This window comes from Syngnathoides biaculeatus, chromosome 13 (genome assembly GCF_019802595.1).
Source record: "Syngnathoides biaculeatus isolate LvHL_M chromosome 13, ASM1980259v1, whole genome shotgun sequence".
Lineage (NCBI taxonomy): Eukaryota > Metazoa > Chordata > Actinopteri > Syngnathiformes > Syngnathidae > Syngnathoides > Syngnathoides biaculeatus.
The window spans coordinates 1,243,755-1,314,440 of record NC_084652.1 but is presented as its reverse complement, the minus strand read 5'-3'; the positions used below and the strand labels follow the sequence as shown (position 1 = coordinate 1,314,440).

The window sequence follows — 70,686 nt, the reverse complement described above, 5'->3', positions numbered from 1 at the left end:
TCAATTAAAACCACCTGGGCCAACTCACGAGGTGGAAACACGTCGCTGGCCTGTCACGAGACGGAAGAGCGGCCGGTCCAGGCGAGGCGCGGACAGATAGAGACGGAGACAAGGGCAGGGTGCAAGACCTTGACAATGAAAGTTTCTTTTTTTTTTTTTTTAATGCAAATCCACTCTGGAGAGAAACGGCCACGAGACAGCAGGGAATTTTTAAAAAAAAAAAAAGCGTTATTGAATATTCACGGAAGTTGTGCCAAGCTGCATGTGTCACAAATTTAACTCGATGGATTAAAATGAAGTAATAAGTAACGTGACACCTTAATGCAACATTGCCAAATGAATTTATTATTGAATCGAGGCGCGAACAAAAATAGAATACTGAAATATTGATGATATTGTCACAATTTTCACTCAACGTGGAATCTTAACTTGTTTATTTGAGCAAAAAGTTATCTTGTCGTATGAATGCCAACGGGGGGGTGACACGTAGATTGATGAATGTGAGTTTAACTATGATTGAAATTTGTTTTGAAAGGCTGACAGGTAACAAAAATGATCAATTTTCATTATTGTTAATACTAACACCCAAAAAAAAGTCTTCTGAAATGTGGCGTGAGAGTGGGTTGGCCTATCAGAACATGTGACCTCGCTCTGCTTTCCTTACGAGTGATCCCAACACCCAAAATCTTTCACGCCATTCTTAGATTGTCTCACTTTCAGCTGCACACAAATATTCCCAAATGCGACCCCTGCGGTGGGGTCACAATTTGTGATATCGGGCGCAGCCCTCAGAATATGTAACGTCACGATATTTTCCTAATACTCAAATCGTACACCCCCAAAAATGGATCCGGCCCGTCTCACATGTCTTCACTTTCATCTGGGCACAAATATTCTTGAATGACACATGAGGGGGGTCAAACTCGTTTTCCCTCAGAAGGCCATTGTGACTGTGACGACATCTAAATGTATGATGGCCTCATATTATTATATGCACAACCCCAAAATCGATGTTTAATTAGTATTGAAATTAGAAGCCTGGTTGAATGTATCGGAACTATTACGGCAGTTCCATCCTCAGCAACCTTCTACCAATATGAGTATACTCTCTCGCCTCTGGACATGTCCAAACCATCGAAGTCTGCTCTTCGAAGTCTTTAAAAGTGAAGGCAATTTGCAATTTTTGTATTTTAGCAAGAAACACATGATTTGCTTTTGCTTTCAATTAAAATGATGTGGCGGGACAGAACTGGCCTTCAGTTTGACCCCAGTGCTGTAACCCTTGCATATTAGCGTTTCTGTGTTAATAAAATCACCACCGCTTGTCCCCAAAACCACCCATGGAACCTTGCAGAAACTCACCTATTTGTCGTTTTGTGGTATTTCTAAAACACCCAAAAATGCTACAGTACTTGATGCTGCCAAAGCCCTGTATAAAGAGAAAAGTATAGTGAGAGAGTTTCTTTCGGCTTGTCCCTTTCGGGGTCGCAACGGCGTGTCATCTCAGATGAACGCACATCCGGATGCCCTTCCTGACGCAACCCTTCTCAGGGAGTGGAGGCCCCAGTTGGATACGAACCCACAACCCCCGGATTTACCAAACCAGTGCTCTAACCACTGAGCTACAGGGCCTCAATAAAGAGAAAAAAAAAGAACAGTACTTTAGTAATAAAAGAAGTATGTAAAAGTCACCTTGAATGACAAACCAGATTTGTATGATGAGGAGGGGTTAAGTTTAGTCTGGGTTGTGACAAGTTAGAGTCTTCAGCATACAGTGTGTCTGCATGTATCAAATCATCAAAACTTTCTTTTCAAGTATAGCGGTATGAATTTGATACTTCATTTTCTCATATTACGTCTTGTCAAATCATTTTAAAGTAGGGATGGCGCCAAAACAGAATTGCCCATTGAGACGAGGCAGTTGCGGTCCGCTCCGAAAGCCGGAGCGGCACATCTGAGCGAAGCCGTGCAGGCCGTCCTCGTCGCTGTGTTTGTGTGCGTGCGCACGTGTGTGGCAGAGAGAGGTGACCCCGGTCAAGTCACTTGACTTCTCGGCACCTCGGCCCGGCCCAGCTGTATCAACACCGGGCGGCTCTCTGCACGGCCGGCGCTGTGTCAGGAGTCTGGCTTCAGCCCATCGCGCAGACACTGACTGGCTGTTTGTGTGAGTTGCGAGGGTGGCGATGGCGATGGCGATGGCGGGTTGGCGAGCGGCGGGGGGGGGGTCCTCTCCAACCGGCGCCCCCACCACAAATCTACTGGATGGAATTCAAATTATTCCTCACCGCCCCCATGTGTGGCCCCCCGTTGGCAACCATGCCCTGAGTAAATAAGCAGCTGAGGTCGGGGCCAAAGCAATCAGCACCACCGGGTCGCTCTTAATGGATTTGTGTGTTTGCTGACAGGTGGCGCGCTGGTGCCTCGGAATCAATAGTCCAAGTAGCTTCTTGAACTGCAACATGCCCTTAACGGTTTTTACTGCTTGAGCATTAAGAAGAAAATCTAGATTTGTTGACATAATGGCATCTCCTTGCTGGGATTCAACCACTTTGTAATGTGCATTGTCGCCACCTACAGGGCTGGAGTAGGATGCAGCTATCCACAAATTACACATTTTCAAAATTCCCACAAGGCGTGAGAGTGTGAATGTGGAAGCGGTTCACTCAGGAACGAGGGTGTTTGTGTCGAGATCGATCACTCGCTGGGTAAAAACACGCAATCATCAAATCATCTGAAATAATACAGGGGCTGAATCAGTTAAAAATATATGCAGTATATTATTATGATATACTTATATAATACCTAATAATATACTTAGTTTACCCATGAGGAGGAATGACAGAGAAAGAGAGAGACACTTTTTTTATAAGGGGAATTTTGACTATTAAAATCTGGTATTTATTCTTTTATTGTTAAAATAAATCCTTGGAAAAGGAACTATAATAATTTTATTTCTCGTAATAGTCTGACTTGTTTCCTGTAAAGATGCATTTTTTTCTTCATTTTTTTTAATACTCCTTTGTTTTAGAAGGTTAACACAATCAATTAACATAAAAGCTTAAATTATTTTTTTCAGGTGTTTTGATGATAGTTACGTCACGATTTACATTTAATTTTTCCGACTAGGTTTATCAATATTATTTGTTTTAATGAACTTCTTGATAAGCGGCTCAGAAAATGGATGGCTGGATTAACTTCATATAATAAAGTACTATGAAAATTGCCGATACCGCAAAGTCTCTCAAATGTATTTTTCAGACGATTTTCGCATAATCACCGTATGATGATATTATGGTTGGCAAGTAATGGCGATAATATTGTATCGCGAGTTACTCTGGGATTCCCAACACTATCAGATGTGACGTTTTTGTAATAAATCACGCGGACCCTTGATGAAATTGTTGCCGGATGTTATTTTTGAAGTTTTCCTTGAAGCAGTCGGCCACAGCGGTCTAATTTTTCATACTCAAAGCACCACAGATCTACACGGCCCTTATTCAAATATATCCAATGTTATTCGATGCCCCCAGCAGTGACATTAAAAGAGCGAAGGGAAGAAAACGCTAAACCGCTAATGTCATGACTCAGAGAATATCATCTCAGCGGAGGAGGACTAAATAGGAGGACTGTTTTATTATTGTTTCTGGCGCGCACACGCGTCTGCTGAGCTGCCCGGATGGCGATGCTGCGGCGAAGTGCGCTATTGTACTCCAGGCACATCTTTCAGGCTTCGCTCTCTTTCTCCCTCTCCGTGCAAAAGCGGGACGACCGCCAGATCACCGCCTGGCCTCCCGCCGCCGAACCTGCGCGAGCGTCCGCCCGTTGCCTCCCGTTTGTAAAAAGCTAACTGAACACATTAGTTTTGGTTTTTGTAGCAGAAAATAATCACACCATAATTACCTCTTCTGAAGAATCCATCTTTTCGCCCCGCCAAATGTCCTTCAGAACGTTGTCGAACCAAATGGATGGGGAGGGAGAGCCAGCGTCGTATCATCGCTCGGTTGCTGTAAATGCGGAACTGCGGCCTAGGGTGCGACTGAAGCTACGCTCTGCACTTCTTCTTTTCCTTTCGGCTTGCCCCGTTACGGTTCGCCACAGCATGTCATCTTTTTCCATCTAAACCTATCTCGTGCATCTTCCTCTAAAACACCGACTGTCCTCATGTCCTCCCTCAGAGCATCCATCAACCTTTTCTTTGGTCTTCCTCTCGCTCGCTCTTTTGCCTGGCAGCTCAATCCTGAGCACCCTTCTATCGATATACTCACTCTCTCGCCTCTGGACATGTCCAAACCATCGAAGTCTGCTCTGTCTAACCTTGTCTCCAAAACGTCCAACTTGAGCTGTCACTCTAATGACCTCATTTCTAATCCTATCCAACCTGTTTACTCTGAGCGAGAACCTCAATTTCTTCATTTCTGCTTCGTGTTGTCTCTAATCCGTACATCATGGCCAGCCTCATCACTGTTTTATAAACTTTGCCCTTCATCCTAGCAGAGATTCTTCCGCCTTCCGCCAACTGTTCCACCCCGCTTGGACCCGTTTTTTCACTTCCTTACCACACTCACCATTGCTCTGTATTGTTGACCCCAAGTATTTGAAGTCGTCCACCCTCGCTATCTCTTCTCCCTGGAGCTTGCCTCTTCCTCCTCCGGCCCTCTCATTCACGCACATATACTCTGTTTTACTTAGTTTTACTACGCGCTACACCAGGGGTCACCAACGCGGTGCCTGCGGGCGAATGGTAGCCCACGAGGATCATACAAGGCACCCGCGAGCTACGTTCTAAAAATACAATAGGCCACAAATTCTTACTATTATTTGTGCTTTAAATTCTGAATCTGACTTACGTGAATTCAAATTTCAAAATACCTGTAATGTCATTTTCTACAATACATAAAAAAAATATTTTATGTACATGTAATGAACTGAATCTGAAATGTGTTGCAAACAGGTCACGTAGCCCTTCATACGATTGGTGCTTACGAAGTAGCCCTCAGCCTCGAAAAGGTTGCTGAGACCTTCTCTACACCTTGAATTAAAAAAAAATTAATAATTTTTGAAAAATAGTGCAGATGCTAAAAATCACTACATGTGACTGTGTATCCCTGAGTAAACGTTCTTTTTTTCCCTTGCTCCATTTCCAAATCCATAAATGAACCGAGATGAATACGAGTTTTGGATTGAGCTATGCAGCCATTCGCTTAGTCATCCAAATCCGACAAAAATCAACTAGCACATTTTTACTTTGACAGATGTCTGGTTTGGGTGCCGAAATTTTCTTGTCTTTTTTTTTTCTTTTTTTCCAAATCAAGACCAGATCTCACATCACTCGTGACGTGGCAAAATATTTCTTAACGGACATATTTTGCGCTCGAGCATTTGACTGGATTACTGGTTATTAGTAAGGTTAGTATAAAACAGGGGTGTCAAACTCATTTTTCTCGCGGGCCACATTGTTGGTCCGGTTTCCCTCAGAGGGCCGTTATGACTGTGGAACAAAAATATTTAATCATCTCCTCATATTTACATCATCAATTTATGAAGTAGTTTTGGAATAAGAAATCAAGGGCAATGTCTTTTTTTTAACTATTCACGTTTGGTAACACAAAAATATTTGTAATATCTCAATTTTGTCATTCGTGATATATGACAATTTGAAAATGTGGTACAGATTTTTACAAGAATCGTGGAAATTGACACTCTGGATTTGGCTTCGCGGGCCACATAAAATCCTTTGGCGGGCCGGATCTGGCCCCCCGGGGCTTCAGTTTGACACCTGTGGTCTAAAAGAACAAATATCCTATTTCTGTAGGTGTTTGTAGTAAAAATCTACTAGTTTTAGGACTTTGTTTTTATGCTAGGAAAATAAAAGGTCAGTGTTTACTTGTTTTAAGAACTATAGGAAAGCCAAATTCTCCTGTTCTCTTGGCAAACGCTTTTGCTAAATATATTCCTCATTCTGTTATTACTATTTATTTTTTTGTCAGCAGTTTAGTTATATGTGCGGTCATTCGAAGTACACGACATATTATAAGAGCAGGGCACACTTTTCCTTCATATATGAGGTCTGTCACATTTATATATATATGTATATATTAAAAAAAAAAGGGGTGGGTGGGAATCTGATTTTAAAAATGGTTGTGTTGTCCCGCTTCAGCGAAAGGTCAATTGCTTATCAAATACTTCATGCTTGCCATAGTGTGATGAATGACTGTTTGCAGTCTAAAGGTGTGAGTGAGTGAGGCCTTGAATTCTGTAGTCTGGATTCTGACAGCTGGCAGAGGAAAAAATTAGCCTGGCTGAAAAGTTAAAAAAAAAAAAAAAAAAAAAAAAAAAAGGCAGTCAATAACAGGAACTCAATCAAACTAGGCCGGTTTCCGGTAAGCTGCGCACTCGGAGCCCGCCTGGCCTGACAGAGGCTGGCTCGCTGAAAGACTGCTTGGCTCCGGGTCAGCCTTCGCACTTGGCTCGCTCAGACCGTCGCGCTCATTTGTACCTCGTCTGGATGAGGTTTCACTTTATATTCGGCCGGGCAAAAGAAATGTGCCCGACGCCCTGCTGCCGTGTGCCAAAGAAAGTATAAGCCTCCAGTCAGGTTAACACCACACAAAGCTTGCTTTTTTATCCAGCGATTAAAAATAGATTGGGTTGAAGTGAATGAAAACCTCAAGCGTTGGTGAAGTTAAACACAGCGTAGTGAAACTGCTTAATTATTGGGATTAACGCGGAGGCCAATGTCAACATGTTTTAGAGGACATCCAAACAAACAAATGAACATGTAAAACCGCTTTTGCTCCACTGTCAGTTGACACAGGACGACCAAACTAGCTAGGAAAAATACGAGCGTTAGCAATAACATGAATTATGGTTCCATTTGGTTTTGCTTTCACAGAGGAAAGGAAACAAGCGACTTAAGACTGTTGTGAAATTTGCTGTCCAAATGTTTTGCCGTTATTGTAAAAGGGGCTCCTCGGTTGATGACGATCCCGCCGTGTGAGGTTTTGAGGTTCTGAACCAATTTGCGCGACTGCGGGCACGCCCCTGCAGTCAGCGGCATACTTTCTACTTTTTCATTTCATAGTTTTACATTTATGGTTTGGAAGTGTATGACTACAACTGCATTAGTGTAAATTCATAATATACTAAGGCTCATTCGGAACATGTGAAGAATGGACCACCATTGTGAACAGTTTATTTTACTTAATTTTTGTATTGTTTTTAGCTATCAGTCTTGGGAATGCTACGCATGTCAAACTTCATACCTGTATTAGACTAATGAAAATAAACCTTTGTCAAATGAATATTTAAAATTAAAGCCTTCTTCTCTATACTTGGTATGTTTGTGATTGAACTCTAGTAATGACACACAATTATACAGATTAATCACAAATTAGATTAATAATGAATTAATTAACTCAACGTGAAAGTCAAATATATAGTCATGACAAACAGTGAAATATTTAAGATTTTATTATAATTTTGACTGTTATAGCATGCACCAATCAAAAACCAACAATTTATCATCTGGAGGAAAAAAATTGTAAAATCCATAAAATAAAAGATTGCTTTCAAACGAAGGTAGGAATTGCCCTTTTTTGTGTAATGATTTAATTGATATGAGTATCATTATTTGAGTGCCGAGAGCACGCTTGGAGTGAACTTCCAAACGTCCCCATTGCATCATTGTTGTAAACCCATGCTAGCTTGTTAGCTTTGTATTGCTAACTTGGCTCGATTCTATCATGTCATTATATCCACGATAACTTTTGGTTTGTCAGTTATTGTTGACAAACACTGAAAAGCAATAATTTCTGACGATATTACAAATAAGATCAAAAATATAATCAACAAGGGGAAAACATGCTAATTTAGCTCCCCATCCACAACTTGTAGGCAGGATAAAAAAAAAGCAGATGTTTCCATACTCACCTTATTTGAAAGCCTTCAATGGCCAAATATAAAGCAAAAGTACCATCGCCAATTCACGAGACTCCACAAAATTGGACGCGTAGGCCGTCCGCAGGCTCTGATTCCACATCCGCTGTCACCACCGCCATCTTGTTTAGTCTGCGTGTCAGCGGCTATCAGCTCACCGCCGCGCGGGGGACGCATTAGTGCCGCAAAACCAAACCAGAAGCGGGAAATGTGAGACCTCCGTGGCCACGTTTCACCTGTTAGTCAAACAAATAAACAGCTAAGTACACATTTCCTGCCCAGAAATGCTTTAAATGTCATCTTTTCAGAGGTGGCCCTTCAACGTTATGACTTTTTTTTTTTTTTTGGTATGGTCATACATTTTTACTATGTTTAATAGAGTAGATTTGTTCCAGTCATAACAGTATTATGAAATACGTGAAGTAAGTCCATTTTATTTATACATCACTTTTCACGGAGAGTATTCACAATGCATTGAATGGAATATGAGCATATTATTCAATGGCAAAATAAAATTTAAAAAAAGTAAATACTGTGGCTATTTCTTTGGTTCTCGCTGAAACGTGTTCTTCTACTTTTGCGATTACACTGCTCCAGTTAGTATGGTGGCTTTTAGCATTGTGCCAGCTAGCATGAGGAGTTCTGTGTGGTCTTTATGCGGACTCAAATTTGACGGGCATAAAAGTTTTGCATTGTGTGAAAACAACATTTTGATTGACAGATTGCTTTGCAGAAATACGTGAAGAAATTTCCCCATGGAACGAGAAAGTTCCTCTTTTTACTCCCTTGTGTTTCAGTAAAATGAAGAATGGTCATCTGAGCAAGCTGACCGCTTAGCAATCAAGTCTAAAATTCGCCAGAGGGATAAAACACGATATCAAATCCACAGGTAAAGCAGAACTGCACTGACTTTGGTTGGATGCTTTAGCTAACAACATTTGCTTCTCATAAGCGGGACCGACTTGATTGCTCAGTGATGTTGCCGATGCAATGTTTGTAAGGGGAAGTTTGTATTTTCATTAAATGTCCACTGCATGCACCAAATCAACGGGTCCTTTTCCTAATTAACATGTACCGCAATTCCCGGCCTCCAGAGCGCACCTGGTCATAAGCCTCGGTACACAGAAAGAGTTTTAGCGCGATGCTAGCATTAGCGCGGGGATAGCATTACACTCTTTCTCTGTATGAGGCATATAACCAGGGGCGCTAACGCTAGCGCCACACTAACACTGGCGCTGCATCACAGGGTTGAAAGTGTGTAGGCCGGAAATTATGGTAATTTAGCGCTGTAAGGAAGTGCTGCGTCCACGAGTGAAAATCGAATCCAGCGCCTGTCGCAGTTGGATGTCGCTGATTTAGATTCCGGGATTCCTTGTTGTCACGGAAACAAAATCTGTACTCGCCTCTGGCCCAGCGATATGTTGGCAGACGAGGGCTGGCTCACTTGCGTCACAAAGCGTACAACAATTCTCGATCCTTGGGGTATTTGAACAAAAACATGTCACAGTCTTATTAAAATTTCCTGGGAAATGTTTCAGATTCTTCATAAGCAATAATACGTCTGCTTTGAAGGTTTTTCCCCTCTCAGGCAATCTCTACATTGATTTGAAATGCAATATCATCTCTGTTTGGATGTACTGTACATTCATATTGGATATTTAACTGTGTGTAAACGTTTAAGACGGGCGCTTCAGGTAACTGACCGAAATGACCCGCAACCGCTTTTGTTCCTGGAAAAAGCCCCCAAAGGGATTTTCATCCTGGGCTGTCACGTTGGCGCCACCCACAGGCCAAACAGTATATGTGCGCTTACACGCCCAAAAAGTCCAACGAGCTCAGAGCTGCTCAAGTGGTCGAAATGTGTCAAAACTGAGCAATATTCGCTTTGTAAAAGCAGATTTTACAGTTGCTTAACTTATTCCTCTTCATGCGAGGGAGCAAATATTAAAAACGGCCTTATGATAATGATGTACTATTGTCACCCTTGCCATCATTACTATTTAGGCGGTGACGTCACACAAAAAGATTGAAGATTGAGGCATATTCCTCTTGAAAACTTTCCTTGAAGTCCTGATCTGATTTTATTTGATTTTATTGCGTCTATTCATCGCGTTCGGTTGTGCGCGTTCACTTCTTGAAGTGCCCCGGCGGGCCCTGCGTTTACCCCCGTCGCTTTCTCACACTCTTCGCTCGTTAAGGAGCAACGACTTCAAGCTAATGAAATAAGCGCCGACCCTGCGGACGGCCTCTCCGAGGGATTTGGATACGATCTGCAGAGAACGCTCCTCTGAGGGCAAACAAAGCCAATTTAAAGCCATTTCATGCTCTGCGCTTCAGCACACACACAAAGATGGAGGCCACACACACGCACAAACACACACAGATGCATATAAACGTAGCGGAGAATTCGATCTTAAACACATTTTCAAATTACCTTCTTCAGAGCTGGAGGGGCGGGGAGGGGGGGGGGCACTGAATTATCGTTTTATGAGTTTAAAAACCCAAAGTTCCAAACCGAAAACATTTCAGCTTCACATGCAAGCTCACACAAGATTCCCTTTGGGGGGTGGGGGGGGGGGATAAAAAAAGGAAATAATTGCCATCATAATACTTTTATTTGCCGTACAGGCCATGTTTTGAGTAATATTAAGACATTCACTTTGACGATGAAACGTAGTCGGCACAAGTAGAATTTGCAAGTCTCGCTTTTTAACATTTTTGTGACAATTTCTAAACAACGCGATCACGTAAAAGAAAACTAAAGTCAAACTATTCGCCTTGAAAAGACAGCTGACAGCCAAATGAAGAGCTCTGAGGTACGGAAGCGTATTGCTGCTACACCAAAAAAAACAAAAAAAAAAGGCCACTACCACATTATAACGTGATATATTTGACATTAGAATGTGGTTAATTACATGTTATAATATAAATCATGTCACAATACAATGTGAATTGTTTCAAATTATGATAATCATTTCACAAAATAATGTGAATCGTTTCACATCATAAACTTCCAGTTCGGGTGGGTGGAGAACATTTAGAGTTATATCAAATGTATACAGTCCAGTACATAAACCCAGGTCTTCTATAACCCTCCTTCTTCAATACTAAAAAAATGATTTAATATTGAAAAAGAAGACGCATGTTCATCGGGCTTTGCCAAACCGGAAGTTATTGCTTCGAAACAGTGTTTCTGTAGGATGGATAATAATATAATAATAATTCTGTACTAACCAGTTTTGTTTTTTAATATTCTTAACTGCACGAAAACAATTCCCTTATGTATACAAATACGATATCAAATTAAAATACTCAACCTATGAGTCTTTCTGGGATGTGTAGATTTCGCACAGCTTACTTTGAACATCTGAACTCAAGTACAAAAAAATGTCATCAGTGTTTGATGCTTTGTGATTTATGTCACGCAAATGTGAGGGAAAAGTCATCCAAAATATAATAAAAGTATTTTAAAACTTAACCATACTCTGGAATGGTGGATCAGCTGGAAAGCGTCGGCCTCACAGTTCTGAGCTCCCGGGTTCAATCCCCAACCCGCCTGTGTGGAGTCTGCATGTTCTCCCCCGTGCCTGCGTGGGTTTCCTCCGGGCACTCCGGTTTCCTCCCACATCCCAAAAACACGCAACATTAATTCGACACTCTAAATTGCCCCAAGGTGTGATTGTGTCACGAACGGGGCACGAGGGCGGACCCAAATGCACGACTCCAGAGACACGCAGACGGTCCTTAATTCAGTCCAAGGTCAGTGTTCAGGTAAGCAGTCCAAACCAGGCAGAAGTTATAGTACGGCAGGCTTACGAGGGCGGTCGGTGGACAGACGTGGGTCGGTGCACGGAGAACAGAAGTCAGCCAAGCAGGAGTGCGGGAACGAGGCATCAAGGACGGCGATCTAGCGGAGGACAAGTCGTCCCCCACGTCCTATATATACTGGGCGTCATCAACTCTGACTAATTGGCTGGCCAAGCCCAGCCTGGGCAGGAAGCCAGGAGCATGACAAATTGTGAGTGCGAGTCTTGTCTGTCTCCATGTGCCCTGCGATTGGCTGGCGACTAGTCGAGGGTGTACTCCGCCTCCTGCCCAATGGCAGCTGGGATAGGCTCCAGCACTCCCCGTGACCCTTGTGAGGATAAGCGGCAAAGTAAATGGATGGATGGATCAACATACTCTTTTGATGCCATGACAGACGCTGCTGTTGATAGAAAATCGACTTTAAAGATTTTGTATTTTGGCATTCTCGGGGGTCTATTTTTGCAAACTGGCATAGGGAAAGCGAGCAAACCTTGAATTTTGTTCAGGCGGCAGGCTCGCTTTATGAATTTGCCACTTTTGCCGAGCGGTCAACAGCAAGATGACCGTCCTCTGACATGTGCCCAACGGAGCGACAATTTGGTCAATCTAAACTTACGTCTAAATCTTTCTGCAGCTGATCTTACATGATTTTGGTGAATGCGATCAGGGCACAACGCCTTTGAATCATCATGGAAATCAATTCATATTATGCATTATTTTCATCGTCATTCCACATGATACATGAGGTCCTGCTCATTTTAGTTATTTGTTAAATTAGCCCCACTTTGAGGCGGTGGTGTAGAACAGCTCACTTTAGGAAACATTCGTGAAAGTGAGCAGAGAACAAAAGCTTTTAACCGGTTTTTGACTCGAGTCACACTTGATGGGTGGTCATGGACTGTAGAGGCCCAAGTCGTTTGTATACAAACATCAAAAAGTTAATTTTCCAAACGATGTCCGCTTTAGCCATCGCTATAATCTCATCGTGCAAACAAGTCGTTTATACAGTCAATAAGTTGCCTTTTTCCTTTGCTACAAATGTCCAGTAGGAGCGTTCACACGACTTTAACGTGGCTGGAGATGCTTGAGGTTAAGGGAAAAAAAAAGTTTGTGTGCGCGCGTGGTGTGTTTTATTACATGCCTCAGTGATCCAGGAAAGGGAAAGCATATGTCTCGCTGAAATACGATCTAATTCGAATTATCTGCCGACGCTGTGGCCTGTTTTAACCTCTCGCATAAAATGAATCACGCAAATGTCCGTCCTAATTCCACGTGTGTGATTTGTCATAAAAACGTCTTCTTCTTCTTCTTCTTCTTGTGCGAGCTGCATCAACTCTTTTCGGCGCCTGCCTTTCGGTGAAGCCATGAGTTGACCGCACGGGTGCGTCACTCGGCGAGGCGATGCAGGACGATAATGACATCCTTCTCCGTCTCTGAAAAATACTCAAGTACACTACTTAGAATGTGAATTTTTGAAAAAAAAATGTGTAAATGTAATTGTATAATGAGAAGACTTTTCTGTCCGGCAGCACTATGAGCAAGTAATTCGGGTTCTGAGTTCAACTCTTGGCTCTGGCCTCCCTGCGTGGAGTTCCGTGTTCTGCTTTGTGTTAATCCCGCATACTGAGATTAAATTCCTCATAGTACAGGACATGTATGAGGGCAGCAGAACAGCGGTGAGATGTGCCATAGGTGTGTCAGAACAATTTAAGGTGGAAGTGGGACTGCATCAGGGATCCGCGCTCAGCCCCTTCCTGTTTACGGTCGTAATGGATAGGCATGACTGTGTGTGTAAACGATCGTTCGCGTCGAGGGGCCCTGGAATTGACCAGCTAGGCGCTAAAGTCTGCTCCACCTCACCCGTGACCCTAGTGAGGACGTTCACTCTCGAAAATGGATGGATGTACTATCTGCGATATAATACCTCCGCACTACATCTCGACTAACTTTTGTCTTTTTCCACAAATGAACTAAATCACCCCCCCCCCCTTCCCCGCCCCCTGGTGCAAATCTCACCTCATCCGTTTCACGCCAGCGGAGTCGGCGGCCATCTATGGTAGTTAGCGGCGGCTACCTCAAGTAGCAACAAAGACGTGTAATAAAAAGGGCGAGGAGGTAAATCACTTCTCCGCCTGTCATCGCCCGCCGCCACTGCCGGGATATTATTGGAAACAGGCGGCGTGCACAACATGTGGATGGATACCGGTGCACCAACCCACCCCCCCACATTAGATTAGAGTTTTGTTTAATATGAATTGCGGACAAATTTCAAATGTAAGTAACAGTGCTTCTCAACATAGGCCACTTAGTGTATTCAGTATCATTATGACATTTTTCTCCCAATAGTCTCATTCACCTGAATTTTTTTTTTTTTTTAATGATAGATGTTCAGCGGGTACTTTGTGGCCAAAGTGTTTTGTTTTTTTGTTCCCCACTCCCCCCAGCATGTTTCAGAATTTTCTGTCCTGCAGTTGGAGATTTTTCAAGGGCTCTGTATAAAATAAAAATAATAATAATAAAAAAAAAAGAAAGTTTAGGACTTGATGAGGTGATTACTTGGTTGAAGTTTGAAGTCCTGTCAAAAGCGCATGGAAATTTTTAGATTGGTTAAATGTGGGATATGGTTTGTTTGTGTCATAAATGTGGAATATGGTTTGTTCAATTTTACATTGGGGTTGCAGGGATATCCTGAAAAATGATTCAGAGATGCAAGGGTTATCTACGATGAGAGCGCCAATTGTTTATAAACATAAAATCTAAGCAGCTATTCAGACAGGTGGTCATTTATGAATTATAGTTACTATTAAGTGAACATCGCATCGCTTGCTGTTGTTGGGTTGTTCATAGTTGCACAGGATATAGTCATTGGTTTAATTTTGTACGCTGGATCATGCAAGATGGTTTGCTCTGATAAAATAACCATGCTTGATTAATTAAGCAGCTCGTGGTGGGGAAGAAGAAGTATGGAAAATGAATCCAGGACATCTTTGACTTCAACCCCCATCTGCTGGCCAGAAAGCTCAGGTGCGGGGGCTTGCACCGCACCGCTTGAGCTTTCGTGGCTTTCCTCTTCCCAGGGCGGCCCGCCGAGGCTGCTGACTCGGCGTTTTCATCCCTCGAGCCTTCCGCCGTCCCTCTATCCCCCCGGTGTCCTGTTTACACGCTGCGGCTCTGCCACCTCGGAGGCATTCCAGACCACCGAGGTCCCGCGGGCCCGGACGGCCGACGACGCCTCTCGCCATGGGAACAGATGGGAGTGGGCGTGGCCTAATGTGAGCGGCATGACCGTGAAAAGGGAGTGGTGTGCAGCGTTTGCGGCGATCGGAGGCAAACAGCCCCACGCAAGTGTGCTGCTCTTTACGGAATGTATTTCATATTTGATACAGAGCACTGATTCAGTTCCAGAATCGATGCGTATGGTTCGGCACGAATAAGCAGCGTACAATGGGACCTGAGAAGTTGAACATAAAGTTGTTTTCATTTGAAAACCCAAATAGTTCATGAATAGTGAATTAATACACTGACATATAACCTTCATTATTGACGTTCACATTCATATATTTAAAAATATCCAAAGTCTTTCCTTATATGGTTGCCCATTATCCTGTCTAACAATTTGTTTCCCCCCTGACAATTGCACAATGTTTTTATGGTTCTATGCAATGTAGTACAGTGCAGTGTATTCTATGTGGAGCCTCAAAACCATCATGTGACTGGAAAATTCGTTTTGATGAATGATTTTGAAAATTGCATGCAGGCGGCGTGCCGATGTGCGGCACTGTACCACTCGGACTGCCGTAATATTATTGGCTCTTGATTAAGCCCCTCCGTGATGTCGCTTCCCAACACGGAAAATTTCAGCAACCAAGAATATCTTTTTATTAATGAAAATGACAATACCAACCCAGAGCAGCTTATTCCTCAAAAATAATTCAAACAAAATCAAACCTCACCTACCACAAAAAAAAAAAAAACATCATTCAGGATAAACTTTAGGAAATATCCGATAACTGGGCGTATGATAGGGAGAGAAGAAAATTCTTGAATTTGGCCCAATTATTAGAATGCTCGTCTTTCTGGGATTCGAACTTTTCGGTGAGCGTGGCTTGCGTGTGATCGTGCTGTCAGAAATTGATTTACATCACCACTAGAGGTTATGTGATGAAGATGAAGAATGTGTAGTTGTTGTTTTTTGTTTTTGTTTTTTAAAGCCACATATTCCCCTCCATTAGGCATCACAATTTTTTTCTTCTTGCAAATTCTATAGACTGATGGACTTTCTATAAGTTCTGCTTGACGGGAGGTTTTCTTACCATCCTTCTTGGGTTTCCTCTCTACAGTCATGAAAGTCAGGAGATATGTTGTTTTTAACAGAAAGCTGGCAGGGGGCACCTTTCGCTCCGACAAAATTTCTTTCCCAGAGTTTCAAGCGCCCTCTGTTGCAATAACGACCCCCCCCCCACCACCACCACCACCACCACCCCCACCACCGTCCAATGATGACATCTATTTTTGCCCCGGGTGGTCCTTGCGTCGAACTCTGTGACAGCGAGCCGTCGTAAATGTAAGAAAATAGCGACGGCCCCAATTTGAGGGCGGTTAAAAGACGTTCCGCTTGGTGTCCGTCTGTCAGCGAGCCGTCGAAAAGCAAAGCAGCGCACCCGCCTATTGAAGGCCTCTCTCGAAACAGCTCGCTGCCAGGACATTGTATTCCCTGCGAGAGGCCCGCCACTGTGGAATGATGTAATGAGTAGTGTAGCCGGTGGAGAGTAAAATAGGGCGTTGTATAAGAGGTGCTCTGTGGCTACTTTTGCCGGAGTCGACGGCCATGTGGGGTTAAAGAGAGACTGCTGGAGGAAGTCGAGGGCGCTGAGAAGGCGGGGGAGGGCCTGGGGAGAAGCAGGGGGGGGGGGGGTTGCAGGTGTGTGTGAGTGTGTGCACGCTCGTTTTCTGCTGACTTTTAGGAAAGCGGTTTCCTGCTTCGGGGCAATCAGAAGCCTTTCGTTGCGGGTCTGCCGCATGGTTCTGATGGGTTCTGCTTGTCAGACTTGAGGTTTGCTGAAAGGAAGCCAGTTGGACCGTGTGAGGGTGAAGTCGGTGGAGGTTTTTCTATCACCAATACCCTTTTTTTATGCTAAAATGTACCCCGTGGGCATCAGCGTCAGTAAAACACGGCTTCTCGGATTTTTGGGGGTCCTGGGCAGAATTTTTTCCATTGACCCACTGATAATCCTAATGCCACTTTGGAACTTTGTATTTTCATGATATGCTTAATAGAAACTTAACAAAATTCCTGTGAACTCCTTTTAGTTATTGTCCATCGTTACGAGGTGATGTGCATTGCTTCCACCAAGAACAGGGCTGCACAATCACGTTTAATCACTATTGCCGAAATCGGCCATCAGGATTTCAGACCTATTGTGGGTGATTTTCTAGATTGGGGCTAACATATTTTGTCCAGAACGACAAAACATGAATAATCCGTGACGAAGAATTTGACTCTACGAAAGCGCAACGAAAACAAAATGATAAACTAACATGTTTTATTTCTTTTTGGGGGGCGTTGGGTGGGGAGATATCGGTGTAGCGTGACATATGATTTCATACATATTTTTTCCTAAACTTCAGAGCGTGAATCAAGAGAATAACCGGCATGTTTACCTACAAACGTTAGTTCTAGCACTAGCTTGCTTCACAATGTTATGTTGCCTGCTTGCTGTTGATTAAAAGCTTTTAATTGGCCCAAAGGTGAGATAACGTGAAGTTGGCACGGGTCTAAAATTGTAGGCATACGCTCGTTTGTTTTTGTTATTCTTTCAAGATTTTAACATAATACAGTATTTCATTGACCTCTTGAGAACCACTGCACTAGAGTGTATAGCAATAGTGGGAAGCGTATTCCTACCAGGGAGCTATTTCGGATTTAATAAAGGCTTCAGAGAGCAAAATGGGAATTTGTGGTGATGGTAATTTTATAACAGTTCTACCTATCCATACATCCATTCCAAAAAAAAAAAAAAAACCACGCAAGCATGCGGAAAAGATGCAAACTCCAACAGGATCGCTGAACTGTGAAGCAGACGTGCTAACCACTCCGTCCCCACTGTGCTGCCCGCATACAGTGCTTTGAGGTTTTTATTTGTTTGAATTGTATAGCGTGATCGGATCAAATGTTCTTGCGTCCACGTTTAACCCACAGAGCAGTAAATTCCACACCCCTCTATAGAATGACCCAAGAGGTCTTGCTTTAGAGTGTAAAAAGACCTCCACCGATGCTATGGGGGGGGGGGGAATTCAGTTTCACAGCTTTGAAAAACAACAAAAGTGAGCCCAAAAAGTGAGACAAAAGCTGGAACAAGGACTCCAAATGTTTGTCTTGAGTCTTTTGGGGTTTGACAGCCACCGGATGCCAGCGGGCCATTGTTAGTCACTCTGAATGGCACCTGACTGCTACAACTTCCTCCTCTCCCACCAGATTCAATGCACACACACAAACAAACAATGATCAATTGTGTCACATTCCCTACTTGTGCTCAGGAAACAATGCAGAGAAATTTCGATTGAGACGTTTTTGACAATTTATGATGATTCTATGAAGATGGAAATCTCTCAGTGAGACAGCAGAGCAGTCACATATTACGGAGTGGGAAGTGGACCCAACCTGCAGACGAGTGAACCACTACACCAGAAGCGAAAGCAAATGAATCACCAGATGAATTGCATTTTCCGTCCGTCCGTGCTGGAGCCCCTCCCCCGCTGCTGACTTCGGATGAAAGGCCGACCAAGCTTTATTTTAGAAGGATGTCTCCATCCATTCATTTTTTTCACCTGGATATGATCCACCGGTCTTTGGCGTACATCCCACGTTTGCGGCGGTAGAGTCGTCACATTGCGGCGGCCTTCGGACCGGGGGCGTTTTGGGCGTCAGCGTAGCTTGATCTGGAGGTCGAGGAGGACGTCATGACTGAGGGCTGGACGACAAGTTCAGACGTCACGGGTGATGGGTTTGCGGTGGGGATCATACATTATGGTGGAAGGGTCAAGGAGGAGTTCATATGTTCTGGCTGACAGGCAGCGGACATGTTCATACGCGTGGAGGAGTCGATGCGCCTCGCACGACAGGTTGAGAACTTCATCCGTCTCTCTGCAGAGCTCTAAAACGACACGATCTTGCGAACACGCGAACGGCAGACACGAGAACAAGATTGTGAAGTCGGATATGAACAAAGCAACCGATGCAAAAGAGTGACGCACACTTACGTGCACAGCGGCGGCCATGACGGAGGGCGTCAGATGCTCGGCGGGGCCGGCAGACTGAACTGAGACCCCGTGCAGGCGTCGGGTTGAGTCTGAGGCATGAGTAAATCGAAACCCGATCGAAAAAGCGAGGGTTCGACTCGTAGATGAGACGTGAGCTGACCGCATGACCCCGACCCTGAGGAACCTCGGCGCTCATTGGCGGCCATTTCGTTGAACACTCCTCCAGTCACCACAAAATCTCCTTCAGAAAGGCCGGCTCTTATTTTTTACCACGTGCTCGCTAAAGACTGTTCAGTTTTAATTTGTATATCAAACACATGACTGTTGGACAGTTGTACAAATAAAAATGTAGCAGACACTTGAACTTTTAAACAATTTTTGTTTCCTTGAGAAAATAATTTTCTTTTTTGATATTGTTAGTAACAATATTTTGTTATTGGTGTTGTAGTTTACAATGGTGGAAAACCGCACGACCGCACATCCCGTTGAGAGCTGCTTCTCATAGTTTGCCAAATAAAATGACAAATACAAGGCAGGCGGCCATTTTTGCTAACTTGACCTTGAGGTATGAACGGCCAAAGTCTTGTGAATCAATCAGGATCGTTAAACAATTCTGAAATATATCATATTGCATACATCAATTTATATTATGTACCATATTTAGCATTCAAGACTGAAACATGGATGGGAGAAATTACGACAATTATTTCAGTTACCTGATTTGCGTGAGATAAAACCGCCCTTGCCAAAATGAAGGGATTTTCCTGTCAAAGTGAAAGAATGACTTTATTCCACGAGAAATCTTTTATTACGAAAGATTCTCGGGGCGATGGATTGACTCCTCTGAATGATGCAGGTGTGCCTAACGTTACGGCCGCAGAGTGGACGTTTGCTTGTTGTCGTGTCAGCGTGCGAGGACGGCGGTCGCTCCGCTGACCCAATCCCAACGCTCAAATCAGAACCACCTGCCCGTCAGCAGGCCCTCTCCGGTTTTGCGAACACTCCTTGTTTGGACTAACGTCGGGGTCCGCTCCGGGTATCTTACATGAAACGTGGACTCTCACCCTTCCCATAGCCTCGGAAAATCCCCCCCCCCCCCCGTCTCCTCCCTTCTGCAGTGGGGGCCTCTGTATTTTTTAATTACGTACAGGAAACTCTTGTTACAAAGGACACTTTCTTGGTGGATCTGCAGGAGGAGGTTGTGAGAACTTCTTGTCTCCCAGTGGCCTCTCCAGTGTGTGGGTGGTACAGCTTGTACCACCTGTAGGTTTGGCTGAGTGAATTATTTTATTATATTTTTTAATTTTCCTCCCTCGCAGCCAAGATGGTTGACTCCAGCGTCAATGTGTCTTTTTTCACGTCGTAATATCATTTTATACAGCTGGATCAAGATTTCCACATCACCGTGTTTTTTCCCCCCCTTTTCCAGAGCTATGATTTTTTTTTTTTTTTTTTTTTTTTTTTTTTTGCTCCGGTGGTCTCTAACTGACAGGAACTCAAGCACTATTTGTTATCTTTAGGCCCAATGAGTCCATCTGGTTTTAGTTTGGCTCTTGGAGATCGCCCCTGGAGATGTGGACGGAGGTGGAGGGGGCAGTACTTTTTCTCACTCTGGCTTTTCCCCCCTCGCTCCTCCCAAATTGAATTTCTCACCATTCTGACCCGGGTCTCGAACCGGGGAGTCCGCGAGCTTGAAGCTGGCTGCCGGGCCTCGGGCCTTGGAGGAAAATATTTGGAAGAAATCAGTATCACCTGTTTTGTCAGGCATAGTTGTTTGTATTTTTTTTTTTTTTGAAAATGTAGCATGAATGCTTTATAAAATAAACGGGGAATCCCTGCTACAGTACACCATTCTTCATCGTTAGTGCCCTGCTGAATCACAGAATTTTAAGATGTTTTTTTATTGGTTTGTATGCTATTACAGCCAAGTTTAAACTTAGACTTGCACGACTGAAATGTAATATTACGTTATGCCACCACACGCTGGCCAGCACTAAAGATCTACTGGAAGAGATGTCATGTAATTACAATAAGAGCAAGAAGAAGAGGGTGAGTGACCATGAATAATCCGGAATATGCGCAAATTACAAGTGCATTTTTCAAAATGAGTAAAATCGCTTCCCCCGGCATCGCTAAATGGCGGAATTGGACTCTGACAGAACACCAGTAGGAATTTCTAATGTCTTATGTTTAACACAAAGATGATTATATCCAGAAGAAAATATTTGAGCAAGTCTGGCCTCAAATTGTTATGTCGTCAATTTGTAGTCATGCGCTTCTCCCCAGCATACACAGGAAGTCTTCGGACCTGTTTTCTGGGTTTGGTCATGTGACTTTTTTCATATTCAATGGAGCCTTGATCAAATGGACCACAATAAAATGGATTTGGGGTTACAACAGACTTTCGGGAGTGAACAATGTGTCAAAAAATACTTTTCATTTGTCACTTCCATAATTGTCCATTACTGATTACTGGTGCTGATCACCTTTGGGTACAGATTTGGAACTAGGAAGCACACTAATTCCTTGCAGCTCATGAAAGCGATTCGTCTACAATGAGTACTGAATATCACCAGTCACCGAACTTCGAAACACTTTCAATCTGATTTTAAACAAACAAACAAAAAATGGATATGACACAAAAATCTGCTATATCAGACAAGCCCTGGGCCCTATTAGTCCATTTTATTGAGGTTCCACTGTGCATTGCTATATTTATTATTTGGAGAGCAGAGAAAATATGTGTAGCTGCTTTGTTAAAGTGGCAGTTAGTGAATGTTTAGAATTACTGTAACAGCTATGCTAATTTCTGTTAGCCCATCTACATCTTTTTGCATTTTATGTTAGCATTAAGCTAGTGGACTTTCAATCAAGGTGATTACATGTTTTGCGTGAAGATGATGTTTAAATATACAATGTTTGATTCTCCCGCTGCTCTTGATTCAAAAGGTAGTGAGAAATACACAAATCTTGAAGCGCGATTTGCCCTCATATGTCATACACCTTGTTTCACCCCAGTTAACAAGGAGTCGTTAAAAAAAAAAAAAAAACGTTTAATCGCCATCCAAAGTAAACAGCAGCAGGATTCAAACATTAAAGCCATACTGCTACTCCACATTACATTCAATTTGTGTATCCAGAAGTTTTTTTTTTTTCTTTTGTTGTTGCTGCAGTTGCAGGAATTCCTCCTCCTCTCTGGGGTGTATTTAATTCTTTGACGACATACAAACTCGTAATCTGAGCCTCGATCTGTTCAAACACGGAGCACATAAACACTTCCTTATAGGCCGGAGATGAAAGCGCATATGACTAACTCCTGGAGACTAATAAGGAGCATCTGAGGGAGCCGGTTGTGTCTGCATGTGTGTGTGTGATACAATTTGTTCACCTGAGCAAATAAATGGTGAGTGTGTGGAACGGTGATGGCTTAGAAAGACGGCTTTGACTGAGATACAGTATACAGTATGCAGCCTGGGAAGAAAAAATAAAAAGTTAGAGGGGAGACTTTTTTTTTGTGCCGAGGTCACAGGGAGGGTAGAAAATGCGGGAGTTTGGTGAGGTGAATGTGACGATTTCAAGCTACATTGCCACAAAGTATACATTCTGTTTTGAGGCAGCCGTGTCCTGTAAAAAAAAAAAAAAAAAGGACACTGAGGTCTTATTTTACGCTGGCTACAACATTAGTCAGGGATTGCTGCACACTCAATGGCGGAGAACCGGGAGGAATGTATATTTATTTGCGCAGAAATAGCAGAAAAGCGTGTGAATGTCCCAGACAATGCATGGGGGAAAAATGCCGCTGGACACTTTTCCAGCCAGCCAAAAGCGAATCTCTGTAGAAGAGTAATTTTAGCTTCACCAGCCACAAAATTAGGTACACCTGCAGAATTTCATGAGACAAGAGCTGTATCAAATATTCTTCCTATACATTTATTTTCTGAAACTGTTTTAATATGTCTTACCTGAGCTTTAACATTTCTTATTCATTCATATTTGTATTTATATAAATGGGCCAGTTTGACCTACAACATTAACACTATGTAGGGTGGGAATCGGGAGGGTGGTTGCAAAATTAAAATCATTAAAATATTTTCATCAAAAGAAAACCGCAAAAGGTCATATTTTTGTCATATATTTTTAAGATGGTCGATCTGACCCACACCACAACAGGACTGGTATACTGTACCTCAGGGGTCAGAAACCTTTTTTGAGGCTGAGGGCTACTTCGAGAGCACCGATCGTATGAAGGGCTACGTGACGTGTTTGCGGCAAATTTCAGGCTCAGTTCATTACACGTACATAAAATATTTTTGTTTACATTTATTGTAGTAAATGACATTACAGGTATTCTAAAATTTCAATTCACGTAAGCAAGTCAGATTCAGAATTTAAAGCACAAATAGCAACAATTTGTGACCTATGGTATTTTTACAACATACCGCCTTATATGGTCCTCGCGGGCACCACGTTGGTGACCCCTGCTGTTCCTCATATATGTAAATTGTGTAAAAATATCATCAAAAGAGAATGACAGGCCAGCAGATGTTTTATCCTAAAACACTTTTACATTGTAAAAAAAAAAAAAAAAAAGGTGTGGGGGAGGCACCTTAATTTTACCCACAACATATTATTGACGGCACGGTGGACTCAGCTGGTAAAGCATTGGCCTCACAGTTCTGAGGTCCCGGGTTTGATCCCGGACCCACCTGTGTGGAGTTTTCACCGTGCCTGCGTGGGTTTTTTCCGGGAACACTGATTTCCTCCCACATCCCAAAAACATACATTAATTTGGACACTCTAAATTGCCCCTAGGTGTGATTGTGGGTGGTGCTATTTGTCTCGATGTGCCCTGCGATTGGCCGGCAACCAGTTCGGGGTGTACCCTGCCTCCTGCCCTTCGACAGCTGGGATAGGCTCCAGCACTCCCCAAGACTTCGTGAGGATAAGAAAATGGATAGATGTTATCTTGCATGTGTGGAAGTTAGGGTGGAGGTATTACTTCAAAATTCTGTTTATATATGCAAAGTCAGCATGTTGGTAAAAAAAAAAAAATTACATCATAAATGTTCTTTTTGAATGGTTTAAAAAAACATAAAATGACTAAAGATTCTTTTTATCAATTTGTTTCCAACCACAATAAACAATTCAACAAACCCAATTGTAAGAGGAACCTTTGGATTTCATGATTGTGCCGTTTTACCAAAACTGTAGTCAAGCTGAAAATGAACAAACCACGCAAGTTGTAGACACTTTATTGTTTTAATGGGTGTACACACTCGACAAAAACAAGAAAAAATAAAAACATGCCAAATCGTGTGAATGTAATCTATTCGATTTCAACCATCCGAACATACATTACGACATTTAAAGTCAAGTGTCGTCCACTTATTAGGGAGGAGGAGTTAGGTAGTGTTTTCAGTTATACACTGAACCTTCACAGAAGGCAAATCTGTCACGTGGCGAAAAACGAGCATCTAACGGCAAAGTGGAACCAAGAAATTAGTAAAGATTAGAAAATAGAAAAAAAATGCACTGACACAGAATTAACGCATTCATCTGATAAGACATATTTCGTTGTAAAGTAGAAACAGACCAATGAAATCTACAGAAGCTTTGCAATTATTATTATTCAAATATAAATACCGTTATAAAGTGCACAAACACCAACGACATACACCATATGGATCTGATATAGTTCTTATTTCTCCCAAAAAAAAGAAAAAAAAAAGAAAAGAGGCACATATACGTACAAAAGCACGCAAGACAACTGCAAGTGACCGCAGCCCAACAACGTCCAGTCTGCATTGAAAGCAACGCTGTCGCGGCAAGTGGGCCTCGCAGACTGGTTAACACACGTTTAACGCAGTGAGATCAGAACTCAGGTCGGGGCCACGCTCGCTCATTAGGACGGTGGTGACATGACGTTCGTGCACGGGGACGGGAGGGCTTGGTCCGCAGGGGCCACAGCTGCGAGCCATCGGGTCAAACCGCCACACTGAACGCACAATGACAATGAATTGTAACATTGTATACGCAGTATGCTGTGCAACATATCCTGCTGTTTATAAATAATCCGTCACTCCAGTTTGTTTTTTGGTCTTTTCATTTTTGTGCTCAAAATAGATGTACCTGTACTTTTCTCTGATACATATACAATGCAGGTGACTACTCTTGCTGCTGTTCATTAACTTGTAGTAACAGCACACCATTGATTAACTGACGGGCCAGTTTGCCGTCTAATCTTGCGTCATGCTTCCCTCTAGTGGTTACCCTCAAAGTATTTCTCAGGAGTAAGTATTTGAACACCCCCTACTCTATTGCAAGTTCTTCCACATAGAAATCATGGAGGGGTCGGGCGTTTTCATCTTAGGTGCATGTCCACTGTGAGAAAGATAATCTCAAGAAAAATCCAGAAATCACAATGTATGATTTTTTTTTTTTAACAATTTATTTGTGTGATATAGCTGCAAATAAGAATTTGAACACCTGAGAAACCCAATGTTAATATTTGGTACAGTAGCATTTGTTTGCAATTACAGAGGTCAAACGTTTCCTGTAGTTGTTCACCAGGTTTGCACACACTGCAGGAGGGATTTTGGCCCACTCCTCCACACAGATCTTCTCTAGATCAGACAGGTTTCTGGGCTGTCGCTGAGAAACACGGAGTTCAGCTCCCTCCAAAGATTTTCTATTGGGTTTGGGTCTGGAGACTGGCGAGGCCACGCCAGAACCTTGATATGCTTCTTACGGAGCCACTCCTTGGTTTTCCTGGCTGTGTGCTTCGGGTCTCTGTCGTGTTGATTAGACCCAGCCATGACCCATCTTCAAGGCAGAGAGAAAAAAGACTGTTCCCCAAAATCTCACAATACATGGCCGCCGTCATCCTCTCCTTAATACAGTGCAGTCGTCCTGTCCCATGTGTAGAAAAAACAAAACATGATACTCCAACCCCCATGCTTCACAGTAGGGATTGTGTTCTTGGGATGGAACTCATCATTCGTCTTCCTCCAAACACGGTTAGTGGAATTATGACCAAAAAGTTCCACTTTGGTCTCATCTGACCACAAAACTTTCTCCCATGACTCCTTTGTATTGTCCAAATGGTTATTGGCAAACTTAAGACGGGCCAGGTGCATCTGCTTCAGGATAATACACGGAGTGGAGGTTTCAAGGCGGACTAACAGGTCTTTGAGCGTCAGAATTCTAGCTGATAGACATGTGTTCAAATACTTATTTGCAGCTGTATCACACAAATAAATTGTTTCAAAAATCGTACGTTGTGATTTCAGAATTTTTCTTTTTAGATGATCTCTCTCACAGTGGACATGCACGTACGATGAAAATTTCAGACCCCTCCATGATTTCTGAGTGGGAGAACTTGCAGTATAGCAGGCTGTTCAAATACTTATTTTCGTCACTTTAATTAAGACTTGGCAGCACGTCGGCTATGCAGTGAAGTGGTACCGGGTTTGAATCGCGAAGGGAGAACGATGTTACCTCAACTGTCTGTTGAGGGAACACATGATGAGCGGCGAGATCGGCACATGGTTTTCTGTGGAAGGGGGAGGAGTCGGGTCTCAGTAAACTGTTAACTTTACAACATCGTTTGTCCCAGTTCAGTTCTTTCGGGTGGTCTGGTTGCACATGAGCCATCAAATGAAGTTACACTACAATTGAAGTGGACTGTACAGTATTAGGATTGCCTACACTACCTTGGTATTGAGTTTGTGATGAAGACTAGCGTCGGACAACCAAGCGTGTCTCAGGGCCTCGGACGCTCCCATCCTCCAACTGAAGAAACGACGTTTTACACATCAATTGCAGTGCCGGAGGGAAAAGACACCCCCAGAAGGGGCTGGTGTACCTTTTGTTGACGACGAGGAGTCTGGTGATGAAGTCTTTGGCCTCTTCTGACGTGTCCACAAACTCTTGCTCTTCAAAGTTCCACTGGCAGGCCAAGATGTTGTTGAGCGTCTTGTTGTCGTCGTCGCCCAGGAACGGACACAGGCCGCTCAGACTAAGCGGGGGACGAAGAGGCAAGCATGTTTAATTTTATTATTTCATATCATTACATCGGTCAGCTGGGGTTCGTATCCCAGCTAAAGTCGTGAGGGGTGGATTTGGTAAGATTAGCCAATGGTGTTACAAGTCTCCAATAACGCCACAAAATAGATTAAATAGATTCCATGTTTACATGCTTTTTATTATATTTTTTTCAGTCACAAGAAGTGATTGAAAAAGTCACTTCTGGATCACAGAACATCAGAGACCTTTGAATACGCTTCAACGGCGACGTGTAGCCGACTTACAGCATGTAGGTGATGACGCCGAGGCTCCACATGTCTGTATTAAACGACACAAAGTCGTAGTTGATCACTTCCGGGGCCAGAAACTCCGGAGTGCCGAAATTGACTCGCAACTTCTCCCTGGGTTTGTATCTTGTTGGGAAAAGAATCAAAACGTTAAACTTAAAAGAGAAGTCCCGCGACATTGCACAAGCGGAAGGTGAACGCTTACATTCTAGCAAAGCCAAAGTCGATGATCTTGATTTTATTAGTGACTCTGCTGACGCAAAGGATGTTTTCCGGCTGGAGTTAAAAAAAAAAAAAAAAAATGTTTCATGTAATGGAAGAAGAAGGGATGTTGTGAATATTGAGGTTACCTTTAAGTCCAAATGGAGGATGTACATTTTGTGCATGTGCTGCAGGCCCTCACAGATCTGCCTGATGAACACCACGGCGTCCAACTCCATCAACGTGTAGTTTTCGTCGATGATCCTGTCGAACAGCTCACCGCCTCCGACGCTGGCCAAACCAAACGGGGCGGAAAGCATCTCAGCATCAAACAAATACATTTGCATGCGAGGTCGGTAAAAACAGGAAAGTACTTTGAAACTGGCAGTAAAAAAACATCCCCCAAAACTCACTTTAGTGAGCCCTTTTGAGTGATTGTCCACTTATGTCATTTAGCATTCTGTCCATCCATCCATCAATCATCTATCAATAACTCTATCATCCATGCATCATCCAAATATCCATGCATTCATCCATCTACCCATCACCCATATATCCAACTATTCATCATACAAATATCAATCCTTCCATCTAGAGCAGGGGTGCTCAGACTTTTTTACCCCAAGATCTACTTTTGAAGCAGCCAGCCTCTCGCAAGCTCGCATGGGGGGTATGATGATGATGCTCCCAAACCGTTTTAATGTTATGTTGTCTCAGAATTAGTTTTGTGCACTGTTTTGTCTGTGCTTTCATCCTGGATCAGGCTTTGCCAAGGTGGAATTTTAAAATGACACACCTTCTCATCCTGCACTTTCTACTCTGGCTTCAGACCAGACCTTTCCCACTCGGAAAAAAAGAAAATCTCGTCCAGTTTCACCACTTTTTCTTCGATTATTCACGTACTCCGCCAGTCATTGCATCTTAAAATAACAGCATTTCATTTTTAACTTTCTCCATTAAAACTGAAAGTAAACATGAGCAGCATGTCTAGCTCATCTTTGCTCTACGTTGCCCAGAATGTGTTGCTAACTAAAGCTGTGGTGGTGGACGCTGTCATTATAAAACACACTGATGGGCTGCGTAAGTCCCGCGATCGACCAAGACTGCCTCGCGATCCACCGGTCGATCGCGATCGACGCATTGAGCACCCCTGATCCACAGTATCTATTTACAGTCCATATCAATCTATTTCCTGTTCTTTCTGTTTTGACTCAGCATGATGCACGCAAGCTCCACTTTGAACACCCACTCCAGTTACCGGATATGACGCCCACGATGTTCCAGACAGCAAAAGGGTACAAGATAATCTCTACTATCTTCAAAAAAGAAAAAAAAAAAAGTAAGAGCGTACTATTCAAGCACGAGGATGATGTCATTCCTGGACTCGTAAGCGGCGTACAGTTGGATCAGGTTGGCGTGGTCCAGATTGTTCATGACCTGGATCTCGTTCTTCACCACCTCCTGATTAGAAAGCGAGAAAGATGAGTAAACAGCAAGAAGCAGGACAACGTCAGCTGTTCTCAGCCATGGTGACGCCACACAATGCATCGTCCTCATCATCATCGGTCAAGTATTTAGTGCCTCGATGGTTAAAATCCCTCCAGTGTCTCCTGTTATGCCAGCGCGTGCTAAAAACTGTAAATGAGCCTTTCACTTTTTATACTGCCCACTCGAGTAGACGCCTGCGTATCAAGTAGGATTCATCCATCACGCTGGTGCTGCGCATTGGGGTGAGGGGGGGGGGGGGGCTGTACCTTTTCTTTCTGCGACCTGGCCTTGATGACCTTGGCTGCCAACGTCAGACCAGATGAGTTTTCAACGCATTTGTGCACTTGCCCAAAACGACCCCTTTGGAGAGAAGGAAGACGAGAAGAAAATCACGTCTATACATGTTGCAACGACATCTTGATGGGTTTCACGCGTTGTAGGTCAAAGAAATGATCTCCGTGCAAACAAAACGAGTGTAATCTGTTTTTTTCATTAGATCGGAGCTCGCTGGTGCCTCCGCTTTGAAGATGCGGATTAACACTTGGTGATTAGCGGGCAGCTGGCACCGGAGATACGGTTTCACATACCGCTCAGTCCGGGGGTAAAAATAGACGCCAAGACTCTTAAGTTATGACGCAGTCAAAGTGGATGAGGGGGGGGGGCTCGGAGTGGGTAGGTTATACAAGGCTTCGTCACAGAGAGGGGATGTAGGAACCCCAATAAACATGTCATCATCCTTTCACTTTTTAATTCAAAGCAAAGCAGATTTATTTATGTAGCACGTTTCATGCACAAGGTAACTCAATGTGCTTTACGTGATTAAATGCATTTTAATACAAAGATTAAACATTTAAAATAGGGGTAAACGATTTAAAATAAAGAAAAAAATGACAATATATATTTGAAATAAGAGTAGAATTAAAAAACAGTCTGCACCGCAAGAAATATTAGAAGTGGAAATACTCTAAAAAGAAAAACCTGCATTTGAAAACATTCACTCGGGACTGACGTGACCTTTTTTGGCAACTTATTCCATTTGTTTGCAACGTAATAGCTTAAAAGGACATGAAGGGCATCTCTCACCCGCCCAGGACCTCCTGCCAGTTGATGGTGTAGAAGTTGCTGATCTGGTTGGGCTTGGCAGACACGATGCGGTGATTAAACGGCGCCGGCGGGGGCGGGGTCATGTCTAAAGAGGGGCGGAGACATCATCCCTGCTCAGAAGTCAGGCGAGAACGTCGTCTGCCATTGTCAATTCGCTTAGCCTAGCTTTTTTTATCGCTACTATTTTGCAGCCACCCTGCTCGTTTCAGGAATCAGTGAGGAAAAATATATCATCAGTAACTTTCAAACCCAGTGGTCGGTATCCTCCGTACTGGTTGGAATCAGTGTCATTTTATAGCCTTCCAAAAAATGAAACTTTGCTCCGATAACAACACTCGATTGTCAATAATGTGCTTTTCTGGGCTCAAAAGTGAACAGATAAGCATGAAGCTGCAGAAACGTGCCGACAAATGATTGACACTTACCGATAAAGTATTCTTTCAGATCCTCAGGTTCTTGTTCTTTAGTCTCGGGTTTGACTGTTTTCCTCTCTCCCACCAACCTCTCTCTCAGATCGAACTGGAACTCAACCCCATCGGCCCGGAAGACGGCCCAGTCAAGCTCCTGCTCGGGGTTGTGCTCCTTATTCTGTTTCTCGCTCTCCACTTTATTCTCCTCCTGCTCCTGCTCCTGGTTCTCGTCTTCCTCCACTTCCAAGACCTCGGTGTACTCTTCCACCACCACAAGTTTTTCCGTCTCAAAGGAGCCGGCGGTGATTCTGAGCTCCACCGTCGGGTCCAGATCGGTTTTGGAAGATGGGCAAGAGGCCTCGCCGTCGTCACTGATGGAACAATACGAATGTTTTTGGGGATAAAAAGTTCATGTATTTATTGGATGTATACTGACTGAAGGATTAAATTAGCTCAACTTTTATTTTCTGTGCTTTATAAATTTATTATTATGATTTTACAAACATATACATGTATAAAATAATTTCTAAAAAATAATTTCTTTTACTTTTTTTATTTAATTATTTTATTTTAAACGTATCTGCCAGACCCACCACCAATAAGTAAAACAATCTACTTAAAACCGTCGAAATAAAATACTATAATAGTAACACACTGCTACAATGATGCTACAATATTGCAAGAGATATTATCATGCAACATTTCAAAATGTACAAATACAGCCAGGAAAATTGATGTCCTTCAAAATGATGGCTTTTGCATCCTCACTTTAAATGACATCGCTTCCTTCGGGTTAGCACCGTCCGTACCTTGCATCTGTTTGTTCTTTTGGATTATCAGACTCTGAGTATTCTTCTTCTTCCACTGTGATTTCCTCCACCTCTATCTCCAACTCTTCCACCAGCTCCTCCCCCGGCTCCTCCTCAAGTGTTTCCTCCTCAATTTGCTCTTCGAGCTCCTCCACGACTACTTCCTGCACATCGCGCACCTCCTCGGTAACTTCCACATCTTCCTCAGCAACTTTTTCCTCCTCGGCTTCGGCGCCAGGCCCCTCCTCTTGGGAGCTTTGGGAATCTTCCCGCGGGGCGCCGTCCGCTTCCGCATGCAAAAACATGGCGCTAAGCTGCTGAGCTGACTTCTCTGCATTCTCTCGGTTGAGTTTCTGCACCTCTTCCCGAAGCAGCGCCTGCTTCTTCAGTGAGATCTCTACAAAAAGATCCATGGAGAAGAAATATGACATTGACCCCACCATGGAAGAACGCAGCAGCTCGATGAAAAATACATCTTTCGTAAAATGATCATTTTAGCCTCGAGATTTTGAATTCTACAGGCAGGGTTGACATAACGGGGCCCATATCTGGCAATATCTCAGCCTACAGGAATATCCATCCATTTTCTTAGCCGTTTATCCTCACGAGGGTCACGGGTAGTGCTGGAGCCTATCCCAGCTGTCATTGGACACCCTGAACTGGTTGCCAGCCAATCACAGGGCACATTGAGACAAACGGCCGGCCTCACAATCATACCTGGGGTCAATTTAGAGTGTCCAATTAATGTTGCATGTTTTTGGGATGTGGGAGGAAATCAGAGTGCCCGGAGAAAACCCAAGCAGGCTCGGGGAGAACAGGCAAACTCCCCACAGGCGAGGCCGGGATCAAAACCGGGTCCTCAGAACTGTGAGGCCAACGCTTTACCAGCTGATCCACCGTGCCACCCCTACAGGAACAGTTTTCTTGAGATATATTCAAATATATTAAATTTGACATGTATCTGTTGGTTATAAATCGTTTTAAAAACATAGCATGCAATTTAGGTCCGCAAGTGGGAAAATAGCAGGTTAAATTCAACATAAAACCCAAAATCGGAAATATAATTTAGATTCTATTGAATGGATTAAAAGTCCATAATCAAGCAATCAGGACATCTGAAACAAAATTATCCAAGGAATATCAGATTATTTTACGTATCGTGCGGTAAGAACGACTCCTATAACTATGTAATTACCCGGAGTGTCTGGGGGTTTCATCGTCTTTTGGGCTTTGGGGCTCAAATGGGTCTTCTCTGCGCCATCTTTACTGTGATCCTTGAACTGTGAAGTACAAGTCATGAAAAATCAAGACGTTCTAAAAAGCGCAGCATCCCCAAAGTTACTGATTTTTACTACAAACAGTAGAACAAACTGTAGAGAAAAGTGCAAATGTATCACTAATACAGTGACGCAGCTCTGAAGTAGCATCAGTAGACCTACAAGGTTTCCACATTTGCGAGCAGCGAGGAAATGTTTTGGTCCGTGGAACTTTGTCCTGTGAGACGACAGGAGCGTAGCTGCCTCAAAAACAGCGGTTATCTCTTCGTTCCCCTTTTGAGCTTTGTTAGAGGTAGGTTTCTAGTAAAAAGACAAGATGGCAGCGCTTAGTAGGGTTATGGCGATATGCAATCGCATACAAATAAAGACAGATGGGTGGCACAAAGCAGCAGGACAAACAAGTTCAACTGTCGGAATTGCAGTAAAAACAGAAATTGTTTGAATTTCAGACGATCGATCAGAGGAGATAAACATTCCTTTCCTACGGTGACAATCCAACAAATTTGTAAGTTGGAACTTGCCGTAGTCTGCAATAACTGAGTGTGCTTTCTCTTGAGACCATGACAAACCTTTTAGAGAACCAATGTGCTTGGACTGCAAATGGACTTCAAGGGGTCCAGGAACCTGGTCTGATGCAAGTACATATCTTGAAATATTTCTGACTGGGACTTTTTAGCTTCAGGAACTACAAAGTATCAAGGACAAAAGTTCCTGAAACTTTAGGCCGACTGCTCAGTGCTATGAGCTTGTGGCACGACTGGATTTCTATTTTTCTTGCCTTGAAGTATTCAATTGCAGTATAAAACTAGAGCAACTGGCAATGAAAATATTTGGATCAAGTTCACTACATTTGGTGGGAGCAGTGCTGTACTTGCATATGTTTTCTACAGATAGCTTAGCTTCCTCCCTCAATCCCAAAACAAGTGTATTAGGATCGTGAAGGTAATTGTCCATAGGTGTGAATGCAGTCCAGTATTTGTTTCTATGTGCTGGCATGTTTGTACACCGCCGATCTGCCTCAAAGTCATCTGGGGTTAAACGCCAGCTCTTCCGTGACCGCAATGAGTACAAACACTTTTGAAAATGGATAACTGCTTTCTTATTTCAATGGGTTAAGTTGGCTTGATCCAGTTCAAATCCTGTGTCAAATTACATTTCCAAAACAGATGTTTACATGTAACATTTTCTTAAACGCAGGGTCAATGCTTGACGCAAAACAAATATTTTTGACACATAAAAAGCACAGGTATGAAGGCTCGAATCTTCCGGAAGTGAATGCCAACAGCAGGTAAGCCTGATGATGTTAGAGACACAAAAATGGAAACACATGGATTGTTATTGTCGCACAAAAATAAGCAAGGATTCCCTCTGTTTTCTGGTTCTACTCGCGCGCGCGCCGATTGCTATGAAAACACGCCTGTGATTGTTCGAGGCAGATGGATCGACAGCAGAGGGCCGGTGAATTTATAGCTTTTCGCTTGTTGCACTCAGCCACAGAATGCAACACGTCCGAGTCCAACCTTCGATGGAAACTATTACAAGTGACCGTCGGCCTGGGTCCAAATGCCGCAGCTGAGGAAACTCACTAAACACCGGGCGCTCAGGTTGACGTGGAAAATACTGTCTTGAACCCACTGCGGGGGTCTCACATTTGCTGCCACGAGGTGAACGGCACACAGGAGATATTTCCGGTGCCGTGTCTCCCCGGTGACAGCCACACTTGCTGCAGATCAAATCACCGATTGAGAGGAGCAAGGAGGAACACAAATTCCTCACTAGAAATTCGGGAATGTCACACCTCGGGTGGAAGACAAAGACAGAGTCTAAGAGCTGACGGTGACAGAAATTCCCCGAAGCGTCTATCACACGTCACACGGAAGCCGCACAATCTTTGGCTTGCAATTATGGATTAATTATGTGCATTCAATTAGCACGATCTTGACGTTACGGTCATCCGTCATGACACTGTGTTGCACTGTGACATAAAAATGTTTGAAGTGGGTGACAACCTTATCCCTTATGCCTGTTTCTTGGTTACATAAGTCATGATAGGCACGCGCTGATAATACATTTCAGAGTGCCAGTGAATGCCACTCTTGATGCCAAAAAAACACTTAGAGACCTTCCAATGAGGTTGATAATTGGCAGCAACTGAAGGGAAAAGAAAACGGCCAATTTTGTGTTGGCAGAAAATTGATTTTGTGGCGAGCTGGGGCATGAGACGAGGAAAATTTCTTGCATAGAAACATTTCACTTGTTTTTGACATTTTAGCAATCCCTGGATTGCTCACAAATGCAATGCTATTGCGTTTTAACACCTCAACCAATTTTCAGATGTAAGCAACCCAATACAAACATGACAGGGGAAAAATAATTGAGTGTTCTTGCTGCTATGTGCTGTACTCAAGATGGCAAAAACAGCAAAGAACACATAACATCTGCACCATTATTCGTACTGATATTCGCACGTCTCCTCCCCCAAAACCTGATGTCTGTTGTCGCGCAAACAAACTGATGTGTGAGATGCAGCATGATGCAAATATGCATGGAGATGCTAACAATTGAACAGGTTCGACATTTACGATTGGCAGCCCCAACGGTTTTCTGGTGAGATTGGGGAAGTAATGTCGGCAATACTACAAGATATTCCCTCAGGATAATATTTTAGACATCTTCATAATTGGGCTTTTATTGCATTCGGCATGTGTGCGCCCCACTTTGGTAAGAGTCGCAATACTCTGGCAAATCCTTGACGTCATTGCCAAAGCACTGCATATGTCCACTAACTAGTCCTTCTTCTGGGAGATGTCCAATATTTTAAAATTGTTGTTTGGACTTCCAAAAACTAAGTGTGCCACAATTTTTATTCTTTGCTTGATTTTGTATTGATTTGTGTTAAAATGGCAACATCTGAGTGTGATTCACCGTATATGAGGGTCCCCTGTGTACGAACAGAGTTCGGTTCTTGAGTTTCCTGATATGACCCAAATTTCACATAGGGACTCATAAGACTAATCCATGTTAATGCATTAGTAAAGTCAGAAATAAACAACGGAATTTTTTTTCCCCCCCAAAGAAAAAATATGAGGCAAAGGAAAGGGGTCGGAATGCGCCAATCCAAATTATGACCGTTGTCCTCGGCAAAGATTTGCAGTTCACTGAATGACATCGGAGTTCGTTGCGTGCTGATGATGAAATGGTATGCGGTATGCGAAGCACTTTGGCACTATTATCAGATGCATTTTTACAACATGCAAGTTTGAAACAGTGAGCATCAGCATTGGTACCAACATTTGGCTTGTCGAGGAACTACTGAGACACCGAAGACTGTCCAAAGTATGTCAAAGCAAGAACAAGAGCATTTCTGACTCATCACTCCACTGACACCAGACACCCAATGTGTCAAAGAGATTTGGGCGCTTTCAGACCACAAACACTGTCCCCCATACCCAAAAACAGAATTTCTAATAGAGGCCACTCGGGTTTCACGGCTGGCCTCAAGCCGTCTCTCGTGCCCGGCTTGGAGTCGCACTGGCTCGTCGCACCCCAGTCGGGCCAAGGTCTGCTAAGGGTTTGTTCATGCATCCAACCCCTGCAAATTGATCTCACCAACCATGTCACGTGTAAAGGTTTTGCTGCTATGATACATTTCATATCTTTTTCCAAGACAAGACAACACCAAAATCAGCCCTAAGGTGTCTGAAGTAATGGTTAGAGTGGAATGGCGTCTTTGAGACTGGGTTGTTTCAGTTTCCCTCACCTTCTCTGGCTTTTGAATTGTGTCTGATGATTTCTTCTTTGGGACTTGCTTTCCTTTGTTACCCTTGCTGGCAGGAGGACCTTTGAACATGAGCTCCATAGCCCTGGAGCTCTTGACCGTCTCCCCGATGAAGCTGATCACCTGCTGCATGCTGAGGACCAGTTTCTCCATTCCCTCCAACTTCTGAGCCTGAATCTCTGAACGCTGGTTGACCGCCGACATGATGGTGCTCATTTCCTGGCATATCACCTTGACGTCATGTCCCTGTGACTGGCCGTTCTCCTTCTCATTTTTTTCAATACCGGCGGACTTGGCATCCAGGCGAACAAGGACCTTCTCTTGAAGGCTGATAAGCTTGTCCATCTTGCCACTCAATGACTCGATCCGATTTTGGAGGAGGTCAAAACTGCTGTGGTCGGCCACCCGCTGGGCTAGCAACGTTGTTTTTATGGAGGAACTCATGGCTCGTCCAGTGAAAAATCACGTCAAAACACCAACTCTAGACAACAGCGGGATCGGTAACGTCCGTGAAACAGACGGAAAGACTTTTGTTACAAACGGAGCCAGCGCTACCCTTCAGTGCTCCCGTCAAGTGTGCAAAGTTGTCAATTGATACTCCGGAGGGGGGAAAAAACCATTTAAGGATTAAAAATGATCAAGTCACAAGCAATCACGACTGCGAAAGATCAGTATCAGCAAAGAACCTAAAAATAACTTGCTGTAAACCTTGAGGTGTCTCATGCAATATTCCTGGTGCCTGCTCCTGTCCACACTATTGGGATTGGAGTGAGCCAGCGGACCTAAATGTAAATGGTCAGACTGCGTCAGCATGGGTCAAGTGTTTGGGGACGGGGCTTGGCACTGCTCGGGCTATGAGACATTTGAGAGCCTTCAAGTGCTAAGCCCCCCAGCATCACTGGGCGGCCTAGTGTCAAAATGGTCACTGTACACACTACTTGAGTGGCACACGGGGATGATAAAGCTTGCTCGCTAATGAAAGGGCAGAGAAAACAAGTGAGGATTACGTGAGCCTGTTCCTAACTAACCACTGAATACAAACTCCAGAGCTTTTGTCACAATAGAAACCAATTGTATTCAGTGTTACAACTTTTATTTATCGTAGATACATGTACATCTCTCTATTCAACGGTAAAATCCCCTCAAGAGTCAAAATGGTATAGTCTGTGTGAAACCTTTGTCATTTTTATTAAATAAAGCGCACGACACATTTGTGCAGAACTTTAACACGAGCAGGAATTGTTTGCTAACAGCGATATTGTGAAGTCCAGTGTGTCAAGAGGATACAACAGAGATGTTAATAAACAATTATTACCTTAAAGAGGGTTCAGCACCACCCAGAGTGTAGCAGCAGACATCCATACATGGGTCTACTATAGCATTTCCTTCCTGCACTTGTTTACAGCTAAGGGCCTTGTAAATCGTCAGATTTAATCCTTTCTTCAAGTTACCTTGACTAAACAGTGTATACAATGACTGTACGTTCCAAACAAGGAGCCGTGTTGCAATCCCTACACTATCGGGAGGAATGTCTAGAGGGGCCCATGGTTCCACCCATCTTTAGGGGACATGCAGTACATAAGATTGGCCCAGCTGCTGAAAAGAGACGGCTGACACGGATGATTAATCGTCAGCCAGCTCACTGACAAACACGTCCACTGATAACCAGCATGGAAGAGCTAAATTTAACTCTGCACTCACAATGCCAATGTAAACCACATTCTCTCTCAAACAAAGGCGGATCCAAACAGACTCAACACACGAGAGTAGAAACTGATATTAACACAATTAAAATGAAAAAAACCTCACCGACGTTCTGCTGGCGCCATAGTCGAAGTGACTCGAATAATCGTAAATTTAAATCTCAGTGAGGCACAGCGGCAACGTGGCCCGCTCCAGCCGTCGCGATGACACTTGACAATGTCGGAGGCTCGCACTACAAACGGAGCCAGGGCGACCTCGGCCAAATTTGCCATACTGTGGTCATCCGGGCCAAGAACTGAGCTCACGGGTGTGGCGAGCGGCGGCCGAGGGCTTTGCGGAGAAGCTCAAGTCAGCAGTGTGACACTGGACTCTTATTAAATTAATGAGAAAAGGAAGCCTGTGCTTATTTTTAAAAAGCGTCCGGAAAGAACAAGCACTTCTGACCCGACAGAGAGCAGAGATCCGTCAACACCGACAGGGACGGTGATGCTCGCACCTGGCTAAGCTTGCCAAAATATGATAGACGGCGAGATCCTCTCTTGCGTGTTGGGTCAATTTAATGTTGTGAAGGGAACAAGTCGGGGCCCCTTGCATGTATAAATGATAATACTATTTAACTGTACTTTCAATATTTGCAATATTGAAAGATAGTATTTGCCAATCCTTCTGATCAAATTTAGTGTAATTAACCATTGTGCTGTAGTACCTATGTTGACAGTTACTTTGAAAAAAAAAAACGATTTCAAAATAACTTCATTGGATTACAAGTACCTTTTTCATTTATTTTCAATAGTTGCCAAATGGCAGGAATTTCCCTTAAGCACATTACAAAAAGAGTTTCAGTTTAACCGTAGCCATTACTTGGTAAAATACGGCAAACAGGTTTCACTAGAACGTCAACATGAATCAATAACTCAAATATTAGTGTAGTTGAAGCCACAAACTCTCCAATTCCACAACATAGCTCGAAACATTATCCACTACAAATTATTTTTGTCCATCTATGTGTGGGAATGACATATTTTGACTGCCTATGGAATGCGCCTTTGTAAGCATATTTCCCTTATGCCATTCATACAGCAAAATATTAGCTTTGCGTTCAATGAAACCGGGCAATTTCATGATGAATAAGTATATTTTGAAGTAGACTTGAGTTTATTGGCTGTGAAATCAATTACTGGATGAAATGCATTATCCAGTTATGAAATATAAACACCGCCCTCAATTAAGTAATAATAACATTTAAAGCAACTGTAATTATCTGTTCAGACTCTTTATTATTTGGTAAATATTAAGCGTTTAACCTCAGTTTTTTTGGATTGCTGTTCAAATCTCGATTGAACTTCTGGTTACATATTCTGCATGTCTACTTGATGGTTTACTGGATGTATAGTTAAATATTTCCATCGGTTTTAAACTCCAGTCTGACATGGATTGTAATGTACCCAGCAATAAGTATTTCATTGTGTAAAATATTTCTGCAAAATATAGCCCTCAGCAGTTGTTTCAATACACCCCCAGTCACATTTTGTCACAATGGGCTGATAACGTTCATTTTGAGTTACATTTTCTCAGAGGTATTAATTCAACTAAATAATTTTTTTTATAGATTCACAGCAGTTTGCAGTGGTTAAAAACTGCTGTTTTTGATATTTTGGTTGCTTAATTTTTCGTTTTGACAGTGGTTGTTGTCCAGCAGTGGATATAAACACACCTGAGATTTGATTTGGCTTTCATCGTTTCTTTATTGCAAGCCTGTTCGGGCATCGATGTCCCTTCCTTTAATGTCGGGAAATGTTTGTTGACAGCTTTTACTGTGTATTGTGCAAAGTGCTCTGCAATCCGGATCGCCCCGAGAATTGATTGCTTTTGCAGCGCTATGGCGACTCGCGTGGAAATCTCCTTTTTTGGCGTTTGGTGATGTGCCTGCCTGACCCCGCGCTATCAGGCTGTTTGGCAAGTGGTCCGCGATCAGTTAAAAATGGAGCGAGGCCTCCTGGTGGAGGAACAAAATGTCCCGGGAGGCGAGGGGCCACTGATCTGCGTGGCTACTCTCCAGTCAGCCTCGCTCTGGTCGCTGTGCCTGCCAGCCCTGGCTCTACTTTACCTCGGAAACTTGTGCACTTAAATGTGTACGCGGCGGGCATGAAACTCAATTCCCCACGCTAAAGTCCTTCCACTGTTCTTTTGTTGTCATCCTGTGTGTTCTATCACCATCTGCATATATATTTTTTTACATTTCAAAAAGGCTACATTGACAAGTTGGATTTATTCCCTTTCGTGCTTCAAAGCCTTTTGGAGCTACTGCATTTACAGAGACGCCTTGAGATACGAATGACCTGACTTATGAGTCTTCGAAAATATGACCCATGACTATCTATACAGATACAGTCATAAACCGTCAGATTGACAAGCCGAAAGAAACTTACTTACTTACTTACAGGCTAAAATTTAAGATACAAGCGCTGTATGGTTTCACCGACATACTGCAATTACTTAATATTCTTTAAAAAAAAAACACACACACACACTGTCATGCTCAACGTACTGTAAAACACACACATGTAGACTGACCATATAAGAATATTCACATGCAGATATTCCTCATCTTTTGCAAAGAACGTGTTTTTGTTGTTTCACAATCGAAATTTTTACCAATTCTGAAACCAACATAGGCCAATGCACACTTCCAGTGGGAAAATCAAGTCATCTTTAAGTTGTTTATTTTCAAGGGTAATGTTTTATGATGAGTTACAAATGATAGTGTTTTGGATGATAAATTGCCGTCTGCTACCACGATTAGCCAGCTAATGTAAGGAGGTTAGCGCTTGCTAATGTTTGTCTAGTTTTATTGTTTTTGGCTTCTAAATGATAACTTTTGTCCAGCATGTGCGGCAAATGTTTCTCTTTCAAATATGATAAACATTCAAGCTCGTCTTTCGCTTTGGTTTTGAAGTCAGCGGCTCTTGTGTTGGACAAGGCTTTGAGCCACTTGCTATTCCATCATTACGGTACCCGTACGCTTGAGGATGCTACACGAGACATGTGAGGTCAATGACAGAACGCAGGAGGTCGCATGGGAAGAGCTTTGTCGCATAGTGATGGATCTGCTGTGGTAAATGTCATTGTAGAGCTCCTAAATGTCAAAGGAGGATTGGAAACAAGAGAACGGCAGACTCTTAAGGCTTTAACCAGAACTGCCGAATGAGTGTCTTCAATGCGTTGTTTAATATCTATTTTAAATCCAAAGAACCTGTTTCTATTAATCCGCGTAAAAGTGTCTGGAATCGCAGCGCTTCGGACTCCGCCACGCACCGGCAGCGTGGATCACTAGAAGGTAGTAAACACATGTCGTAAACTCAAAACTCTGCAGCGTACAATGCGAGAAACGCCGCGCTCGCTCGTAAACGGCACTTAACTCACGTTTTAACCCCTCCAGCCGCTGTGCACGCAATGACCTGGCTGGAAGGAGAAGTCTTGCTTTTTTCTTTTGATAATTTTACCTAATCTTTTTATTATTTAACTAAAACTAACAGTCTGTCCTATTCACACTGCAGTAAACATTAGTGTACTAAGCAATACCAACTTTCAGAAAACAATTCCTTTTTTTAAACTCCACTTTGAGTTTACGGTTTTGGGTTAAGCTTTGTGATTCTGATACTTACATTTTAACACGGAGTGGACAAAAACGGACTTCTGTGTTTAAGGCTAAATAGTATTTAGACACTATCAGTGACACACTGGGTCGTGTGATAGCACACCGGAGCCTGTTTTGTGCCTTGCTCAAGGGCTCGCTTATGGTGCAAAGGGTCGCGGCTTCAAATCTCAGACAAGCGTTGTAAGGGAAGTGGAAATGTGAGGCAGGTATGCGCAACATATACTATAGTACACTGCCATGGCCACATTGGGTAAATTAAGTTGAAAATATAAGTATTTCATGATAAACAGAAGAAGCGTTCAAATGAATCTACCATGTTATACAGTATTTGCATAGTGTACGTAAAGTCCTGTGACTTCCTTTCAGAAAATAAAGAACGGGTTACGAGGGAAAAGCGTTTGGTGTACAAAGGGTCTATTTAAAAAAAAAAAAGGCTAAATATAGCAGAAAAAAAACTTCACCTATATGGATGAAAATTCCTAATCAAATTGAAAGACTATCATGAAATTTTAGACTTTTCGCAAGAGCTGACTTTGTAGCACTGTTGAAGAAAAACAATGTTGACAAGGCAAGAGACGTTTGTGATCCACACAAAGATAAAACTTTGTAAACATAAACATTGTAAATATAGTATATTATAGTATAGTATAGTAAGTAAATATCATTTGATAGAAATTTAACCCTTAATTGTGATGTGAATTCGATTATAAAGGATTAACTCTTTTTTTTTTCCATAGGGAAAAAATAAATGTTGTATACGGGCCACATTATCGTAGTAACGATGTCATTAAATTTTGGTTAATTTATTGTTTAACTTCCCATGCTGGTCATGCTGATTCATTCACAAACATAACTGGATGGTTAACAGTAATTCAATACGATAACCAAGCTTGTTCTGGGCGTAAAAACTACTTTTTTTTTTATTCTCTGCCACATCACTTCACATAAATCTTTGCAAGATGCATGTTTTTACAGTACTACCTGCGTGTCGTGCTGGGACGCTCTTTGACTTCTGAACCAGGGAAAATCCCAAAACCTGAACCAGATGTAGGCTGCAACCACACACATGCTGCTGATCAACCAAACATCCCAAGTGCTGGCAAAGTCCCTCACTGCTTGGACTAGCCCCCACATGTTCTTTCCTCCTCCTCTGTCGCCCATTTGCTGCAATCTACAAGGTACTTTTGGGTGCTGGGGGGTGGGGGTGGTGGTTGAAGGACAATTTCAAGGTACGGGTTGGAAGGGATGACAGCAAGGTGTCGTGCATGGGAGACCAGGGTGAATAGTCGTCTATAGAGCCTCCGTTAATTCGGTCATACACCCCCTCCCCTACCCCCTTCCCCCCCTCCGTCTCATATCAGCACGCAGTGCCCAGTGACGGCGGGTTTGTCCCTGTGACAAAAGAGTGACAGGTGCCACCGAGAAGCGTGTGACAGTTATGACGCACGTGCGTAATCCTGCGTAATCTCCCCTCATTTGGACGAGAAATAAAGTGCCCTTTTATTAAAAAAAAAAAAAAAAGAAAGAAAAAAAAAGCCCTCTTTGGAAACTGCTGAAATGAATATTTTAACAAACCGCTGACGTTGAGAAAGGAAGTCATGCTTGAGGGACAAGTCTCCGTGCGGAAAACTGGAACTGTTGCAAGATAAAAAAAAAAAAAAATCCTCAAAATATATCGTATTATATAGTATTGATGTAAATGCCACACGAGGGATTTTAATGGTGACAATTTTGGTCAAACATTGTGCACATTATTTGCGACGGATGCACGCGCGATATTGACTTTTTATTTTGAAAAGCATACACCGGAAACTTACAACAGTCTTGTCATTTTTAGAAGCAGAAGCGACAAGGATTTTCTGCATTATTCGTCAAATAATAATAATAAGGGACACTTTTTTTGCATGCAGATATAGAAGTGTTACAGATTAGAGCTAAAGTGGACTTTGCAAATTAGCATAATGAACAGTATAAGTAATTATATTATAATGAAAATAATTTTTTTTTAATGTGCATGATGTCCAATGTTCGGAGGTTTGCTGGTCTCTTTTGACAATGTGGAATATTCTTCGGATAACAAATGAAATGTGCATTTTTCTCCCCCTGACCTTTTGTTTGCATGCCATGGAATCAGCTACGGTACAAAGCACAATATTTAATGCGTTTCAATAATGGGAAAATGCAAACTCCCATCGCTTCAAATGTTTTTCATTTCCTCTTTAGGGACAGACACTACACTCTGACTATGCATGCCAAACTTAGAATCGTAAAGTCGATAAAACGTGTGGAATACTTTCAACATTAAATACTGCGGTGTAAGGCTGTCGAACCACCTGTTACTTGAGTATGGAATGTCCCATTACCCCTGAACGTAAAACATGGGTTGTACTTGAAGGGTAAAACGAACACGACAAAAGTTTATTTTTTACCTTAAAATTCCACGCTGTTAAAATATGACACAGAAGGTGAAACAAGTTGTATTTTCATTAAATATATACTGGATATAATTTTAAAATTACGTCTTGATCACGTGACAAGGAGCCGAGGTTTAACGGGCAGCAAGATGGCGAGCGACGGGACACGCACCGCGTCGGACTCGGTGCAGTGTCCAGTTTGTTTTCAAGACTTCAACTGCGACGCTATTAATGAACACCTCGACGTTTGTTTGCTGAAGAGCGACGCCCACAACGGTCGCTTGTCGACGGACTCCGACGCTGGACCCCCGCTGAAGAAGTTTTGTTCCGAAGCAGACCCTAAGCCCCAAAACATGGCGTCCTCTGTCCCGCATGGAGTTTTGTCCATGTTTTACGACAAGAGGAAAAGTTCAGTTCCAAATGACACACATAATACCCCGTTCTCTAACAAACAGCTTGGTGGAGGCGCGGTCAACAAAGGAGTTAAGCGTACTTTTGTGGCCGAGACCGAACCCGGAAGCTCCGGGATGCCGCAAAAGAATGGCGGACAGACTTTGAACGCTACAGGTACTTTGTGCCTACAGACTTTGCTAACGTCAACCAAACCACTGGCGGAGATGCTGAGGCCGAACACGCTGGAGGACTATTTTGGTCAGAGTAAAGTTGTCGGCGAACAAACGCTGCTGCGGTCCCTGCTGGACTGCCAGGAAATACCCTCGCTCATCCTCTGGGGACCACCGGGATGTGGAAAGGTGCTACGGCCGTGACTTTAGCGCCAGTAGGAATCGTGAGCATCAGGTGGCAAAAGTACAGATGTTTATTTTACAAAAAGACAAAAAAGTCTGGTTAGTTGAAGTGAAAGTTCAAGTCCAGACTCTGAAATGAAGGTAAAAATGAATTTCGACTGTAACTAATTTAGTACAATTAAAAAAAAAAAAAACACAAAAAAATACTGTACTTTCCATCTAATGACCTTGCTTATACTATGAAGAAATCAAAAGCACTAAACGGGCTATCACAACAAAATTCCCAAGGTTTAGCCAATTTAGTGAACTGACTGACAGAAAAATGCAAATTGGATTGCAACTGGAACAATTCAATGCGTATTTTCACATTAGCTGGGGAATTTATTAATTCGGATAGTTTTCAGAGCGGCACGAGACAAGTATTCACCAGGAATTATCCTTGGAACCGGTAACGTCGAGCAATTCTCTCGCGTAACACCGTCAATGGGGAATATCTTGGTTCTCTCAATCTGTTGTCACGAATGCCCCCCCCCCTTCACATTCCTCCATCCCTCTTTCCTACCACAAGATCTCAATCAGATGAGCTCAACAGACTGTTGTCATAATAAAAATAAAAAAGCAATAAGCCTGTTTTGACAAAGCAAGGTACAGAAATTATAGATATTTTCCAGGGTCGGAAAAATAAGTCAAAGTACAGTAGCAAAGTATTTTTCCTTTACTTCCTACAAGTGTAAAACAGCATGCTTTTTGTTTGTACAGTAAATGGTTTAAATAATATTTTTGTGGCTCAGATAGCGTCCTCATTTGTATAACGCTGGCTTGAAAACTACTTTTTTTTAACGATATCTCTGCAAAGCCAAGAACAAAATATGTAATTTTTTTTTGACAATTCGAGGAGCGACTTCTATGGAAGTAAATATGTGCCACCAGGATTTGAATTTGAAATGCCACAGGAAGCAGGATTTGAATTTGAAATGTAAAGTGATTTTCAATCATGGTATTTAAGTGTCACTTTTCAATGTTACCAATTTTACTGGCTACAATTCGCTGTCTAAAATTCACGTAATACCTTCGTCACTTGACGTCACATGCTAAGAAAGCGAAACTGGATGTCCGTTTAGTTCTGACCTGAAGTAACCCTGCCTGTTGGCACAGACGGTGAATTTCAGACAGCGAATTGTAGCCACTTGAATTGTTAACATTGAAAAGTTACACTGAAATACAACTATTGAAAATGTGATGACTTTACATTTCAAATTAAAATCCCGATGGCCCATATTTACATCCAACTGTTTCTGGATTACAATCCCATACCCCAATTGTACTCAAAAACAAGTTCCAACTTGTGCGCGGTTGGTCGGATCATAAAAGTTTTGCATTGTCTGTCGTGGCTTTTAATGTCCGAGCCAGCCTCGGTCCAAATGTTATAACCAGGACCAGTGAAAACAGCATTTTAGGCCCGATGTTCAATTCTAACCCTCAGCATCTTCTGAATGGTTTTGCTTTTTCCGTCTGCTGGTTCTCATTGCTGTGCCTGTCCTCCCCTCTTCCCCCAAATGCGTTCCCAACGTCACAGACCACCCTGGCTCACATCATCGCCAGCAACAGCAAGAAGAAGGGCACGGCCCGCTTCGTGAGGCTCTCGGCCACCAGCGCGTCCACGGCCGACGTGCGCGAGGTCATCAAACAGGCGCAGAACGAGCTGCGGCTGTGCAAGCGCCGCACCATCCTCTTCATCGACGAAATCCACCGCTTCAACAAATCCCAACAGGTGCGGTTCGGCGCTGTATCTGGGCCAGAAATACACGCCGCTCTCTGTAGTGTTTGTTGTCTTAGTTAACGACTACAAAGCAACAGAATGCCTCTCTGAGGGTGTCGCGCCAAACTCAACCTTGCGATGGCCCAGTTTGTACGCAGCTACCTAATTAAGTGAAGCTGAACTCTTCTTTTATAAGAGCTCCAAATGTCTCACAAGGCCTGTCGACAGAGGTCTTTTCTTTTGAAAATGGTTTTATTTTGAAACAAGTGCGCTGGAAAAGGTGCACCAGTCCTTTCCTGCCTCTTAACTAGCGGATGCAGCGGAAAAGTGTAAATGTGGCCCTGAGCTACACAAGGTCCAATCAGGGGATGACACTAAATGGCACTTTTTTTACATAAAGAAATATCAACTTTTTACCGTTACTTTGTGTTGAAGGCAGAGAGAATTGAAATGTGTAGTTTTGTGGCCTTATTTGTGTGGTGAGGTTTTGATATTTTCAGTACTTTATATAGAACATTGCAAAGAAAAGGTGGACGGATGTTTTGAGGGAGCACATGAGGACAGTCGGTGTTAGAGAGGAAGATACACGAGATGGAAAAAGATGACGCGCTGTGGCGACCCCTAATGGGACAAGCCAAAAGGAAAAGAAGAAGAAGATACAGAACTTTGCACATGTACAATGCTGTAAAATTAATTTCAATGAAAACATCACAATACAAAGTCTTGCTTTGTGTACATTTAAGTTCAATTGGAAAATAACTTTGACAACCAGTTTTTATGACCGCAATGATGCGAATACTCACCTCAGAGATGGTCACCGTTACGTCCTGATAAGATTTGTTTCCCGTTGTCGTCTTTTGGTATTTCAGGACACGTTCCTTCCCCACGTGGAGTGCGGCACAATCACTCTGATTGGCGCCACCACCGAGAATCCGTCCTTCCAGGTGAACTCCGCTCTGCTGAGCCGCTGCAGAGTGCTCGTCCTCGAGAAGCTCTCGGTCGAGGCGATGGGCTCGATCTTGGACCGGGCGGCGGCGGCGCTGGGGATCGCCGTGCTGGAACGGGATCAAGGCAATCCCGAACGGATGGAGCGCCGATCTGACAGAAACCAGTGAGCGCTTCACGCCGGAGGACGGTCCTGACTGGACAACGCACAACAAATGCAGATTCTTTGCCCCGGGCGCTCTCGTCATCTGTTGCTGGCTCAGCGGGCTCGGTTAGATCATTTATGGGAGGAGAGTAGCGGGAGCCAGCGCAATCCCCTCGGCTCTGGTCCCGTATGATGTGTTGACAGATCAGATTTGCGCACAAGTTGTAGCCCACGAGGCCTATAATGGCCAGCGGCTTCGCTTGGAATGCGATGCTGCACGTCAGTCAGATTTGTTGACCGTATTGTTTGCCGGCCACGGAAAGAACGCAGCAAATCACGCGTGTTCCACATTAAAAGGTTGGACTTGCACCAAGTTAAGGTGGTCCCGAATGTCTAAGTTGAGCCAACTTGAGTCCCCGACACCAGCCTTTCCCAAAATGGCGACCAGAACACTTTCTAATGGCCGTGGTCGTCGGAATGAAATACTCTCACATGCAGTGGTGCCTTGACAGGCGAGCTGAATTTGTTCTGAGATGCTCACAACCAAAAACCATGACGTGATTCAACCCTTCCAGCTCCACGAAAAAAACACCCCACAATTTCTTTTTTTTTAATGAAAAGTAGCACTTATTGTACATTATAAAAACAGAATAACATAATTCAAACAGAATCAGTTTGGGCGGTACGATGAATCAGCTAGAAAGTGTTGGCCTCACAGTTCTGCGGTCCAAGGTTCCATCCCGGCCCCGCCTGTGTGTAGTTTGCATGTTCTCCCGCGCCTGAGTGGGTTTTCTCCGGGCACTCCGGTTTCCTCCCACATCGCAAAAACACGCAACATTAATTGGACACTCTAAATTGCCCCAAGGTGTTATTGTGAGTGCAGCTGTTAGTCTCTGCGATTGGCTGGCAACCGGTTCAAGGTGTACCTCCCCTTCCGCCCGTTAACAGCTGGGATAGGCTCAGGTACTCCCCGTGACCCTTGTGAGGATAAGCGGCTAAGAAGATGAATAGAATCAGTTTGTGGATCATGATTTCATGGTTCAGGGCCATTGTAATTGTGCTCCTGCTGTGCCTGTTGAGGCCACCAGGTGGCAGTACAGTAGACATGCAGACAAAGAATCTTCCAACTAATTCATTGATTAAGCTTCAGTAATAAGTTGTTTTCCGCTGGCGCTAAAGAATGTAGACCTGTAAGTACAGTGAAACGTCGATTTAATTCCGTCTGTCTGTTAATTTGAAGCATGTTTTTCATGGCATTAACAAAATGCAGTGTAGAAGAAAACTATTGTAAATAAGTGTTAGAAAGTTTTAAAGTTGACCTAAATTTGAACGTGCTACAGTGACGGTATTTCTGAGGGTTTCTGTAATGGCGTGCAGCTGATGGGAGGAAGTTGTCGCCGTCGCGAGACGGGGTCGCTTCCATAACCCGCGAAGTTCGTTAACTTCTTTTATCACCTCGGGTACGATTGGATGTCGTAGTGAAAAGCCTGCCAAAGGAGAAAAAAAAAAATGCAAAAATTTCGAGAGGTGAGCGCCAGAGGAAACAACTGCGACTGTCCCAAAAAATACGGGTAGCAGTCTAGTCCTTTTGCCCCAGATCACGACAGCGGGCAATTCTGCAACAAACGGGCTTTGTCCATCGCAAGGGGGCATTTTGAGTTCCAAACTGACATTTTATAAACACATTGAAGGCAGCCCTTGTTGTATTTTGAGGCACATTCTTGTCCACAGGCGACTTCTGAGACTTTTTTTTTTTTTTTTTAACAGTGGCACCCTCAAAGGGGTTTTGTTGTTTCCCGACCAGAAGGATGAGACCCCTTTGGCTCGGACATCAGAGTTCTTGTTTGCGTCATGTGTTTTTGAAGGGAACACTTGTTGTCATACCTGTATCTTTTTAAAAGGAAAGCACACAGAATGATTGTTGAAGTTGCTGCATTGATTTTGTTCTCAGGCCAAGAGTTTACATCGAACAAAAAGCCCTGGACACAATCGCCTACCTGTGCGACGGCGACGCCCGGACCGGGCTCAACAGTCTGCAACTTGCCGTCCAGGCGCAGGCCGGCTCGGCCCGAGCCGGCCCGGCGGGACCAAATGGTTCCTCCGGGGATATTCTCGTGAAGGAAGAACACGTCAAGGAGGGTCTCCAGAGGTCTCATATTCTCTACGACAAAGCCGGTAAGGCGCTCGTCCCTGCGGAACAACTCGCGTCTCGTAGGCCAAATATAGCAAAGCTTGAATATTAATAGCATGTTGTTCCACTCGAAATGGAGCTCGTATTGACAATGTGAAGACAACTTTTCAATGATCTTTTCTTACAAGTCGTGAAGTAGGGATTGCATTTTTGATTAATTCTGTTGAATAGTTGAAGATATTAGGAGAGAAAGATAAAAGCTGTACGTCCTCGGTCATTCAATTTATTTCGAGTCACAATTTTTTTTTTTTTTTTTTAAATACAAGCAGTTGGAAAATCGATTTTAATTGTACTGTTTCGAGTTTGGACCCTCATGGTGACCGTCCACGGTGAACGCCCGCTCAGCATTTGTCCCTTTGGCCTCCCCCAGTTGTCCGCTTACGTAACATTCAGCTGTCCCAAAACACAGAGATTTACTGGTCCCGGTTTTATGGGGTGATGAAAAGCACTCGGCCTGCTTGACAAATTGCCCAGATCAAATTTAAAACCGGGTGGGTCGCTTCTCCTGGCATCATTGCATCAGCCTTAAAGTGTATTGAACAAAATCGAGTATGCAGTGGGAGGGACTGATTGTAGGTTGAAGCAAAATTGGAGTCACAATTTGACGTGTTTGGTGCGGAAATAACCGAAATACTTAACATAGGAGTTAAAATGTAGCAGCGTTTGTGTGACTCAAAGGCGAAGAGCATTTCAACTGCATCTCAGCGTTGCACAAGTCCATGAGAGGCTCCCACGAGAACGCCGCCCTCTACTGGCTGGGCCGCATGCTGGAAGGCGGCGAGGATCCGCTGTACGTGGCCCGTAGGCTGGTCCGCTTCGCCAGCGAGGACGTGGGTACGGGGCACGGACGTTGCACGATATTGACACTTTCAATGAATGCCTTTTTTTTTTTTACTCCTCCCTGGGCTTTGTTTTCACGCTCAGGTCTGGCAGATCCCTTGGCTCTTCCTCAAGCCGTGTCCACTTTCCAGGCCTGTCACTTGATTGGGATGCCTGAATGTGAGGTACGTAGCGGTTAAATATATATAGATATATAGCTCCGGCTCATGGAATTCAATTTCAGAATGCATTTTGTTTTTCAACGCTTTTCGCATTTATCACGATGCACCCGTATATCGTTACGCTTCATTCTTCTGCAGGTGATCTTGGCTCAGTGTGTGGTGTACCTCTCCCGAGCGGCCAAGTCCGTGGACGTGTACAAGGCCTACAAAAACGTAAAGGCCTGTTTGAGGAACCACAAGGGCCCCCTGCCCCCCGTTCCGCTCCACCTGCGCAACGCGCCCACCCGCCTGATGAAGCAGCTCGGCTACGCCGAGGGTTACAAGTACAATCCGGCCTTCAGCGCCCCCGTGGAGCAGCAGTACCTGCCCGACGGTCTCCAGGGTGTCGACTTCTTCACCTGGACGCCGTCGGAATGGTGATGCACCAAGTTACACTTCGGCTTATGTTTGCACATGTCGGTGTAAAAAAAAAAAAAAAAAATTGCATCCATTTTTGTTGTGCTTAGCTGCTGATCTTTACCCAGTTGCTCTTAGAGCTAAATACTTGAACGACTGAAATTTCCTCACAATACATTTGTCATACAGTATTAACAACGCACAGTTCCGATCTTACAAAGTTATGTTGATTGTTGCATTATCTTACAAGTGTAAAGTGTTTCAAAATTAAGCTAAAAATAATTCAGTGTTCTCCAGTATTTTCAAATACATGATTATTGTAATATTATTGTATGGTGCCTCCATTTTTTACAGTTAAATGCCTCCCATACTGATAAAGCCACTTTAAGGTTTTATTTTAAAAAGTTTCCAAAGATTTAAAAAATGTAAGCATTTATCGTAAAGGGAAACCTCATTTCAATCCTCTCATAGAGTTATTCACATCCAGCATACACGAAATACCAAAAGTTAGGGATGTCGGGCTTCTGGGTGAAATTTCCAGACGAATCTAAAATGCAGGATTAACTTTGCAGCCGCCACAATTTTCTGTTCTCGCACAACGTGTGTAACTCTAAAATGTGTTTTCTCAGAATAATTCAGTTTTGAGCCGTGTGTAAAGACACACAAAAAAAAGTTGGTGTCAAGCAACATATAAAGATAATTTGTGATCTGTTTTTTTTTTTTTTTTCCTTCTGTAAAAAAGATTCCGTGTTCTGACTTGCGCGATCCAGGGGATGAAAGAGGCCATACGGCTAAAGAGGGGTTGCTCCAGCCTCGTCCGACCACGGATGTGCCATCTCTGCCTTGACAGTTCAGGGGACCCCCGGAATTACCCTACAACACGACAGGCGATATCACAGCCCAGCATTTTTTTTTTTGTATCACGTAACACCCCCATTAAAACTTAACATGGCAGGCTGACTTGCATCCACCATTGTTGTTTTGGCTGAGCTGCCCCACCTTCCATTTTGACTGCAGATGCTGTGGCCCACCACCGGGAGGGGGGCCAGCTGTAGTTTAGCAGCACCGGCACCACCAGCTTGGGGAAGAAAAAAACAAAACAAATTAGAATCAGAACATTTTTAACATATTTATGCAGCTGCTGTCTTAAATGGGTCAAGTTTTAACCTTACCCGCAAGCCTCAGTTGTCGTTTCACTCGAGGTGGACGATCATTTTTTCCACCCGAGTTGACTGGGTCCCTCATCCGAGCTCATGTCGTGTTCACCCAGAACCCCATATTTACATATTAAAAAAAGAGAGAGACTAACAAGTTTTTTCTTAATATGACATAATCTGAACAACAATTTATCTATCCATCTTCTTTGATGCTTATCCTCACGAGGGGTGCTGGAGCCTATCCCAGCTGTCAACGGGCAGGAGGCGGGTGAGGTACACCCTGAACTGGTTACCAGCCAATCGCAGGGAACTGGAGACAAACAGCCACACACATAACATGGAAACTAATTTATGTTTTTAAATGAGTTTTTTTTTTTAATCCCTTGCATTTGAGCAAGGGATGTGCAGACTTTTTATATCCAATGTGCACACAGATCTCTATTTTTAAAAAAGTAAAATAAAAAAAGGCGCGTATGTGATGCGGCGTGTGGGAGTCAAAACCCAATTTGGAGCGATGGTGGGGTACAAGGACTCCAGCGAAAGCTCCCTGGGGCAGCTGCACGGCCGCCCTTCAACGCCGTCGACCCCGCCCCGGTTCTGTGTGTCCGGAGGGTGGTTGAGAACTCCAAAACCCGACACCTCAAAAAAGGCACCGCAAGTCACAGGTTAGGATTTCGACTTTGTTTTCAAGAGTTAAAAATGTGTTAAAAACTTACCAGTGGTGGCAAACAGGAGATTTTACGTTTTTATTTGAATAAATTAGTAGTAATAAAACTTCACTTTTGATGCTTGAGCTTACAAGACTACTGTATTTTAATATCAGTCATGGTGGTGGTAATTTTTTTTCTAAATTTTTATTATTTTTAATTGTTACTTGGTATAATGAACATTTTAAGAGCCACCGTCTTTTTTTGTAATTTGGGCAGAAGCCAAAGAACGGAGAAAGAATTGGAAGCGGTCCGGATTCGAGCACAGAACCTCAGAACTGTCAGGCAAGGAAAACACACGTGCCTACGCGCTGAGCACGCCAACTGACAAGGTCCGCCAGGTGGCGCTCACATCTTTTACTGACCGCCGCCAAGGACGTAGACCCTGTTTGGGGAAACCGCAACCAAACTGATCAATATTAATAACTACAAATATTTCAAGAATCAAATGAGCGCTATGACAAAGTCAAATTATGTTTATAGCATTGTAATATCACAGATGAACCATTGCGAGCTATTTGTCAAACATTTTAGTGTCGCTCATCTCCTATTCAAATCATAAGCACTAATTCGACGAGTGATGAAATGAAAGTAGGTTTCATATTTGTGGCAGAGTTGACCGCTTCGATGTGCTGACCTCTGCTGGCCTAAGCGTGCAAAAGGACACACAAATCCATTCCCTGCTGTAAAAATGTTGGATATCATTTTTTTTTTTCCATACATGATTGACTTTGGTAAATTAGTTTACTTGGGAGTGCCGTGCATGATTAAAGAACGATATATACAAAAATGATAATAAAATGGAAAATGTTCAGTTTTGCCCTTGATACAGACCCATGTGCAACATTATAGTTGAACATTTTGCAGGAATTTCACCGATCGAAAATCTTTTCAAAAGCAAAGCACATTTATGACGTCATAAAGTGACGCAAGGTGCTTGCAACTGTCAGCTGCTTCACTTTGCACTGCATTCATATGAAGATATTTGAAATTCTTCCTTATTTTCGCAACCTACGACTTTCATTTACTGACTTACTACATTAAGATTTAAAAATAAAATCAATTTATTAAGCCTGAAAGGTGTGGGGAGGGGGTTCAATCGTGTTGAAGGCACTGCCACCAAGAGGGGAAGGGGGGGGGGGGGACGTCAATAATGGTCCGGAGCAATTCACACATATTTATTTCTGCATTTTAGAAGCTTCAAGCCAGGGAGTGAAATCCGGACAGGTTGTTATAGCTACGCAATCCGCGGGGTTCCGATGTCTATTTAAAAGCCCCTCGGACCCTCCCCTCCCCCCCCCCTTTTTAAAACTACATTATATATCACACGCACTGCAATTCTCGTTGAGCTGCAAAAAAAAAAAAAAAAAAAAAAAAAGAAAGATCTTCAAAATTGGCTCTTCGGGCGAGCGAGCCCGGGAACGTATCATCACACTTCGCCCTTTGGCAATTCCTCATGATTGAATCCTAAAAAAAAAAAAGGAGGAAAAGAAAAAAAGAAGCAGCTAGGAAGCTTTTTCACTTTTTTTTTTTTTTTAATATATGACTGTCAGCTTCTGCCACGGAGTGATCGCTACACGCGAGTTGATTGGCGCAAAGAGATAAAGATCCCGTCATCATCATCATCATCGTCGGCGTCGTCGTCGTCATCATCGCCGCCACAGTTCGTTTTGTTGTTGTTGTTTTTCTGTTGTTTTTTTTTTTTGTGAGGGGGGGGATTCCGCGTCTGCAGCAACAGGCTAATTCACGCTGGACAGGTTGGAGCGCCCTTTTTTAAGGATGATATTCGCTGGATGTTTCCTCTTGCTGCTCTGCGGGCTCACGCGTGTCATGGCAAGTTATCCCATCTGGTGGTAAGTCATTTTTTGGACCCAAATACTCACTTAAAGTTTGGGTGCTGATTGTTTTAAAAAATGGTACATTTATTCAATATATGTATTTTTAATATATTGGATTTAAGTTCTTGCAGGTGGGTCTCATTTTGGGGATTTTTTGTGTAATTTTTAGTTTCTGGCAGAACGTTTTTATTTTTTCTTGTATTGTTTTATTATTATTATCTTCTGCAGTAGGCTTTCATTTGGGGTGGGTATTTTTGTTTATATATTTTTTTTTTTTCAAAAGGGATTTGTGTTGTTCAGGTGTTTAGTTCTTTTTTAGGGGGAGTACATTATCACATAGGAAATTAAAAAAAAAAAAAACTTATTTAGACAGCATGCATGAGAAACATCTGCTAGGCAGGTTTTGGTTATTTAGTTTTTTTAGGGGGGTGTCCAATGAGCCCTTTTCCTACTGAGAGTGCAGCAGGTGCAGAAGTTTGTGTCCATGTGTTTGGTCGTCCACATTTGGGATGCTTGAGCGTCCTGATGCCGCCGTCGAAACTTGTAGGGACGCTTTTGATGAGCACATTTTGTAAATTTGTTGACCCGAGTTAACATCGTGAAGACATATCCGTATCGGTCAATTTTCACGTCTGGAATTATGTTGTTGGTTTGTTACGGCGCATTGCATCAGTCGAAGAGGCGTTTGCAATGTTTTCTACTTCATGAGTAGGGAAGTTGTCGTTTCATAGACAAACGGCGATTTTGACAAGCTGCGTGGATCGATGCGGCCCAGGGCAGAAAGTGAAGCCCTGGGAGGTGTCGGGTCTTTTTTTTTTTCCTTCACTTTCTGTCCAAAATATTTGTTCATTTGTCTGAATATAACCGACAAGAACCTTTAAAGTAAAGCCTCTTTTCAGTTTCGATAAAGTCTGCAGATGAGAAATATGACAGTAAGGGAATTTATGCTTAGTATTATGAGATTTTGTCAGTAAAATCTTTGGGGCTTTCCATAAAAGCCCGTGTGAGGCTTTATTTGGGTCTATCGCACATCCAAATTGCCTTTGGTTTCCTCGTCAGAATCAACGTCGTCATGAAAATGTTGCAGCATAATAAAAATGTGTTCATCTTATTATTATCATATACTATAGTAATGACGACGATAAGTCACCTAAGAGCTGCTTCCTTCATTTTATACAATTTCTTTTTGTAATCATATTGAACGTTTTGCATGTATCCCATAAATTGCTGTCCACACCGTCATTATGGACTAACGTCCATAGGCAGAAATTTTGTCTTCACTCAAGTGGAGAAATATTTACGGTGTTATGAATCATAGTTTTCATCGTATTATGCCTGTCGTTGAACGTTGTCAAGATGAACCTGTCCACTCTGTGATAAAAGAACATCAGTAGTCATAACAAAAAATCTTTTTCAGAAATGGGAAATGCAAATCATTCGTCGAAAAGTACGGAGTTAGCTTTCTAACGGAATCACGTTGCAAAGTGAAAGGCCGACATGTGCTCGGATGCTAATGTTAGCATACAAAAAAATGTCCACCTTTTCAGCAGGCTAGCATATTTTGCTGATTGCATATCATGTACATTGTCCGCTTTCACAAAACAAAACCTAAAAAACTTTGGGAGTTTGCCAAATATGCATTTCTAACAGCATAATATCTACTGAATATAATAAAAATGAACTTTGATGGAAACTCAACTTGGTGCGACATCCGGAATTCATCGTACATTACAATTTCCAGCGTGTTTTATAACCTCAAATGAGTTTTTCTAATGTTGTCGAGTGCGATAACGTCTGTGCGTCACCCGCAGCGAGCGTAGACTTTATGGAACATCACAAACAAAAGCTGAATTATTTTGGTTATGATTCAATATTTGCACATGGTTGGATATTGGGTGTATCTTCCTGTAACGGTTCCCCTGCTGCTTACATTGATGAGACACTCATGATTGTGCTCAGCTGGGAGGAAATCCTGACATAACATTTTGGGCCTTAGATGGAAAAAATGCTGACCCACATCAGGACCATTGCTCCTGGTCTACCCCCCCCCCCCCCTCTCCACACATAAAAAAAAAAAGGAAAAAGAATGAATCCATCCATGTATTATCACCTGATATGGGCAATGTTTTTGAAGGTTGTCAGCGTGTCAGATAGTTTGTGGCAAATCAAGCACACAATGAACGGTTTTCCATTGTGTCATCATAGCAGCAGCAAATTCCAAAGGAGCTCTTGAGCTGGTTCGGTTTTGGAGGGTGCATCGAGTTTGATTCCAAGAAGGGACGACGAGCAAACACAACCGTTTGCGACACGACGGCAACCAGCGCAAAACATTCACTCTTTGGCAGAATCGTTTTAGTTTTCTTTGAAGGTCTTGTTTTTTTTTTTTTTTTTGTGGCGACTGATCCCGAGTCAAATAATCGCCAAGCGCCTGCTTGGCGTTCAGCCGAGCGAGGCCGCCGCGTCGCTCTCCGGCCTGGGTGCCGCTAAGACGCGGCGTCTCCTCTCAACCTGCCATGACATAGCCTGGCACCCCCACCCCCCACCCCACTCAAAAAAAAAGTCAGCCACCAACCCCTTCCCCCTCCGAGTCCACCCCACCTTTAGAAGATAAATACCTGGAGGTGAAAGCTCGCCGCACATTCCTTTTCCCAAACATATTCTCTTGATGTCAAAGTCGGCTCCAAGGGCCCCGGGGCCCACGAGTAAAGTGGTAATTCTGGAGCGCCCTGCTTGGGCTTGCTGAAATATGCATTAAACCTGCGCTGGATTCGCTTATATGAGATGGAGGGGGGGGGGGGTGCAAGTGTGTCTCCAGACAAATAATTGGATACAACGCGTGTTTGGATTAAGTGTTTATTTGCAAGCACTTCTTCCGATACTGACCACTGGTTTCCTCACAACTTGTGAGCAGCAATAGAAGCCCCTCGCTAAGGTTTGTTCCAACGATTTTTTGCTTCAAGGATACCGAAAGTCCACTAAATAATGGTCTAACTGTTTGGGCGGGAATCCTTGGTGACCTGACCTTCGACCCTTATCATCCCAACTTAGTAGAAACAGTTTGAGGACTATTTTTCCGACCAACGTCTAGAAGAACATCAAAAATCTTTACGATGAACTAGAACAAGTGGGACGGTGGATCAGCTGGTAAAGTGTTGGCCTCACAGTTCTGAGGTCCCGGGTTCAATCCCGGACCCGCCTGTGTGGAGTTTGCATGTCCTCCCCGTGCCTGCGTGGGTTTTCTCCGGACACTCCGGTTTCCTCCCACATCCCAAAAAACACGCAACATCAATTGGACACACTAAATTGCCCCTGAGTCACTGATGGTGGTACGGGCAGCGTGGGATCGATTCCCGCTCAGTGCTGGTGTTGATATCTGTCCTGCAACCTTTTGGCGACCAGTTCAGGGTATAGTCCGCCTTTCGCCCGAAGCGAGTTGGGATACGCTCCAGCTTTCCTGCAACCCTTGTGAGGATAAACGGCTTGGATAATGACATTTCATGACAAATTGCCCCTAGGTGGGATCGTGAGTGCGGCTGTTTGCTTCCATGTGCCCTGCGATTGGCTTGTCAACCAGTCCTGTCCGTTGGCTGCTGGGTTAAGGCTCCAGCACTCTCCACAACCCTCGTGAGGGTAAGCACCAAAGAAAATGGATGGATGGAACTAGAACATAAATGGCGATCGACGCCATCTTCTTTGAAGTCCAACTTCAGTGACCGCTGAACTGACAAATTTGGATGAATGAGCAAGCGTTGAACACGAGAGTCTTGCAGAAACTCTGCAAACCTTCCGTAGTTACTTCCGGTTTTGTAACGTGCATGTGGTCTCCCAATACTTTTGTCCCGTGTGGAGGCTCCTGGAGAAATGAAGCAACTCGAGAGAAGTTCTTGTCGCACTAACGTCTCAATCAAATTCCCAAATACCCAAATATGACCTTGTGAATGCAGTCCGGGAAGGCTGAATACGACGGGGGGGTCAGGATTTATTAACGTAATGACAAGTACCGCGAAACGTCAGGGGCGTCTTTTTTTTTTTTTTTTTTCCCTCTGGGAGGCAGCAGAAGTGGAGGAGGTTCAGGATGTAAGTGACAAGCAGCTCTTTAAAAATGCGAGCCTGCGGCACTTGTTTTCACCTCCCCTGCAGTATCGCGGCGATGAGCCTGTGATGAATCGGTCAACGGGGGCTTCCTTTGCATTTGCACTCTTTTGTTGTGCGCGTGAGAGGCAGCGAAGCTAAAGTCTGCCGCGCTCTGGGATGCGGACTCGGGGTTTCTGCCGGGAGTGGCGGCTGTTTTGAGGAGGCGAGTGTATGGACTGACAAGGGGCCCAAAGAGAGGTCAATACGTGATAGCGTCCCGCTTGTTTACTAGCGGATGCTGCAGACGACCGTGACTTCCTCCTGGGCCGTTTTCAACTCGCCCGCTTTTTCTGTGATTTACTGTAGCGGTTTAGACTGTAAAAATGAGGCGAGAAATTCTGCCAGAACCACTGTGACAAATAGCTCTGACATCTGCTTGCGGGCCCGCTGGACCGTAATTCACTCACAATATCGAAACGTGATCTTGAAATTCCAATTTCAAGCTGCAATTGATGTCATTCTGGCCATCTGAATCCTTAGTGGAGGTATTCAAGGTCATCATTTTTGGAGCCCATGAGCAAGGGGTCTTTGGGCTTCCCACTGTTATGTTTTGTTTTTTTTTACACAGGAAGCAGCCTCAAGCTTGTGTCAGGACTTTTGCTAATCTAGTCATTAGTCTCTAGACAAAAGGTCAACACACATCGAGCAGCCACACACTTTTACACCTGCTCGGGTTCTACCTTTGCGTGGATGCTCCACAAGCTGCTATCATTTGGCGGGATCATAAGATTAGTGACATCTTTGGTAGTCAGCTGACGTGGAGCGCAAACCTGCCAAAAAATCACTTTGCAGCCAACCTGCAGGGCATTTGCCAAAGATAATAGTGGGAGAAGCTCTTTAAACGATGTATCTCTGTTGCGACTTGTGTCGAGCATTCTGCACATTGATCTTGGTGAATTGAATAATCGGGTCAACAGTTCAAGTAGTTGTAGAAAACGGTAATCCAAATAGATAGAATGGCATCTGCCTTAAATAATGGACATCCAAATTCTTGGATTTCTGACAACTGAAAAGACTTGGTCGAAGATGTTAACTCGGTATAGAGTTCCGTCAAGGCTGAATCATGATTCTCGATAGTAATCCGTTCCTTTGAACAGCAGAAAAAAAGTAGAGCGTTTTAAGTTTTAAAAAGCATTTCAACAGACATGAAAAACTGTCAGTTTTGTTCCAATCCAGTCCTAAAAGCTAATTGGGAGGCTGAATGATGATTTGAGATAATGATCGATTCTTGTTGCCGGCAGAAGACGGTCGACCACCTTCGTTTCAAAATTCTGATCTTCTTCCTTTTCTTTCGGTTTGTCCCGTTAAGGGTCGCCACGGCGTGTCATCTTTTTCTATCTAGGCCTATCTCGTGCACCTTCGTCTCTCACACCCACTGCCTGTCCTCATGTCCTCCCTCACAACATCCATCAACCTTTTCTTTGGTCTTCGTCTCGCTCTTTTGCCTGGCAGCTCCATCCTCTGCACCCTTCTACCAGTATGAGTATATTCTCTCGCCTCTGGACATGTCCAAACCATCGAAGTCTGGTCTCTCGAACCTCGTCTGCAAAACATCCAACTTTGGCTGTCCCTCTAATGAGCTAGTTTCTAATCCTATCCAACCTGTTCACTCCGAGCGAGAACCTCAGCATCTTCATTTCTGCCACCTCCAGTTCTGCTTCCTGTTGTTTCTTCAGTGCCGCCGTCTCTAATCCGTCCATCTTGGCCGGCCTCACCACTGTTTTATAAACTTTGCCCTTCAACCTGGCAGAGACGCTTCTGTCGCATCCAACACCAGACGCCTTCCGCCAACTGTTCCACCCCGCTAGGACACGTTTAAAAATCCTGATAAGTGTCGTAAATGTGATCAGACACAAGCGACAGCCAAAAATGTTCAACTCGAGTCTTGTAGGTGGTAACACGCTTTACACAACAAGACAGAAAATTAGCGTGTTCACAACGACGCATTTCCCCATCCCAAATATGCACCGAATTGTCATGGCTTCTTCCCTGACACGTGCCACACCCCTCCACAAAGTTTCAAAGCTGGTGAGAAATAAATGCTGACAAAAAAAAACAAAAACTCCTGTCTGGCTGGCGCTTTGCACTTGGCAAGAAGTAATGAAGATAGCTAGCGAGGGAAGGCGAATAATAGCAAGGATGTCACGAGTGAACCAAGTTTGCACTTGTTTTGATTCTCAAAGGAAAACAAGAAAGCCGCAGAGGTGGGGGAATTGGGTCGTGTGTGTGTGTGTGTGTATGTGTGTGTTTTAGCCTTGATACGCTCTCTGAAGTTTCGACCTAGCGTTTGCACTCTTATTAGCCTAAGCTGGAGGCCTCTTAAGTGTGCGGACAGCTAATAACAAGGTGTAGCTCTCCTGGTTGTCAGCTTAAGGTCTATGAAGACATGGAGATGCATGGTGGACTTTCATCCCAGACAGAAGCGCTGCGGTCCCAGGCCTGCAATTTTCATGCTCGTAAAGGCCAGGTGGCTGCAAGGATGGGAGGACACCTAGCATGCTAGCATCTGATAGATTTGCAATCACACACCCACGGACATTAAATTATTCTTTACTTGAACAGGCCCCAAATGTTGAACTTTTTGGGTGGTAAAATTAAAACGATGACTTTCTCTGCATCTAGGTCACTAGCAGTGGGCCACCAGTACTCGTCACTGAGCACGCAACCCATTCTCTGCAGCAGCATTCCAGGGCTGGTGCCCAAGCAGCTACGTTTCTGCCGGAACTACGTGGAAATCATGCCCAGCGTGGCAGAAGGGGTGAAGATCGGTATTCAGGAGTGCCAGCACCAGTTCAGAGGGCGGCGCTGGAACTGCACCACCGTCAACGACAATCTGGCCATTTTCGGACCAGTGTTGGACAAAGGTAATTCTGTTTCGTTTGTTCCAAGCCAAACCTGCCAACGTAAGTGACACCCTGTAGCACTTTGACTAATGTACAGAAAATTATTTTCTCTGACTCTTTGTGGCCTCTCAACAGACCGTTTGACAAGTGTTGCATGTGATTTTCATTACACATTCTCAAACCACCCTGAGGAGAGAGGGGGGCGGGGGGGGAGGAACCTGCTCTTCACGCATGCATCAGCAATTATGCTCATTCAAATCCTTATTTACATAGACCGAAGACAACGCCACGCCTGAAAACACGCATACGATCAAACTACGTTCAGTCTTGTTGGCGTTTTCTTTCCGAGGGAATCCCCAGTGATTGTTCTGATGTTGATCCTCCGAAGCGCCGTTTACAAGACTTCAAACTGAATTGTGGAAACATCATTGTCTGATGCGTTGACTTATAGTGAGAATGAATTGGAACTTCCTGACAAATGTCAAGTCACCCCAAAAAAATAAAATAAAAATCAGAACAAAACAAATCCATGTAGTACTATTTTAGCGTACAACTGTATTTACCCCTCAACGAAATCGTCACCTGATTGTGGTCGAGCGGTCTGTGTGTCCCAATGATACTAGGAGCTAAATTATCTGGGGCTTCACACCCCTGGTAAGGTCACCCATCACAAAGAGGTCCTTAGTGAGGTACTGGACCTAGCACAGCTGTAAGACTCCCATCATGAAAAATACAAATTGATAGAGGTTTCCCTTGTCCGGACACGAGTCACTGGGGCACCCTTCTGGAGCCAGGCCTGGAGGTGGGGCTCGAAGTTGAGCACATGATAGCCAGGCCTGCACCCATGGGGACCGGCCGCACACAGGCTGAAAGGGTAACATGGGCCCTTCCCATGTGCTCACCGTCTGTGAGAGGGGCCATCGGGGTCAGGAGAAGTGCGAGCTGGGTGGTGGTAAAAACGCAGGAACCTTGGCGATCGATTCCCGAGCTACAGAAGGTGGCTCTCTGCCAGGGAAAGAACTCAATGCCGTGGATGAAATCTTGCCCCAAGCGGAGGAGTTCGATATCTTGGGATATTGTTCACGAGTGAGGGAAGTATGGAACGAGAGATCGACAGGCAGACCAGTACAGGGTCTGCAGCAATGCGGACTTTGTATCGGTCCGTTGTTGTGAAGGAGCTAAACCGAAAGGTGAAGCTCTTAATTGACCGATCAATCTATATTCCTACCCTCATGTATGGTCACGAGCTGTTGGTCGTGGGCCAAGGAATGCCTCGGAATCCCCCCAGAAAAGCCGGATGAAGTGGCTTGGGGTAAGGATTTCTGGGCGTCTCTGCTAAAACTACTGCCCCCATGGCCTGACCTTGGGTAAGTGGTAGAAAATGGATGGATGGATGGATGGATGGATGGATGAACTTTATTTAGTGGAATAGAACCTTTTCCAAAAGTATTTCCCATATTTTTAATACTAAAGCGATGCTTGTTTGGGAAGAAATGTACGCTCGGCTCCAGAAATATTTGGACATGAATACAATCGTCCTCTTTTTGCCTCTAAAATTTTTCTTCATTTTTGTCAGTTGAATCTTTACGTGTTGAAAATGGATGGCTCTCTTTGACGGTGCGGTGTTGATGACTTCGCGAATGTCATTATGTGGGTTTACTGAAAAGTGCTGTTCGGTGCTGTGAGGCTGAAAATATGCAACGGTGTTCCGGTTCTGAACTTATCACCCAACTCCCGAAGTTTTACTGCGGTGAGAGAGACCGGCCGCTTTAATCGCTCAACCCGTTAACACTCAATGAACTCTTGAGCCTGTAATAAGGAGGCTTGAGGATGAGTAGGAGGTGAGAGGGATTCTCCATCTGAGCTCCTTTTGTGGAACAAAATGCCACCGCATCGCCCCCTGTTGCTCCCCCACTTCCCGAGCCCAAATTGCTGGGGCGCTGAGTGTTAAAGGGGGAGGCAGCGACTGGGCTTCAGTAGATCATTTTGATTGGATTAAGGTCAGTGAAGCCCTTAATAATGTGAGAGGTCAAAGTGACTGGATTAAGTGCCTTTGTCAGAGGCCAAGAAGAATGACTCGGGAGCTCCCGGGCCTTTGATAGGGCTTAGTAGAAGTGGACTTCCATTTCATTGGATTTGATTGATGTTGGTGTTTGTCTGTGCAGCCGGGCCATTGTCCTCACTGGTGTCTGTTTGTCTGCAATTCAGACTGTAGTGTGTCCGTTTCCTCCCGCTCCTTTTGGGCCAAAGGGGAGCGAGCGTCTTTATAGCGCTCACTTGCTTCACGGAACGGCCCTCGTAATCCTCACCTTCACTATGCCGAGGCTGCTAATATCGGGCAACATTTGGGCTGAGTGACTTCCTTTGGTGACCAAACGCGGAACGACTTCATACGGATCGTCTTCCCTCGGTTTGGCGCTCAGTCCGCACCTCGAATCGCCAACCGTGCCCGAGGGCTGGGTCTGCGTCAGCGCTCATTAATTTGCATGAAGTAAAGTGTCAAAACATGCACCGCAGGAATCTGCTCGTGATGAAAGGTAAAAGATAGCCGTGCAGGTGTTCGTCGGCGCAACGAGACGATCCTGGAGCTGTTTTCGGAATTCCTGGTATTTACACAACTTGCACTCTGGGACAGAATTACAGAGGCTCTCCAAAAACCAAATGAGGCTTCCGTGGTAATTTTGCAACCATAGGGGTGCACCATCAGTCCTTAGCTCAAACCATTACGAGTTTGAGGTGGAAACTCCATTGCCGCGACGTGTAAGCAGAGGATGAACTGAAATTTTGTGTTCCCTTCTCAACCAGACCAGGGTAAGGTCGGCGGACACGGGTTGCGACCTGTGACCCGAGGATGGGAAAGTGTAAGTATTTAGGATGAGCTAAGAGGTCTGCGCTTTTCACGAAAACGTATGTCTCACCATGCTGGGGGAGGGAAGCTAGCGCACCGGTATATCATTAACTCTGGGTAAGAAAGAAAGAAGGGGTGTGGCAAATGGAGTTGATGGGGGGACCTTAGCCCCGCTCCCCGCTGGGCTCAGCTCGGAGCACAATATCTTTGCAACCATGAGATTAAGCAGGAGAAAAAGTGCTTTTCCCCATTCACACGCCCTTTAGATTGTTTTATTAAACCATTTGAATAGGGATTTCCCCGTCTGCCGACAAGCAGGGTCCAGCCAATGCATAGTTCTCTGTTGCTATGACTTAACTTGGTCCCCACTAATCACCGGCCAGGGCAAATTTCATATAAAATATCTGGAGCTATTGTGGGGCTAACGCAGCGTGACAGTGGAGGCACAATAGGGGATTCAACCCCCCAGCAGGTCGTAGGGACCACTTGGCCTGCCTGCGTTTGGCAAAGTTTGGCGGGGAAGCGCTGTCAGGGGATGCGGAGTGTCATGAAATTGCTCTTAAAACCAAGCAGTGGAACTAATGCGAGAGCAGGTGAAATAAATGTTATTGTCGGTGTAATTGGCCCCAAAGGTCAACCCCATGTCGTTCACCCGAATATCTTTACGAGGCTCGTGAAGCCCGCCTCTCACTGCTTTTTTTTTTTTTTCTTTTTCCCCTTTTACTTGTAAACACTTGATGAGATTTTGGAAGCCGAGGCCACTTGGTTTTCCAATAACGCGAGGCGTTACATAAAATACAGTGATCACCAAGAATTTCATCCTTTGTCTCGGGTTAACATCTCAACGTTCACCGCCAGGGCCCGTTTAATTGGTTCCCGGGTCTACTCCTTTGCTCATTTTGTCCCGAGATAATCCTCTTTTCCTTGCCCCGTTCATCCCTAACCTCAATTATCCTCTGAAGCGTCAAAGCGAAGCTGCCAAAGGAGTTCATCAGGGTTCTATGTTAGAGCCACACTTTGTACCCCAGACATATCGAAGCGTAAGACTAACTAAATGATCATCTTGTATCTCCTCTTTGGGATTATTTTAACAATTCTACTCTTAGCAGTTCTCCTTCATCCACTGCGTACCCAGTAGCTAAGCAACCAGTTGACGCGTATCGCCTACAATGAAATTAGACTTCTGCTTCAGACCACGCCTCCCCATTCACATTTGTTTTGAACACGGGCGACAGCGGGGAATAAATGAGCCGAGCGCCATAATTTCAGTTTCATAAACCCAGTCCTAAAGACTTTGAATCGTGAATGTAGTTTTGAGCGGATGATTACATACATAAAAGTTTCATCTCAGAGTTGGATTCACACAAAATTCACTAACTTGGGTTTCTAAATGAATCTAAATTAATTATGATTTGTACGCGCATGTTCTCTCTGTGCCTGCGTGGGTTTTCTCCGCCCACATCCCAAAAACATGCAACAATAATCGGACACTCTCAATTGCCCCGAGGTGTGATTGTGAGTGTGGCTGTTTGTCTCGATGTGCCCTGCGATTGGCTGGCGACCAGTTCAGGGTGCGCCCCGCCTCCTGCCCGTTGACAGCTGGGATACAATCCAGCAATCTCTGTGACCCTCGTGAGGATAAGCGGCAAAGAAAATTGATGGATGGGTGTAAAATATCAATGCAATGCCTTGATAAGACATCAAAGCTTTGAAGAAACAAGTCTTTTATGAACACAGACAATTAATCCTTTATCTATTTTTAGTCACATATCCTCATTCATGTCTGCTTACAGAATTATGAACAATTTTTTTTTTTTTTGTGGTGGTGTTTTAAAGAATGATTTAGTGTTAAAATGTTACGGGAATACCAGATACACAGCAGAATCATGCATCAAAGGTTTTGTGTTTTTTTTTTTCTTTTTTTTTGTATTTTGTTTTATTAAAACTGCAAAACCCCAACAGTTAATTTGATCAACACAGACGCCTTCCGCGCTCATAAAACGGTCAGCCTGTACTTTTTGACGGTTACGGTTCTGTTACATTTATGGCAGTGCGGCGACTGAGTATACAGTAGCAGTGTGGAGTGGGCGGTGGAGCACGACAGTGGGCCTTTTCTCTTGCGTCATTGTTGTCTAATGCCCTTTAGTCCTTAAACTGGTTGGAACCTGCTGTAAGGGAGGAGCTCCTCCTGCCTTTAGCTTTGTACTTGTCCCTTTCCTTCTGCTTCTTTACTCTTGATCTTCAACAGGAACTTTTTTTTTTTTTTAAGGACATAGCCCAAGATGTGATTTAACTCACGTAACAATTGCAATCGCTTTCGCTCGGCCATGCGGACGCCAGTCGCTATCACGTGTGAGGCCATTTCCTACCCTTTCAGGAGCTTAATTGAGTCTCTTAATGATAGGGCCTGTCAGCCTCGTGTCTTCCTGTCACGATGCCTGATGAGTCATCAGTTAAGTATGTCAGCCGAGAGACAAAGGCCCTCGCTGGCCTTATTCGCAGACATGACGGTTGATGTCTGGGATGAGCGAAGCCCCACACCGGCACCTTTTGTGGATGCTACCTAACCGCATGTGGTCGACACCGGTGATGACCTTTGAGATGGAAGTTCGCCGCCTGAGCGTGTTACAAGGGGTCTCGTGAGCGCGTGTTTGCCTGTGATCTCATGCAAAACGGGATTATCCAGCAGGTTCTGGCCTACTTTCTCCACCAGTTAACGCATACATTATAGTAATATCCCCAAGAAGAGGGTGATTAGATTACGTATCATGTTTGACATGGATCTGCATTAACATTTGAAGTGGTGAGGTCTGAAATAATTTGCGGTTAGGGTGTGAGTTGAAGTTACTGGTAGATGCTAGAGTTACGTTAGTTAGAGGTTGGGTTTCATTTTGGTTGGGGTTAGGGATGTGGTTAGGCGGTAGAGCTGGGGTTCGTTTTTAGTCTTAAGGTTAGGAAATATTCAGCAACAGTAGCACTCAGATTCAAGAAATACATTCTGAAATTAATGTAAATCTTAAAAACAACCCACTTATGTGAATTTGTGCCAGCGTTTTGCAGCGTGCCTGTCGGGTTAGCGTTTTCAGCACACAAGTTTGGTCAGGTTAGGTTGGTAGGGCTGGGTTAGTGGGTGGGGTTCGCTTTGGCGTGGGCGGTGTTTAGGGTTAGGGTTGGGTAGGTTAAGGGTTTGGGTAATTATTGGAGTTGGGGATTAGTTTTATAAAATGGGATTCTGATTCATGCCCTTCTCTTTTTGAAATTAAATTGAAACTTAAATCTTTTGAAAAGTGGGCGTTTATCTGAATCATTTTAAAGAATTTAATCTGTTACTTTAATTGTGCAGGGCTAGGGTTAGGGTTGAGGTCATGTTTGGAATGTGGTTACCGGTAGGGTAAAGGTTAGTGTTGGGGGGGTTAAAATTTTTTCAAGGTGGAGTGTAGAGTCAAACTTAGATTGGTGATTCTGGTTGGGATCAGAAGTTAGGGTTTGGTTTGTTGTGCATAAGATAGTGCTTGGCTTAGTGTTGGGTTTGGGTTCATACTTCAAGAATGAAAGGGGCGATCAACTTCACATCGTCTTTCATGAAAACATCGTGTTGTTTTGATTGTTTTGAATGCTTTTCATCAAGTGCATGGCGTCTTTCTCCTTCCAGCCACCCGAGAGTCAGCGTTCGTCCACGCCATCGCCTCGGCCGGCGTGGCCTTTGCGGTGACGCGGGCCTGCGCCGACGGCTCCGCCACCATCTGTGGCTGCGACACGCGTCACAAAGGGCCCCCCGGCGAGGGCTGGAAGTGGGGCGGCTGCAGCGAAGATGTGGATTTCGGTGGTATGGTGTCCCGGGAGTTCGCCGACGCGAGGGAGAACCGTCCTGACGCGCGCTCGGCCATGAATCGCCATAACAACGAAGCGGGACGGATGGTGAGCTCACCTGTGTTATTCTTGCGCACGTTGCTATGGTGAAGTTGTCGTTTTTTTTTTTAAGTGGTGAGCAGCGATATTGGTAAATGTGCCTTGAGAGGGGACTTCCACCTCCTGAACATTAAATTGATCATACTCCAAAGAGATGCTGATTGACAAACAGTATTGTGGGCCAGTTGGCCCAATTTTTTAAAAATCATATTGGTTGCAAAAATAGTCCCATTTCGAATTGACTTTGGTAACTCCAATGTAACTAAAATGTTGGACAAGAAAGTAGTTTCCAATGCACTTCAAGCCATTTATTGAACTGGCCATTTTCCTGATGTCACTCATTAGGCCACGCCCCTTAAAGGGTTAGTAATTACACTATCTACAACAATAAAAGTAATTATTTACATTCCATTTTATGGTGACTTATAAATACGAAACCAAAGTAAAAAAAATGTGGGGGGGCACCTAGAAAGGATTAATAACATTTTCTGTTTTTTTGATCGTAAAAAACTGATTGGTTAAGTGATCGATAACTGAGTTGCAAGCTTGGCGACGGGCCCGCCCACTAACAAAGAAACCTCTTCCTTATTTCCTCCTCAGTCTCTAAACGACAACATTTTTCTGAAGTGTAAGTGCCACGGGCTGTCGGGCAGCTGCGAGGTGAAGACGTGCTGGTGGTCTCAGCCGGACTTCAGGGTCATCGGTGACTACATGAAGGACAAGTACGATAGCGCCTCGGAGATGGTGGTGGAGAAGCACAAGGAGTCGCGCGGCTGGGTGGAGACCCTGCGGCCCAGGTACAACTACTTCAAGCCCCCCACCGAGCGCGACCTGGTGTACTACGAGGGCTCGCCCAACTTCTGCGACCCCAACGCCGAGACGGGCTCGTTCGGCACCCGCGACCGCATCTGCAACCTGACGTCGCACGGCATCGACGGCTGCGACCTGCTTTGCTGCGGTCGCGGGCACAACACCCGGACGGAGAGGCGCAAAGAGAAGTGCCACTGCATTTTCCACTGGTGCTGCTACGTCAGCTGTCAGGAGTGCGTCAAGGTCTACGATGTGCACACCTGCAAATAACACCCGCTTCTCCGTCTTGAAGCTTCAGACTTTGGACCGGACCCGCCGTCCGTCCGTGGGGTCCGGTGCCGGGACCTGACGAGCTGTTCTCGGAGGCCTGAGGAGTCGGCCCCCATCTTCCGGAAGGCTTCTCGAGGAGAATGTCATGAGCTGTCGTGATGCTGTTGATGACAACCAGTTTTTCATGGTGACCCGCAAATGACCGTTTGGTAAATGTCAAACACCACATTGGTGTTTTTATTTTATTATTTTTTAATGTTGTCTTTGTCTTTTGTGTAGTTTAACTGAGAAGATTACTACTTGGCGGTACAGCGAATGAGCGGTTAGCACCTCGGCCTCGCAGTTCTGATGTTCGGGGCTTTTTTATTCTTTGCGTGGGTTTTCTCTGTGTACTCTGGCTCCCTGCCAGATTCTGCCAACATACATTTTAGGTTTATTAAAGACTCGGAATTGTCCGTAGGCGAAAATTTGAGTATGCTTGTTTGTCTCCACAAGCCTTGTGATTCGCCGGCAACCAGTTCAGCACACCCAAGACCCTTTTGATAGTACGACTTCAAATCGACGAGCCTTGTGCACGAATCCGTCTGTAGTGCGTGTGTCACTACCCTTGTGATTATGTGGAATCAAGTGCTACTTCTAATCAAGATATATATAAGTATGTATAGCGGGATACACAAATGCTGCTTTTGACTATCTCAACTGATTTTTCAAATCTGAGAGACCCAAAACCACCAGCAAGAATGTGTTCCGATTTAGTGTGGTGCAGTTTTCCAACCTGTTTTGAGGAAAGCCACATATTTTGCATTAGAAGAATCTCACGGCGCTCCACC

The 70,686-nt window shown here is 44.0% G+C and overlaps 3 protein-coding genes and 1 long non-coding RNA gene across 9 annotated transcripts; 3 read left to right on the top strand and 1 right to left on the bottom strand.

Moving 5' to 3' along the window:
- Window positions 1–23,966: 23,966 nt before the first annotated feature.
- On the bottom strand, window positions 23,967–43,050 carry mylk4a (myosin light chain kinase family, member 4a). Of its 2 annotated transcripts, none has more exons than XM_061839273.1 (15): window positions 36,364–36,825; window positions 32,766–32,903; window positions 32,522–32,606; window positions 31,327–31,723; window positions 30,533–30,888; window positions 30,087–30,192; window positions 29,270–29,363; window positions 28,867–28,976; window positions 27,665–27,806; window positions 27,520–27,590; window positions 27,312–27,440; window positions 26,867–27,019; window positions 26,715–26,793; window positions 26,500–26,554; window positions 23,967–24,997 (listed from the first exon to the last, which is right to left on the bottom strand). In XM_061839273.1, exons 1-14 carry the CDS (start codon window positions 36,823–36,825, stop codon window positions 26,501–26,503), a joined length of 2,376 nt encoding a protein of 791 aa, XP_061695257.1. In that variant the 3' UTR covers window positions 23,967–24,997; window position 26,500. The 2 variants fall into 2 exon arrangements, with proteins under 2 accessions (XP_061695257.1, XP_061695258.1); XM_061839274.1 differs by lacking the exon at window positions 36,364–36,825 and adding an exon at window positions 42,725–43,050 and having other exon boundaries at window positions 23,972–24,997.
- Window positions 27,039–30,213, top strand: LOC133510854 (uncharacterized). The gene is made up of 4 exons (XR_009797724.1): window positions 27,039–27,316; window positions 27,710–27,867; window positions 28,731–28,810; window positions 30,095–30,213. It is a non-coding gene; the product is annotated as an uncharacterized LOC133510854 (long non-coding RNA).
- Window positions 43,051–44,112: 1,062 nt separating the features above from the next.
- wrnip1 (WRN helicase interacting protein 1) lies at window positions 44,113–52,290 on the top strand. 3 transcript variants are annotated; one of them, XM_061839277.1, is made up of 8 exons: window positions 44,113–44,909; window positions 46,480–46,674; window positions 47,532–47,773; window positions 49,704–49,927; window positions 50,649–50,777; window positions 50,868–50,947; window positions 51,083–51,360; window positions 52,111–52,290. In XM_061839277.1, exons 1-8 carry the CDS (start codon window positions 44,307–44,309, stop codon window positions 52,115–52,117), a joined length of 1,758 nt encoding a protein of 585 aa, XP_061695261.1. In that variant the 5' UTR covers window positions 44,113–44,306; the 3' UTR covers window positions 52,118–52,290. The 3 variants fall into 3 exon arrangements, with proteins under 3 accessions (XP_061695261.1, XP_061695259.1, XP_061695260.1); XM_061839275.1 differs by having other exon boundaries at window positions 44,115–44,909; window positions 50,622–50,777; XM_061839276.1 differs by having other exon boundaries at window positions 44,115–44,909; window positions 50,622–50,777; window positions 52,083–52,256.
- Window positions 52,291–54,777: 2,487 nt separating this feature from the next.
- Window positions 54,778–70,328, top strand: wnt3a (wingless-type MMTV integration site family, member 3A). 3 transcript variants are annotated; one of them, XM_061839279.1, is made up of 4 exons: window positions 54,778–55,057; window positions 61,799–62,040; window positions 68,520–68,785; window positions 69,377–70,328. In XM_061839279.1, exons 1-4 carry the CDS (start codon window positions 54,984–54,986, stop codon window positions 69,854–69,856), a joined length of 1,062 nt encoding a protein of 353 aa, XP_061695263.1. In that variant the 5' UTR covers window positions 54,778–54,983; the 3' UTR covers window positions 69,857–70,328. The 3 variants fall into 3 exon arrangements, with proteins under 3 accessions (XP_061695263.1, XP_061695262.1, XP_061695265.1); XM_061839278.1 differs by lacking the exon at window positions 54,778–55,057 and adding an exon at window positions 61,252–61,380; XM_061839281.1 differs by lacking the exons at window positions 54,778–55,057; window positions 61,799–62,040 and adding an exon at window positions 66,671–67,324.
- Window positions 70,329–70,686: the final 358 nt, after the last annotated feature.

What these genes read in the sequence shown, in the direction of transcription:
- mylk4a (XM_061839273.1), bottom strand. Translation starts at nt 36,825, where the DNA reads ATGAGTTCCTCCATAAAAACAACGTTGCTAGCCCAGCGGGTGGCCGAC. An exon ending in GAAACCCCCAGACACTCCGG is followed by an intron (nt 31,724 to 32,521) that starts GTAATTACATAG and finishes ATCTTTTTGTAG; the next exon opens with AGATCTCACTGAAGAAGCAG. An exon ending in AAAGAACAAACAGATGCAAG is followed by an intron (nt 30,889 to 31,326) that starts GTACGGACGGTG and finishes TTGTTCCATCAG; the next exon opens with TGACGACGGCGAGGCCTCTT.
- wrnip1 (XM_061839275.1), top strand. Translation starts at nt 44,307, where the DNA reads ATGGCGAGCGACGGGACACGCACCGCGTCGGACTCGGTGCAGTGTCCA. An exon ending in GACCACCGGGATGTGGAAAG is followed by an intron (nt 44,910 to 46,479) that starts GTGCTACGGCCG and finishes CCAACGTCACAG; the next exon opens with ACCACCCTGGCTCACATCAT. An exon ending in CTTCGCCAGCGAGGACGTGG is followed by an intron (nt 50,778 to 50,867) that starts GTACGGGGCACG and finishes TTTCACGCTCAG; the next exon opens with GTCTGGCAGATCCCTTGGCT.
- wnt3a (XM_061839278.1), top strand. Translation starts at nt 61,277, where the DNA reads ATGAAGATAGCTAGCGAGGGAAGGCGAATAATAGCAAGGATGTCACGA. An exon ending in AAAACAAGAAAGCCGCAGAG is followed by an intron (nt 61,381 to 61,798) that starts GTGGGGGAATTG and finishes CTCTGCATCTAG; the next exon opens with GTCACTAGCAGTGGGCCACC. An exon ending in CGGACCAGTGTTGGACAAAG is followed by an intron (nt 62,041 to 68,519) that starts GTAATTCTGTTT and finishes TTCTCCTTCCAG; the next exon opens with CCACCCGAGAGTCAGCGTTC.